We start from the raw sequence: 72,089 nt of genomic DNA, 5'->3' as shown, positions 1-72,089 counted from the left end.
CCCTACCACTGTCTCCTTTCAGATAACTTCTCCCTGCTATTGCAGCTGAAATACCATTTTCTGAAACTGAATTGAGGAAAAATTCTTACTAGCCATGCTAATAAAACCACATAAGCATTTAATCCAAATTATCTCATATCCTCTGCACGGTGGAGCAGAGGCTTGAGATCAGAGGAACAATCTTTGCCTGGGATGAGTTCTTTCTGTCTCTGTGAAATTTGCCTATCAGGTCACCAGCCTCTGAAAAATCCCATTTTACAGACATTTACTAGAAACATATGGATTTTGGCAGGTGAAGTCTTTGAAAATGCCCTGGGCACTAAACCTTCTCCAGAAATGCAGCCTCTGAGTGAGCTGCTGCTGTTTTCCCTCCTTCCCTCTGCAGTTGTTCTCCTGCAGGGACTGGGACCCCAGGGGCTGTGACCCACCTTGGCTGTTCCTGCTGTCACCAGTTCTGGAGTACAGGATGAAACATTCAGGGTCTAGTTTGGATAGCTTTGGATGCCTTTCCTTTTTGTTTTTCTTCTGCAAAACACTTCTAGGAAAGGAAAGGAGAACAAAAGTCTGTTCTGGCTTTATTATTTTATTTTTAAGGAAATTTATTTTCTATACCATTTTAATTGTAGTGTTGAACATGACAGAAGAACTTGAATGACTAGGAAAGAAATGGAAATACAAGGCCTTTTGTTCAGGCCTGTGTTTAGGCACAGAGTGAGGGCAGGTAATGAAACAGTGAAGAAGTGCTCACTTAGCACCCCAGGACACAGACATGAAAATACTCTTACAGTCAGAGCACCTTCAGCGTGCACCTCCTCACACTGCACAGCTGGGACACCTCCATGTGGTGTTGTGCCATAACAAATGGGAAAATAACCTCACTTGTCTGCCCATTCATTTTTCTTGCCTTCACCCAAATTATTAAACAGAAAGTGATAAACACAGCAATTTCAGCATTCAGTGAAATTGCAGTTTTTTCTTACTCCATCTTTCTCTGTGGGATATTTCTCAAGCCCCAGTTTCTTTATACAAGTGGAAAGAATTCAAAGCATAAACCATTCTGAATCCTATTTTCTAAGCCTTTTTGTCATCTCTGTTGTTCTCATCTGCTTGGATTTCAATTTGTCTTTTTGAAATGTCCTGTCCCAAACTGAATCACATCAGTGCTGCTGCTGAAGCCTGAGCATTGCTGAGCAGAGCGGGAGGATTATTGTGCTGGTTGAGACAAACTGTTGTTGTTAATATAATCATTGGTAGCATTTGTCCTTTTTGTGTAAGCATCTTAGATGTGAATTGCAAGCAGTTTATGATTTACCTTCTAATAACTGTGTCTTGCTAGGAGTGTTCCTTGGCCCACATTGCTCATAAATACTTGCTTTGGGTTCAGTAGTCACTAGCATTGCTGCTATCTTCTGGACTGTAAAAAAAATATCTGTTTTAAAGAGTACATATAAAATGTATTAGGCAATGGAAGGCTGAAACAAAATGGCTCTCTGTGGCAGGGAATATCACAGGGAGTATCACAGAATCATAGGGAATTTTTGTGGCAGCCCAGCAATCCAAAGGTATTTTTTCATGGTTGTTTAATGAATCTGAAGTAACTGGATTGTCACTGGGAACACAGCCAGCCCTGAGTGCTGCATTTTCATCACCCTGGCAGACTGCACAGGGCTCAGGGCCTTGGCTGTTAATTCAGGGGAGAGGAACACACTGATGGTGACACTTGGAACAGGAGAGACAGAGGCACTTCAGGGCAGAGTTCAGAAATGTGCTACCAGGATGTCACAGCTGCAGGTAGCACCTCCTGAGTGTTGAAATGGATGTGGGAATCAGCAGCTGAAATAAATTGAAACTGCTACTCTAGGTCACTTTACTTTCTCACTGCCTAAATATTCAGCCTTGTTAATATATAAGTTCTACAGATACCAAACATTGTCTGTTTTTTCTTTTGTGACAACATTGACCACATCTTGTCAGAGAGAAAAAAAATACTAGAGCTCTTCAAGTCCCTGGCACCTCTCAGAGCAGATTATATACAATTTTAGTAGTTTTTCCACAGATCAGAGAAAAAAAATATTTATCTTTTCTGAGACCCTCAGCATTCAAAGTGGTAGATCAAGAGCTTGTGCTTGGCAGGGGAAGGTAATAAGACACTCGGTGCTCAGATGTTAAAAATATGAGATCATAAATATGAGGTAACCACTCATTGACTGCTGCTAATGAAAAAAAGCCCAGTATTTACTCAGAGGTTAAAGAAACATTTTATCTAGAGTAAAATGGAATTAGTGCATGGGTCCAGCTATAAAATATGGAGCAGCCCCAGTTCCCATTGTGTGGCAATTCTGCAGTAGCTCCACTGTGGGCACAGTAATTCCCACACCAGGAATATTTTTGTATGCACTAAATGTGGGCCACACAGGGGTGTAGTGGAGAACAACTACAAGACTTGAAATTCCCTCCCTGATTTATCCCCCCATGGCTTCCATCTGCAGACAGTCTGGTCTTGTTCCTTATGCCTCATTTGTGCAAACTACTGCAAGGGAAGTCAAGAGAAGAATGAGAGTGAGTTAAAATCTCAGAATGTGGATGATCTCTCTGAGAGTTCTTGAGAAATGGATGCTCAGGGTCCCTGTTGCTGTAATTCTGTTAGGGAAAATGGCTGGAATATGAGGGAAGCCAATGTTACAGGAACACATAAAGTAGTCCTAGCGCTATCCAGTTTCCCTTGCTGTTCATTGCAAAAGCAGTGAAGTCAGCTTTGCATGGCAGTTTCAGCACTGTGGAAAGAAGGGTAAGGCATCCACTCAATTCTCCCCTGGACCATTTTCTCTGGGTGAAATTCAGGAAAATGATTTCTGCAGAGGAAGAGAATCCTCGAGAGCAAAAGCTCTGCCTGGCAGTGTACTCAGCTTGATTCCAGGGGGGAAGAAAGTCCACGTGGGCTGGGAAAATGGGCAAGGATGGGTGATTTGAGAGCTGGTTTTAGTTCTGTTCTACACAGACCTGCAGTGGAGTTTTGACCTCTGCAACCACAAGAGAAGCCATGGAAAGTCATGGAAAGTCAGATGAACTATTCTGAAATACATACAGAAAAATTCTGATTATTTATTGCAAATGCCTAGTCCCAGAATTGCCAGAGCCTGTGGTCAGTGGTTAGAGGGTGAACGCTGCTGTGGGAGAAGGGCTAATGCATTCCATCTGAACTGATTGCAGAGGTGCTGTACACAAAAGCCCAAATTAAGGTTTTACAATTTTAGGTGTGGTGTGCCCAGTCAAAATTCTGCCACATGATTACGGTGACAAGTAACATTTTATGATAAAGATAAAAAAAGAAATCCTTGTAAATTGATCTGTTTTGATAAGAAGGTGAATATCCTGATTTTGGTAATGTTAACCATTTAAACCTCCCATTTTTGGTGGCAATCCATGCAAAGCCAATACCCACTCAATGGCCCTTAGGAGGTTCTGAGCCTGGACATATTTTCAAATGTAGATATCACGGAGAGGACTATAAAATACAAATACTTTTTCTGTCACTAGAACTGAAGTTGCACATAGTGACAATCTCAGTTAGAAATGATGAGTTGATTTTTTTTTTTTAGATTATGATTTAAATAAATCTTTTGCCATTGCATTCTGTGTACTTTGAGGAGGGATCATAAAGAAATAGGAGAAAGTTATAAAATAGAAATTGATAAAAGGCTTATTTGGTGTTTGGGAGTCCTGTGCAAGCAGCTGAAAAAGCCTTTGGAACAGAACCAATCTCTGTGAAAGCTTTATTGATTACACAGAGAAAAGTCCATTTTAAACACTTTCATAGCCCTGTGTTGCCTGAGGAAGCAAAATCTATTACAGTCAGATTATGAACTTTTTGTTTATGAACTCAGCTGTCTTAGCGGGCAGCTGGAAGAAAGCAGCATTATTATTTCTTCTGTCTCTGAAGCAGAGTTATCAATAATCCCACATTTCCCCATGTGTCTGCCCCCGCTGTTCCCAGACCATCCACAGTGTGAGGTGCTCCGGCACACGCTGCAGCTGGCGCTGGAATGGCCGGCCCTGGAATGGCTTCCAGGTCAGGGAGCCTCTCGGGTGCCCCCACAGCTCACGGGGCAGGATCCGGGCTGTGCTCCCGGATTGGCGTCTGTGTCATTGCTCTGCTCGCTCCGGGCTTTTTTCGGCTCCGGGCTGTTGTGTTGCGTTAGGAGAATGACTCGGATCTATCCGTGCTTAAATAAGCTGTGAAATCAGCTGCCCAAAACAACTCTCACTCATGGGGGCGGTCATGCTGCTCTAACGAGGATCTCCACCTCTCTTTGGTCTAAGGAAAGGTCTAAGCCAGAAAGATGGGAGAGGAGAAGTGATTGCTTTTCTTTGCCTTTCCTTAAAGGGGTAAATGTTAGGCTGCAGCGGAGGAGATCTGGTTTGGAAGGTGCCAGAAATCTCCAGCTCCTGGGGCAAAGGGCAGAAGCTGCGGGAGGGTTGGGCAAAGGCGAGCAGGGCGGGGCGGGCTCAGCCGGGCAGCGGGAGCAGGGGAGCGGGGTCTCTGTTTCTCTCTCTCAGGGGAGCGGTGTCTCTGTTTCTCTCTCTCAGGGGAGCGGTGTGTCTGTTTCTCAGGGGAGCGGGGTCTCTGTTTCTCTCTTTCAGGGGAGCGGGGTCTCTGTGTCTCTCTCAGGCGAGCCCAGCAGCGCTCTGGAGCTCGGGGCTGTGCGGGGCGGCTCCGCCTGCGGTGTCTGGGACTGAGCCCGGGGGGCTGAACTGACTGAGCAGGAAGGGCAATTTTGTGTGTGCTCTGTGCTCACGTGTTCCTTCTGGCCTCCAGGGATGGGGCTGACATTTGGCATCTTGCTGAGGGTGACATGATGTGACTTGCTTGTTCTAGCACCAGGTCTTTTATCAGTTTGGGCTCATAGCATCAGTCCAGCTGAAATTGGTACCTGTGAGTGCTTTCAGTCTCAGGAACTGTGAAGTTGATTAAATTGACTCTGAACCAGCATCTTCAAACACTTCTGCCTGTCCCCTCCATTCCCCCAAAGCTCAAAGCATGCAGAGAAAAGGGTAAAAATGATAAAATGCCTAACTTAGTTCTATCTAGATCTTTCCTTGGAGCTTACAGTTCTTTTCTCTCCAACTGACCCTCATTTCTGACTGTGAGAAACAGACTGTGCTGCTCACAGCATGTTTTCTCTCTTCTCCTGTCATACCTTGCCAGCCTGACAAGTTTTAATGACTCCTTCACATTTGTTTTTTATTTCTTTCAGCAACAAAATAGAAAAGGATGTGAGAAAGATTTCTCACTGGTAATGTCAAAAGTTAGAGCCTGTTCATTTGGCCAACAGCACCAGGTAGCTGCACTTTTACCACTGATTTGTGTCTCATGAAGATGTGGATAAACACAGAAATACTGGGGAAACGCCTCAAAGCACTCCCAGTTCTATTCTCTTTTACTCAGCTTCTCTTTTCAATATAGTTCTGAATGAAAGCTTTAGCAGAAGAGTTCTGGAAGATTGTCAGGCATTTAAAAGATTAAACTTCTTTCTTAGACTGAACATTGCAGAAAAGCTTTGCTGGAGAATTAGAAAATAATGCAATGAAATTATAGAATTCTTGCAAATTTAACAAACTCCCTACATATCAGATCTAGGCATACCAGCTGTAATTTCTGTTAGCTGTAATCTTGCATGGTTTTTGTGACAGTTTTGCAGTGGTAAATTCAAAATATAAAACATTTAAAACTTTCCAACACCAGCATGTGAGGATTCTGCAGCACTTTGCTCTGTACAAGCCCCAGCCAAAATTAATCCAAATGTTCACTCTTGATGTGAGCAATCAGGGTTTGCAAAAATTACTGCAAGTGTAGCAAAAGGTGTAATTGGATGAGTGGGAATTGTTTTTTCTTTCAAATGGCTTAATTTTGGTAAGTTTTTTACCAGCAGAGACTCAGTGAATGTGCACTGGTACCTGAAAGTAGTTCAGAAGAAATTCCAGATCCTCCATAGTAGGCAGTGTGGGAGTCACTGATTTTTAGGGGAAGATCAGTCCTGGTTTCAGTGAATTAAGACTTTTCAACTATTAAAAAATAATCATTAAAAATACATATATATAATTCTGTGCTACCATATGGGTGTTATTGTTTCATTTCTGCTGCAAGAGTGTTTGGTGAAACTTTTAATTTCATTCAGCCATATTTCTTTAAAGGTGCTTTACTCCAGTTTAGAACTTAGCAAGTGCTTTATAGCTGCTGAAACTGCTCTGTGATTAAACAAGGGCCTCTAAATAAATGGTTGTGATCTTTAAACAAATTACCTTGATTGGAGATTTCTGTCTGACAACACCTGATGTATCTGTGTTGTCTAAAACTGTGCTGCCTGAAAGGAGGGATGGTATTGACAAGCTTTAAATGGCTCTGTTTGGTTTTGCTGAATTCGAGTTAAAAAAGAATTGGAGTTCTTTAAAGTGGACATTGGAAAGGAAGATTATATTGGTGAAAAATTACGTGGGTAATTTACAAATATGTCTTCTAATAGCAGCCAGACATTTTCAGTGCAAACCAGACTTAGCAGGCTAGGTTTTAGTCAAATTTAATTAATTTGCTTTCATGTATCTGTTGGCATATTGTTCATCTTCTTCTGAGGTTGACACAGCTTTAACAACCAGAGCAGAAGCACAGCTCTGTGAGCAGGAGCTGTGGGCTGGAGACAGCTTTGAACACCAGGTGTGTGCTGACAGGGAGTTAGAATGGCTCTAATTCCTTCTCTGAGCCTTTCCTCAGGAAGGGAGATACTGGCCTGGAATATCAGAAATGGGCAGAAGGGGTTTTACCCAGACTTTGTGCTCCCTGTAGCTCAGTCTCCTCACCCATATAAGCACATGCATCAATCCCAAGGGTTTGCCCCAAAATTGAGGGAGCAGCACAGAACAGGGCACAGCCCAGAGCCCCTCTGCGCAGCAGAGCTGGTTCAGCTGTTCCGAGCAGGTGTCAGTGTGAGGCCTGAACCAGTGCCCTGAAGGTTTGCTGTCCTTTTTTCCCAGGAAATGCTCTGAGCTCATTACTTTCAGCTGGTATTTTTTGTTCTATTTGTAATATCAAGAGTCCAGGTTAGAGTTTGGTTTAGTAAGTGAGCAATGGGACGTATGCTGTGATTAAAAAAATCCCACCAGATTCAAGAGATCAAGAGCAGCGATGTAAGTAAGGTGAAAGGAAAAAATTGGTTTCCATTTCTCTCTGCATGCAGCGAACGACCGTGGCCTGAGACTCGTTGACCCGGCTAGCTATGAGGGCGGCCAACAGCCCCACTGCAGCGGGGGGTTGTCAGTCCCGGTGGCAGGGCCCCAGGGCTGGCAGCTTCAGGCTCCCATCGGCGGTAGAAGCCTTGGGCTGAGCCTGCAGGACGAGGTCTTGGTAGAGAGCTGCGAAGATGGGGCGAAGCAAATAAGGGACGGACATTTCCTGGGGTCCAAACAGGTTTAACATGCCATGTGACGACCAGCCGGGAGTGACCGGAAAAAAGGGTTGAGCATGAGACTATAAAGGGAGGTGGTAACTAGGGGAGGGGTTTGCAGAGAACCAATAAGGGAGAGGCAGGGGACGAGCTTAACATAATAGACCTGAAGGGAGAACCAATAGATACATTGTATAGGAGGGGCCCCGGGACCACAGCCAATCACGTCTCCCACTAGGGGGAACATTCTGGAAAACTGGGAGGGGTGGGGAGTGATTGACTGGGCCCAGGGAGGAGAGAAAATGACACATTTTCTCAATAGAGGCAATAGAGGGAGGGGAAATTACATAACATGGGGGAAACCATAACAACCGAATGACAGACATAAACTGAGGCAGGGAAAACTGGGAGGGCAGAACCATCATAACAAATGGGGGAGAAACGGAACCTACCAACAAAACACACTACAACATCTGCAAGTTTACTTGGCTTTTTGTCTGCGCAGACTTTTGATAGATTGTAGCCCTGGAGCTGTAAAAATAAAACTGACTTACCTGTTTTATCAGCAATGTGTGGTAAAGGCTTGCTTGCCCCCCTCACCTACCATATCTCCTCTAACTTATTAGCAACACAGAGCAGTCTAGATCTTCCAAGGAAGTGTTAAGTTTCTGTAGCCATGCCAATTTATGCAAATTCTTGAAAATAACTTCAAAAATCAAGTTGATTTTTGAATCAAGTTGATTTTGAAATTAGTCTCATTAGTCTGATCTCCTGGATATAGACCATTATAAATTATAAATAAAATATTTTAACTACAGCTTAATTAGTTCCATTTGTGGAGCATTAGCTAAATATGGTTCTGCTATTATAAAAATAATGCTAAGATAGCCATAATATGTTTAGCTAGATAAGCTAAATGTTTCAGCTTCCCTTTTAAATGGGCACCTTTATGCCTCATCTCTGATCCCTTTGAGGCTGGACTTCACTCAGCATCTTTATTCCTAGTGTCATTTCCTTACTCTGTTATTGTTTACTGCAGGAATTCATGGGGACACTGGTGTCTTCAGGACACCTTAATCCCATCTAGTTTATTAACATTTCAAAGGATCTTCCTCAGAGTCACAGGTAACATCACCTCTGGGTGAAAAATCTGATTTTCTGTATTAACTTCCTTGTTCGCTCTGCTCAGAAGCAGTAACAGCTTTTCTCTGAACCAGCAGCTTGGTTTCCAAATTTCATCTGTAGTGATTCATTTAGAGCATCAGAAATGAACTGCCTGGATTAGAATTGTCAGAACTGACATCCTTGTGCTAAACTCTGGACAAAGGGATTGCAGGTGCTGTTGATGTGAAGAGGGAGAAGGTCTCATTCCCAGATTGAGCCTCATGAGGCACCTCAGTGCAAACTGGAGGGGAATGAGAGAGGCTCTGCAAGGAGGAGTTAATGAAAAGCCAGGCCACTGCAGGATGAGAAGCAAAGGTGAGCAGAGAGAAGTCAGGCCAGCAGCAGAATGAAAAGAAGTAGAAATAAGGTAGAGAAATGTTAAGAGTGACTGCCGGCTCAGAGGGTGTGGAAACCCCCAGTGATGGGTCAGAGGCTGGAAAGGAGAAGTCCCTGCAGGCTGCCAAGAGGAATTTCTGTTCACAGCTGGGTTTGGGCTGCTGTGGAGGGGAAGGGGCCTGGGGCAGTTTCGGTGAACAATGAGCTCCCAGGTGAGAGGGAGAACAGAGATATTTAGGATATTTAATCTGCGGGGAGGGTGGAGCGTGGGGCACCAGTCCCTGCATCCAAACAGGCCAGGGAGATCCCCCAGAGCAGCAGGGGTGCAGCCTGGAGGAGAAAAGCTGATTGTGCTGTGCCAGCTCATCTGCACACCCAGTTCCAGCCCAAACAGAGCAAGGGCTGCACAGCCAGGGTGCAGAATGTGACTGGGGAATGCAGAGCTGGGGTGAATTCACCAGCTGGCTTTGGTGTCAGGGAGGCACTGCCAATGTCAGCTGCACTTCCACACTTGAGGGAAGGTGATGCATGGAATTTGATTATTTTAGAGTAAATGTAATCCATGGACACGCATTTTATGTGTTATGAATATAGTAAATGCATTTAATGATGCAAATTGAAGGAATGGCTAGGAAGACATGCCAATATTTCTGTATGAAGCAGGTTTTTATCTTTGAAACTATTATCTGAAATACTGTGAAAATAAGTTTTTTTCTTGTTGCTTCTTAGTGATGGATGCTTTTTTTTTTTTTCCTGGAGGTTTCAGATATCAAACTGGATTTGTGGAGAACTGTCATTCTCCTTTGTTATGTGGATTTTTAATGAAGGTTCTAGGTGGTAAGAACTCTATCATGTCTGCACAACCAGATCACATTAATCTCTAAAGGGCTTTTTTATGTATTTCAGTAACATGATTAGAGAAGGGAAATGCCAGAGCTATATTTGTCCTTTCAGAAGACACCAGATACTAAAAGAAAGCCTTTTTAGCAGATTAATTTCTATGATGTAAGCTGAGCATGAATTCAAACCACTATTACACTTGGAACATAAATGTGTTAAACTGAAATAACAAAATTAGAGCAGGCAATAAATAAAACTGGGGGGATGTGCTTTTACTGCCTCGGCACAATGAACTCCTCATAATGATGGAAATTATCCCAATATCACTAATGGGAGGATCTGTCTGGGACACAGAGCAGACTGTCTCATTCCAGGACATTCACACATTATCCATAGGGTCCAGTCAGTGGAAGCCATTCCTTTATCTGTTGCCAAGTGCCCCATACAATTGGTGATATTTATACAGTGCTTGTGATGGAAGCATCAGCAGCAGCAGCAAAGCCCCAAAAGTCACCTCCAGAGCAAATCCCTCTCAATTCATTCTTGCCTCTGGAGAATGGCACCACCTTCCTGAACGGATGGGGAGCATTTGACATTATAGTACAGTTTAAAAATCCTTAATCAAAGAAGAGTACATGAAAAGAATTAGAGAAGGTTAATACTAGTGCCTTAATGCAGGGGAACAGCTTTTTTACTGAATTCCTTTGGAACACATTTTGCCCTTGTGCACACTGCAGCATGCAGCATTAGCTGAGGGAAATTGTGTTTGAGAGCAGGACAAGGACAGGAGAGGCAGAAGGTGAAGAAAGAACTGATGTCAAGAGAGACCCAAGCATCACTTCCTTGTCAGGCTGAGACTGGGATGTGTTGCTTGATAATTAATTGTAGAGCTCTTAATTAAAAGCATCCTCCCATTCCTTTGGATGCTGTTTGCAAAGGGGATGTTTGAACTCGTTCCAGGTGAAACCAGCAGAGCCTCCTGATGCTGTTGTGTATGGCTGCCAGATCAGAGTCTCTGTGGATCCAAATTCTGAGGAAGTCTGTTTGAGAAATGACCAGGACACTGGGATGTGTATTTAAGGGTTTTCCCCATGAACAATTGGTGTGAGAAAGAAAGAGGGCAGATGTGAGTGTAGATTTAAGAGATGCATTTCCACTGAGTTCCTGACACCTGTTCTGAACTTCTGTAGTGTTCCTGGCAAATCACATCAAGTAAAATATTCCTTTAAAAGTTCCTCTTGTTTCAGGACTAGTCTATACCTTTTCAGCCTCCTATTGCAGTAAAATGTTGTTCTATTTTTAGATCCTGCTTCCAAGCATCTGCTATTTCTTATTTTCAGAATTTGGATGGTAATGGCAAAACACTAGAATAACAGTCCTTAAAATTAATTTATTCTTATTTTTAAATTTTTTATTACTTGTATACTGCATTCTTTAGGAATTAAAAAGTCCTCTTTTGTTGCATATTTCAATTTTTATTCCATAGCAGCTTTTGCTTGGTGTGTGCAGGAAAGTGCTGGAAATTGGAATTTATCTGTTAGATGTGTGAGCCCTATTGATTGTTTCTAATGCTTCTCAAATGTACAGAGCATGACTAAAATCAGGTCAATCTAGATCTGTGTTATTATTTTCATTAAACCCAGGGTATTGTTCATCATGGTTTTTCTTAAATTTCCCGAGAGAGCACACGTAAAAAATGAATATAACATTTACTTTTAACAGCTGTATAATCTGAGTAATACTGGTCAGGAGAAACATTGCTGAGATTTTTTCTGTACATTTTTTGTAGTGACTGTGGACATGCACACAACTGATTGTCTGTGATTATGTGAACTGCAAGCATCTGTTTCCCATCTCTTTCACTGACTTTCAGAAAGAAAAGACAAAATAATATTAGTGGTGTCCATGGATATTAAATGGCTACATTTTGCATCTGAAAGTTTAAAATGAAGGAACTATTTTCGGTATTATTAACTCCGTAGGGTTCTTTGCATCTGTGCCTGATCCTGACTGCAATCAGTTCTGGAGTCCTGTAGAGGTGCTGGCCACAGAATGTGACTTTTGGCTCAGTCTTGTCTGTGGGGATCAGTTTGGATCAGAGCCTTGCCTGGTTTCTTGTGTTACCAGTGGCTTTTCTTTTCATTCACCTGCTTTGTCCAGAACTGGGATGGTCAGGAGTTGACGAGTCCCATACACAGTGTATGATTTTGGAGTCTGTGTGAGGCAATCCTCACCAGCCACATTTTTGAGCTGGCATTGCTGGATTCAGCTTGGAATTAAGACCCACCAACTGCAGTCCTACCCAAAACAGAGGCCAGCTCAATTGAAATAAACTGTGTAACAGTCTGGGGGAACTGACACACCTGTGCTACTCCAAAAACATCTGGTTTTTACACAGCTATGTAAACCCCATGGAATATGCATGGGTGTGAAGGTGAGCACATTTTGTGATAAAGAAGGAGCCCTGATGCAGAGGGAACTACCATCTGAAATTCTGGCTGAGGCTGAGGTTTCAGATGCTACACAAGAGGGATATTTCACATAAGCAGGAGATTTAATATCTGTGCCTCATTGACACAGATTTGGGTGGTTTTGCCTCTGTGTCAGGACAGCCTGGAATCTCAGTGCTCCATCTGGGCTTAAAATAACTTCTGAGAACTGAGTGAGTACAGAACAAATTGCTTTACTTGACCTGTGGTAGAAGAGGACTTTCTGGACTTGCAGCCTGCATTTGTATATGTGACCAAAAAAATGAAATTACTTCAGCCTCCTTGACAAGGAGGCAGAACAAGGAGCAGGCAAAAGGCAGAAGATCCCCCAGGCTCATGGAGCTGAGCTCTCCTCACAAACAGGGAGGTGAGCCCAGCCTGCCTGAGGGGAAGGGGCCCTGCAGTGTCCTGAGAGGCCGAAATGCAGCTGTGGGCACTGCCAGGGTCAGGGCAGAGGAAATGTGTGCCAGGGTCTGCCCAGGCCCTGCCCTGGCAGGGCTTGGCTGCCAGCACAGCACAGCTGGGCTGGGAAGAGGAAGGGAAAATGTTCCTCCCTGGATTGCAGCTCTAAAGCTTCATTTCCCCTTGGTCCTGGTGATGGCTCTCACCATCAAATGAACATCCCTGATCCTGGTGATGGCTCTCACCATTTAATGAACATCCCTGATCCTGGTGATGGCTCTCACCATCAAATGAACATCCTTGGTCCTGGTGATGGTTCTCACCATCAAATGAACATCCCTGATCCTGGTGATGGCTCTCACCATTTAATGAACATCCCTGATGCTGGTGATGGCTCTCACCATTTAATGAACATCCTTGGTCCTGGTGATGGCTCTCACCATTTAATGAACATCCCTGATCCTGGTGATGGCTCTCACCATCAAATGAACATCCCTGATCCTGGTGATGGCTCTCACCATTAAATGAACATTAATGCATTTCCTCTCCCCAGAGTTGCTGGTGGGGGACAAAAAGAAGGGAAGGTGCCTGTGCTGTGATTGTTTCTCCTGTGGAGCAGAGGATGACCCCGCCCCGCTGCCTCCCAGCGCTCTGCAGGGACGCGCTGCCCGCGGGGAACGGTGAGTCCAGGTTTGTGTCTGACAGACTTTAGTGTGGTTTCCTGTGGAAACAAGACTTGTGGAATCATACAGGGCAATGGCAGAGGAGATGGAGCAAGGGAAGGGGTCCATCTGTCTGTGTGACCACATTGTTGTGCCACTGGCTGTTCTTCCCTCTTGATTGAGAGAGGTCCCTTTTTCTTCTGCAATGGTTGGGAAGATGTTGGCCAGACCTTTTCTGGATCTGACATAAGGAACAAGCAGACTAAACTCAGAAGAGACTGGACTTTGTTAATTCATGTGTTGGCAGAACTTTTTTCACTCTTTAATATCTTTTTTTCCATGGGAACAACAGTAAAATCTATATGAACATGAAAAAAAAATGTTTTTTTCTGAAATAGCTTTCTCAAATGCAAAGCCTTCAGCTGTTAGACTGTGAGCAGACATGTACACATGTGCACACAGACAGGCCAGCTTTTTTTTGTTAAACATATGCACACACATAGACACAGGAGATGTTTTTATCTATGGAGAGAGTTCCACAGTCTAAAGTAACATAATAATCCCCATTATTTCCTTGCTAGAGTTTTCTTTCTCCATCTGGTAGACTGGCATTCTGCAAAGTGGTTTAAATAGCCTGGCTTTTAAAAACATTTTGAATTGTCTGGTCTGATCGACTTGAGCTGAAGGTAGAAAGATTTTTGAGATAATCAATTACTGTGCTGGGACACAGCTGAAATTCAATCCAAATGTCTGAAAGTCCAAATCTCTCTAGACCATCTTGTTGATTATAAACACATCACATTCAGAACAGCTTTTTCTTCCCATAAATCGACAGGATTTTATAAACAAAGGAAGAGAAAAATAGCCAGATTTTAAACTGAGTGTTGGAAATCCTGGCTTCTCCCCAAAATAGATCCAAATTCAGTCCTGTAGATGGCATTTCTTGAAAATGGATGGTGCCCAGATGCAATACCACATTTCACAGGTACTGTGCTGTGTTTTTTAAACGCTACACTGTTTTTCTAACTGCAAAGATAATATTTAAGAGTGGAAAAGAAAGGCAGACTTCCCAGCCCATGATGCTCTGTTCTGTCCTTGCTAAGAGGAGAAATAGAATTACAAGTGCATCTCAAATGTCAGTAAATCTGGTTTTTTAGGTTTTAGTACAACAGCCTATATTATTTCTATTAGAAAAAGAAAGTCAAATTCATATTGTTTACCTTCTGTAGTTATCCATCTAGTAAAAGTAGAAAACAGTTTTGTTACATTGCTTTGAATAAGTAGTGGAGCTCTGATGGAATGAGAAATAACAGAGGTGTTACATCAGGTTTGGAGGTCCCTGGATGGACAAATCTGTGTACATGTAAAAGTTCATGATGCAGCAGAGAAACTGCAAATGCTTTCTGGCTTATTGAAGCAGCATGTTAGACATAAAACCAGAAGAGTTTTAAGTAGAAGAATAACAATACTGAAACCTTTCCACTATTGAAACCTGGTTTGTGATACAAATGACACCTCTTGGTGTGATTGAATTCTCAGATGCTGTGTGCTTTGTACCACTGTACAGAGGGATGGTGGGAAAATACTGAAATGAGTCCATGAATTCTTGAAATTGCAGAATTGTGTGGGGTTCAGGACCCGCAGGGCTGTTGGCAAGTGTTAGACCATTGCTCAAATACCTCACACCTGAGTTACCAATGAAGCCAGAAATGAACAGGGTTAAAAAAGTCTTTCTTCCACACAAAAGATGGGTAACATTTTAAAATAGGAGAAAATCTCTTGAAGCCACTCAATTCTCAGGGAGGCTTCCCATGTTAAAAATCCTGGTGTAAAATGATGGGGGGCACTTGTGAGAGTGTTTTTCCCAGATGTCAATGGGCACCTCCTTGTTTGTTTGAGTGGCCCTGAATCCTTCTGGGTTCTGCATTCAGGGCAGTGAACAGGGGGAGTGAAGGAAGCCTGGGGGCACCCATTGAACACAGAGAAGGACACTGAGCTCTGTCTGCCTGGAAAAATTTGTCTGAGCATTGACCTCTCCCTGGGCTGAGCTGAGCACAAACCCTCTCAGAGAGTTCTGCCCCAGGCAGTTAAATTTGTGTTTAAGGTACCACAGGCTCCCCACATTTTGCATTTCCTGGTGTTTCAGCTTGTGTTTGCAGCATGTTTCGTTCCTTGATAGGGTGTGTTGGAGGGAAAAGGGATGGGAACTGGGCTGTGGTACTTCCTGGCAGTCTGTTACTAATTCTGTCCCTGAGAGATTTGGGCTCTGAGAGACTTGGACCTTCTGCAAGGCACAGAGGGGCACGGGGCTGCTCTGTGCTGCAGGAAACCTCTCTGCAAGGAGAGGCTGAGGCTGAAGGACAGATTCACTGGCAAACCAGAGCACTGTGACCTTCCTCCTGAAACTTCTCAGTACTTGAAGGAAAAGTCACCTCAGGAAATCCCATCAGGCTCTGTGTCTGGCACGGTGAGTTTGCTGACCCTTTGTACAACAGAATCCATGGAATGCTGGCTTTATGATGGAATTTGGAGTCAGGCTCAGAATGGGGATGCAGAGTTACTGGAGTGCATCATTCTGCTGTTAAAATAGAGTACCCTGATACAATCTCTTGCACAACCAGTGAAATACACCTGCATGTCACAGTGCAGTCACACTTGCAGGCATCTACCAGTGACTCTGACATTACTTTAGAGCACAGCAATGATATTTTTCCTTTTCTCCTGAGCCATTCCCCTTTCTTATGCCTGGTGCAGTGTGATTTATAAGGATTGAGATGTCTTCTAGTGATATGTGGTAACACACCATTCAGCAAGGAAGGAGAAGTTTCATTTTGTTATTATTCCATATTTCACTTGGTTGGCTTAGTGAACCCTTACAAAATTCAGAGATTGTGCCTGTAGATGAATGTGGGGATAGAATGAGCAATGGAACCAAATGCAGAATGCTAAAAGTGATCTGGAAAAGGTTTCAAATTCTTCATTTCTGTGACAAGAATTACAACCAACTGGGAAAATGGCACCAGGTGAGTGAATTGTAGTGACACTGAACTGTAACAATGGAGAGGAAAGGTAAAAATTTTAGTCATTATTTTTAGAGCTTCAAGGTCATCGTATGTAAGTTCCTGTCAGATGTTGCAGCATGGAGAATTAAATAATTGTACCAAAACTAGATATACATTAGTTAATTTTACATGATTTTTCCCTTAAGGTTACAGTTCTCATTACTAGAATTGAAATTTAGGAATATATTTTTTCTATTAATTTCCTTTTTAAGACTATCAGCAAATATTTTACACTGAGCCATAATAATTTATTTTCATTCTTTCTTGCTCTGCCTTTATTTGAATGATGAAAATCATAACCTAAGTAGAAAACAGTGTGCAGAGGTAATCCATTCTTCTGTCACAAGTCATAAAAAGAAAAAAGTAAGGCAACAATTTATAGTTTTGACATGCCTAAATTACTCACAGGAGTAAATACCTATTTTTCCCTGTCAAATTCGTGTTTGAATCTCACAGTGGTTTATAAGTAATTTATGTGCAAAACATTGTAGCAGGCATACAAGGCAGTATCTAATTATTCCAGTCAGAAAAAATTTAAAGCTGCAAATTTTAGGCCTTCAAATGTGCCACATGTTATGGTCTGGCTGCAGGGTACAGCAAAAATTTTAGAGACGCTGATTTTATAAGTTGAGGTTTTCCAGCACAGAAATGTTGTAGGATACACAGTGTTTAAAAAAAAAAAAAAAAAAAAAAAAAAAACATTAAATTTGCAGGACTGAACAGACTGAGCACACAGAGGTGTGGGAGATCTGCTGTGTGCCAATCAGAAATAGGAGATTTATCAAACCACTACTGTAGCTTGAATTAAAGTGTCACAGAATGTGCATTTTAAACAGCCTTACATGGCAATGTTTAAATGCTTCACTTGAAAGAGCAGAAAGCACCATTAGATTGCTCTTGAGCTCTGTCACTGCAGTCAGTTTGACATCACTCACATTTACATGGTTTAAGTGCTGCCTGCTCTTTAATCCTCATTTCCCCCTAAGTGCTGTTTTTAGTGGAACCTTTTTTTGCATTTTCAGGAACAGGCAGAAGCCATTTTTAGGTCAGTGAAATGCTAGAAATGCTGTCAGACACAGCAGAGGGAGAGCAGCAGGAAAGTAGGCTGTGGCCGTGGATGCCATGTCAGAGATGCCATCAGTGGGGTGGAGAGAGCTCTCTGAAACACTTCTCTAAAATACACAGGCTCTGAGAAGGGACTCTGTCTCAGTGCTCCATCTCCAAGTGGGGTTCTGCTGTGTACAGCATAAAGATGGTTTGTGCTTGCAGATGTGCTGCTTACAGCGACTCTGCTTTAATATGTTTTTAATTGTCAGAGATAGAAGAAAGAGAAGAAGCTTTGTCTGTGGTCTGAAAGCCAAAGCTCTGCCTTTGCTGCTCCCTGCCTCATCAGCCATGAAGATTTTGCAGGGAGAGCTGAGTTGATGCCAGTGCTGGTGTTATAAATTGAACTGACAATATGTTAAGTAAAACTAATTGAGAATTTATTAATTACAGTGGGCAAGGCAATAAATAAATCAGCGCTGGGCGACAGGGGAGTCTCTGCTCTGCTACTGTCACACTCTTCTGATTTTCTGTAGAGTTCTTATACAGTCCTTCTTCTGCGTTGATGTGTAGTACTCTGCGTATTTTTCTTTTGTGTTTAGGTGGTCATAGTCTACTTTTCAGGGTCTGAAGATGAAGGTTGGTAATTTTCTTTTGTCTGATTTCTGGAATTTTTAGGCTCAACCTGTTGAGTTCTTGGAATTTTAGGTTTACTGAGCGGATAAGCTGATACTGTGTTATCAATCATAGCAAACTTCCCACTCATATTAACAGTTTACTAAACAGATAAACAAATGTTTGTGAAACCGATTGTCTTTTGGTTTCACCTTCTTTATCTTTTAAAGTCTGTAAATTTACTTAAACAAACTAGATGTGATGCAGCAGTCTTACTGGAATAACTTTGTCAGTTTTGATGAACAAACCCAAAGTTTTAACCCATTACAGCTGGTAAGCCAGAATTGAAAGCAGCTCCCTTTTCTAGGACTCCTTTGGCTGGGCAGCCCTGGCAGGGCAGGAAAGAAACAGCCATTTATTTCAGTTCCTGGGGAATCAGCCATGCCCATGGATTTACAGCCACAGCAGCTCAGTTGGTAACAAGGCAGGGAATGCAGAGTGGAATTGTGCTTGGATGTTGGATGAATGCAGCTCTGTTGGCTCTCACCTCTGTGCCCCTGTGTGTGCCTGCATCCATCACCAGGGCAGGATGGAGCAGGGGCTTCTTCACCTGGGCTGGTGCCAGGGCTTGGCAGGGCCCTGAGTGTGCAGAGCTCAGCAGTGTGTGTGTGCCCAGGGCTGCCCAGCAGCTCATTTACCCTTTGGGCAGGGCTCCCATTGCCAAAATGGATCTTCTCACCCTTCCTTAAAGTGACTTCCTTAAAACATCTGCTTGGCAGCCGTGGGGAATGCCAGATGTGCTACTAATGGAAAGGATCTTGCACTGACTCAGCTCCTCCAATGGGCACAGTCTGTTCTCCATATTACAGGCAAATGTTTGAGGATGTCCACCTTGCAGTCTGTAATATTTAGTCAAGGTTACTGAGAAAGTAATATCAAATTAGAAATGTGTTGCTCCAGTATGAAAATATTCTTAGTTCACTGAGGTTTCCCAATGAACACTGTAGGTTTCATCCGTTATCTTCATTCTGAAAGACATACCTGATTCATTCTTTTTGATATGCATGCCTTAATTTTCCTATCTTCTCAGAAGTTCATCTTGTGATCACAATGTTCTTGGTCTGCAAAGGCTTGATTTCAGCAACAGTACAAATCAGATGAGGATCTGTGAAGAGATCCTAATTTGAGAAAGAATTTTTCCCCCCACATTTACATTGAGTGGTCACCTCTTTTCCCTCAGTCTAAAAGCTCAGTCAAAGTAGAATAAACTGTATCAGTTTATACAACTCTGTTAATCTACTGAAAGAATGAAAAGAGAAGAAATTTAAATTGATTAAGGCACTGTTTGCTATACCAGTAAATTAAATACTTCAGTACTTTTACATTGTTGTAAGTGAAAACCAGTCAGATAACTAATTTGCATATTGAAAACCATATAATTTAAATCCTTATTACTTATCTTCTTGACTAAAAGTTAAATCAGCTAAACTACAGTGCCCAAAGAGATATTAAATCAAAGCCACCAGTGCCCAAAGAGATACTAAATCAAAGCCACATCTGAAGTTTCTCCCAATAAAATATGTATTGCTGTTTTCTGGCATCACATTTACTGTCTGAATTTGGGTTGTCTATTATACCATTGTACATATCACAACAGGACTCAAAGTATTTTTATGTCTGAATAAGTCATTCTATAATAAACATTAAGGATATGGTGCTGTAATGTATTTAATTTCTGGAGAAAATGAAAGGCAAGCAAGTAGAGAAGTTGCAATAGGTTGTTTAAAACTGTTCATGCTAGGCAGAATGAGACAGGAATCAAATGAGGTTTTATGGGGAAACAGTTAATACCCAGTGGTACAAAAGTTGGCTTTGCCAAGGACACTTCATCCCACAGAAATGTTCCACACCCCCTGTGGGATATGCAGAGCCTGGCCCCAGAGCAGCTCTGACTCCAGAGGAGCTCTGTGGTGTGGGTGGGACATTTGGGGGGAAGGGGGCTCAGAGCATTTCCTGCAGACAGCAGGGACTGCCCACTTCTGTCTGGGTGGGAAATGGGGGAGCTGCTTTCAGCCTGGGACATCAGGCACAGGAATCAGGGACAGGATTGGTGACCTGGGAACTCCTGGGAGCCTTAGCTCAGTTCTGGGTGTAAGCATTTTGTGCTTTATTTATTCACTTATGGACATTTCCCTCAGCTGCCTGAGATGCAGAGCGCCCCTGAGGCTGCTCCTGAGCTGCTCCTGGGTCAGGTCACTGTGCCCAGCCCAAAGTTCACTGCTGTGTACAAAGGTCCAGGTGCTCTTTGCTCTCTGCTCCAAGGAGATCCTCTTCACAGCAGGAAGCCTGGCCAGGTGGGTGAGGGATCAGCCTGGCCTTTGCTCGGGGAACAGAGGGCAGGTTTAGGGATCAGCTGCCACTCTCAGAGGCTGAGAACTAAATTCTCTGGAGGGAATTTAAAAAAAAAAAAGTCTTTGCTAATAGATTACTGGATTAGATGGGGGAAGTCTAGCAGGGCTGGAAGAAGGAACAGAGAGATGAAAAGAGACAGGAGTTCCCTTGCAGGCTTTTGTCACACAAATTCCCTAAAACCGTGCTTGCTTCTGGAAGGGACAGATGGGCTGGAAAGGCTGGAGGCTGAGTGCCCACAGAGACAGGAGCTGATTTCTGTCACAGCTTCTGCCTTGCTGAGTGCACCTCCAAGGGAGGCTCTCCAACCAGCAGCTCTTCTTAAGTGAATTCTCTTCTCTGGTTTTCCTACATGGAAATCTAGCCACAGGGCAAGGAAACCCTTCCAGCTGCTCAGGCCCCAAACACTGCCCTAACTCTGAGAATCTGTCTCTGGTGGAGCTACTGCATTCATCTCCCCTTGTAAAGCAGCAGCGCAATCCATCCTTCCTTAAGATCCATCTTTCCAAACCAGACCTTGGAAAGAAGGGTGATAAAGCACAGGTATGCCTTCAGTTAATGGCAGGGTGCTGCCTCTCCTGTTGGGATTTTTCTAGGATAGGGAAAGCTCCTCCTTAATGTCTGTTTTCCTTCTGCCTCTTCTTTTGGCACCCTGTAGAGCTGGCCATGGCAACCTGTCCCTAGGCTTTCAGACAGGTCAGATTTGTTATCAGTGCTTTTGCTGAATGATAATTTGTTTATGATTTCTTGGAAGATTTCACGGTATGAAAAAAAAAATAGTACAGGCATATTTTAAAGCAAGTGCTAAAGATTCTATTTATACAAGATCAGATCTACAAATTGTGCAAAGCTTGAATTTGACAAAGCTTTTATTCTAAAATGTTTTAATGAAAACCTACCTTCACCAATATTGTATAATTTCTTTATTTTGAGACCCAGGAGATCCTCAGCGGATTTAACATAGGTTCAGTTCAGATCACCACTAATCTGTCAATTCAATCAACAGGGTCATCCTGTGAGACTTAGCTCTTCAGTGAAACCACAAATCCAGAAGAGTGGGGGGAGTCCAGTTCAGGGAACAACATCTGTTGGGACCACTGAACAAAGGGTAAGGAAAATGTCTGCTGTTCTGGAAAATAATTATTCCTCTCTCTGCACTTCAGTTAATCATTTGCCATGGTGTAGTTGGTTTTGAGATGTCAGAGATATTTCAGAGGAAGACTCTTTCATGGTGTTTCTGATGGAAAAATCAACACTTTCCCCCCGCTGTTTACAATGTGACATCACTGGCCAAGCATCATCTGTTCTGCCAAGGAGCTCCCATGGGCCGCTTTCCCAGGTAAGTGGAAGCTGCTTGGAGCCTTCCAAAGGCACTGGTGAGGCAGAAGGGGAGGTTTGATGTCAGTAAGAGCCAGACTGCTGTGATTAGGGTGAGCAGTATTTACAGCTGGATCAGTGTTTACAGCTGGACTTTTCCAAGGTCCCAGCATAGGTTGACTTTGAGTGAACATTCCACAGCTCTCTGTCCAACAATGACCCCTGAAAATGCAGAGCAGGAGTTACTGAGGTAGTTTAAGGCTCCTGAGTAAATGGTTACTAACCTGATGAATTAATATTCTCAATCATACATAGCAATCCAGTTCTAATTTTTATTTTTGTTTTTAAAAAGTTTCTGGCATGGGTTGTATTCACTGCAAAAAACTTCATTAAAATATATGACTACTCATGGCATGTGAATGAAATCTGAATTAGTACAAACCATGGAGGTGAGTCAGCAATGTAGATTTATGTCTGTTTTAATGTGGTAAGAAGTACCTTCTGTGAAGACAAAAAAAATTACATATATAGCCATAATTTAAGAAGTGAAGCCCCTTTCAGCAGCACTTGAATATTTTGAAGGATATACATGAGGACTTGTCATAAATTACCTGATGGATGTAAAATAAAGGTTATTCAGAGTAATTATGCAGGGCAGTCTAATACAGTAGGGCTGTATTGAGTCCATTAATATCATTTGCGTCATGTCAGAGAAAAATCGTTTAGAGGTGTACATCAGGGGATTGCGCTTTGTTCTGAAAGGGTGGAGTGTGCATTAAATCCCTCTGGATGTGTGGGCCAGCTCCCTCAAGCCACTGTGTTTTAGTGGATTCATGTGAACTGAGCTAACTGGGCATGGTCATTTGGTGCTGAGTATCTAAATGTCAGCTACAAATCATTTATGGGTGTAGCACTTACTGTGCGTTTCATCCTAAAAGGACAAATAGCAACAATTCCCCAGAAGTCTGTGGGAAAACAGGGATTATACTTTGTAAGAGATAGGCAATTTTTTTAGGGAATGAGGAAAATATGTCACTCTCTCCATTCCATCCATTCCATCCATCCTTGTTTATTTCTTTCAATGTACAGTGTATTTTATGTGTTCAGATAAGTTAGTATCAGTGTAACAGACGAGCTAAATAAAATGATGCTGTTCTCTGGTCTGCCATTGGAAAACACCATTAAGACCATAATTGATTTTGTAATATGTATTTGCTCATCTTAATTCCATTTTTGAAGAGCCTGTAATAGAAAAGTAACTTTTCCAAATGAGGAAATAAGCTGGAGATAATGATATGATAAGATACTCATACCCCAATGGAAAATTCCTTCTGTTCTACTTCTGAAACTGCAGAGAAAAACTCTGTAAAATGCAATTGTCTTTGTCACTCTGAGAATCTGTATCACCTGCAGAAATGAGTGTCTCTTTTTTTCCTAACCTGTGAAGTATACTTTCACTTGTTCATCTACAGAAATTGTCTATATTTTATGTCCCACCAGAGAATCCAAATATTTCATACTAATGGAGGGATAGGGTATTTTTGGGGAGGGGCAGCCTGCAGGAATCCTAGCTCCCTGGCAAACAGGAGCAGTTTATTCCAAGTTCTTGGAAAATAATGACAAAATGTGCTTCTTAGCCTAGATCTTTATTGAAGGGATTCCTTACTGGGGTGTGGGCATTTGGTCAGCTCCTCTGAGGGTTTGCAGTGAGCACTTCCCCTTGATGAGAGCTGCTCAGTGCCCAGTCCAGGTTGCTGTGTGCCCCCAGGTGATTTTCTGGAGCTGTTTGGGAGGTGTTTGCACTGCTGGTACAACAAAATCCAGTTCCTTGATGGGAGTGATCCATAGATGGAGCCATTGATGAGCTGGCTTCTCCACCTGTCCACAGGCAGGAATGCACTGTTTGGCTGGCAAAACACACCTGCCAGAGAGCCAAGCCCTTAGCTCTGTAATCCTTAGCAAGGCTGAGTTTGACTTGTTGTGGACTAAAATGGCCTCTGTCACTAAACCTGGTTCAGGTGGGGCCAGAAGAGCGGCAGCTTCAGGTGAGTGTCTCTGTTCACACTGTTCAGAGCCTGGGGCTGTGCTGTTGTGCCAGGGGCATGACAGAAAACCATGGGCATTTTAAGGTTTTGTGGCAGGTCCTGTTTGAAATCCTGAAAGGCAAATCAGCAGTTGGCATTTGTCACTTGATGGGTTTTGTCTCAGGGATTCTCTCAGTTAGAGCCTTTGCTGGTGTTGGAGAACCAACCCCATTTTCATCATGTGTGACATCTGTGTGAATGCTTGAGTTCACATCTGTCAGCTTAGCATGTTCCAGGTCCTAATCCTGCAAGGTCATGTTTTCATTTATGTTTTCATACTTCTTGGAGGAAATTTCCAGTTCTCCAGCCTCTTCTTGTGAAATGATGTGTTGTATTTGCAGTGCACTGCCTTGTATCTTGTTTAATGAAGCCTGCAAAGAGCTTTTTTAATCTAAGTGTTATTCCCATAAACCTCTCCATAAATCCTGTTTTATAAGCAGAGTTACTGGACAGTGATTTAGCTGAGTTCTTATCAAAACATTAAATGAGTGATGAAATCAGCAGATGTTTTTTACTCAGCTTTCTTCCTCTGATGAGTGGCAGCTGCTATGCCTATAAATGCATTGTGACATAGCAAATACCACCACATCTTCCAGCTGCACTTTCATTTCCTTACAAGAGTGTCTCCCATTTTAGCAGCAGAATTTTTATCTTCATTACAAAGAAAAAAAATTATTAAGTGTATTTTTGAAGTCTCATTTACACATTCTTGAGGAAAGCAGAATCACAGAAAAAAGTTTAGGCATTACTGAAGCGTCTGATTAATTGCAGGCCTTTTTCTCTTTTAGTTGCACATGAATCCTGAATTGCTGCCTCAGTCTTTCTGGGGCTGAAAGCTCCCCATTCTCCAAGGGACTTTTCCAGCTCTCTGTGTTGATTGCACAAATGGCACTCATAGGTCTGTGCTAAGAAGCTGCCTAAATCTGAAAGCAAACAGCACAACAGCCTCAAGACAGAGCCAGAACATCCTTTGGGGCTGCCTAATCCATCACTTGCCTGTGAGAGGAATACAATATTTCCCCACATTTTCTCCAGAAACAGGAATTTGTGTGTGAAGTCTCAGTGGGAGGAGTTTTGCTGTGACTCCCAGCACTGACAGGACTGGAGTGTGCAGTCGGAGCTGATGGACCCTGCTGCAGACAGGATGGGAATGTGGCTTTGGGTCCTGCTGGGGCAGAATGAGGCATTGGCAGTGTCACCTTCAGCCCTCTGAAGGTGACATTTGTGTCATGGAGAAGGCTCACCTGCCTTTGCGTGGGCACATGCCAGGTGGTGTCTGTGCTGGGACACAGGGCCAGGAGTGCACTGCAGGGATGTGCAGGGAAAAGGGCAATTGTGGGAATGAGTGTAATTATAATTAGCAGGCTTTCCCAGGTGATTCGTTTGTATTGCTGTCACTGTGGTCCCCAGCAGCCACACACACTGAACCTGTGTTTGGGGGCTCCTGTTACACCTGCAGGCAATCTGCTCTCAATAAAGGGACACATCAAGTCTTCAAATGAAGAGATGTCTCTTTACACTGGTTAAGGCCTGAGCTACATCTACACAGTTAAATTAAATTAAAAGCAGTGTGTTTGTGATCTTTTTGTTCCATACGTAGTAAATTCTTGAAAACTGGTGTTAAATGTAATTCCTGGACCTTATTCCTAGCAGCATAAGTTCATTATTTAGACCTGCTTCCAGTGAAATCAACTGAAATTTAGTTTCTGCTTTCACTGAGAGCAGGATTGAAAGACTCCATATTGATGTGGGAAGTGAAGGCAGCCACATGAACATGTGTAATAAAGCACATTCATCCTAATAGGCATGATAAAAAAAAATTCATACAAGCCTACAAGTAATAAAAATTAATTAAAGTAATTTAAAGGCAAAATATTTTAAAAGTCACAATAATAACTTAAAAATAACTGCTGTGACAAATTTTAATGAGATAATGACAGATTCATTAGCTTTTAAAATGTGCATAATTTACAGGAATGTTGTATTAGCACTGAGGTGGCATTTCCTATTTTATTCAGATTAAAACTGTGTAAATAGGCCATTTGAAATGCTCCCATTGTATATTAGAATTAACTATCAGGGAATTAATTCTTCAGCTTCTCAGGAGAGTTATCCTTATTCACACAAGAAGTCCCATTGATTAAGGATATTTTTCAAGCATAATCAGATGACATTGGGACAGGTATAAGAATTACTCATGTGAAAAATACCAATCCCATCCTTCTTTGTTGAAGTATTTGCTGATGATGGTTCTTTTCATGCAATTTGCTATTCCAGTGTTCAGTGCTGCACAGCAGACATTGGGAAATTCCAGCCATCTCCTACTGGTTTGCTTGAGGGGTTGTGTGTTTTAGTTTTAGTCTCTGGACAAATAATGCTTGTTTTTATGGGCAAAGCCTTTCCTGGGACTCCACAGGCAATCCATGGACATCCAAAGGTCTCTGGAGCACAGGCTGGAAAACAGTGGTTTAACTGCTGCACTGCAGCTGATTCAAACCCCTTGTATTCCTTTATCAGCACTGGATAAACTTATTGATGACCCAAATGTGGGTGCAGAGCCCTGGCCTTTATTGAATAATTTATTCCATATTTCAAATGTTTCCTAGTTTTCCTAGCTGTGCTTTCATGCAGCTGTTGCTCTTTGAGCTGTTCTTGCTCACACACAGCATCCTGCTTGCATCATTGTTTGTGTGACTCATTAAAACGCACACATGTTTGAAATGAAAACTCTCCTGAGCATTTAAAACTCGTCACCTGGCAGTGTATTGGACAGGATTCCTGGGACTGATGAGAAGCACTCGATGAAATATGTCAGCTCCTCATCCTGGAATTTGTGAACAGATGACCCTCATCAACAGGAGAGAGGGAAATGCTTCCTACAGCAATTTTGTTGCTTTTGTAATAGATCAGATTTGTGCAATGTGGTACATAATTCAAGAGAATATTTGAGGAGTAAAGCTATAGATCCTCTTAAATGACCCTTTGTTCTCCATAAGTCTGGGCTGAAGGCTGTCTCATATCCTTCTCCAATGATATCTGCAATACATTCAAATACTTTGGAAAGTTTTTTTGCTCAAGACCAGCTTTCTGCTCTAATCCTATGTGCTCAGCCTTCATAGTTGATCATGAGAAAGAAGGTTCTGCTTTTATTATTTGCTTTTTTGTCAGAAAGACTTATTTCTTAAAAAAAGTAAAGTATTAGCAAGAGGAGAGAAGAGATTGTAATAGAATGAAAATGGCACTGGGGCTCTGTGTGTGAAGCAATATCAAAGTCAAAACACAGAGCCTTGTGTAAGCAGGCCAAAACTTACCTTTCAAAGGTGGATTTTTAAAAAACAGGATGGAAAATTTCTGATGAGAGTTGAAATCACTTCTGTCAGCTAAATTAATCTGCCCCTGTGTCCTGTAAATGATTTCATGCTGCAAATAATTGATCAGCAAGAGAAATTTGGGCTGTGATGTAAAGGGAATTAATTCTTAATTAAGTTGGCTTACTTTGGATTTTCATCTTTAGGGAGAATAGGCTGCTAAGCATTCCTAATATCTGCCACTTAGTTGAATATTAGGAAAACCCTTCACAAGAAATTAAGGAACTCTTCATGTGAAGGAGATGGGAATTAAGTACCTGAATTTAAGACTAATTTAGGGGTTTGGTGTCATCTACAAGGTGAGCTTCCAGTCATCCCATGAAGTGAGCTGCCAGTTATCCCATGAAGTGAGGCAGAGCAGCAAGGTCAGGATCCTGTGTTTGCAAGGGAAGCAGGCAGTTAATCCAGAAACCTTTCCATGGTGATCGTCCCTCTGCTCTATTTCTCTGATACAGCTCCTATCAGCAATGTCCAGGAAGAACAATGCAGTCCCTTCCTTGTCACTAATTGTAGGGTCTTAGGGGAGCTTCCTCCTGAGTATTCCTGGAACTGTGTGTATTGTTTCAAAGTGCTGCTTCCTTCTCTCCTGTGTTAATTCTGTCCTGCTCCTGAGTTATTCCCTTGTAGATGGATGTGTTCACAGTGCTTTAACACAGTGTGGAACATTAGTTCTGAATGTCATTTTCCATTTTATGTTTTATGTTGCCTTAAGAGGTCTTTTTAAAAAACCTGAGTGTCTGTTTCTGCCACTGGAGCACTGTACAATCAATTGCCTCTGTGTGTGTTGGTAAGATCAGCGGGATGCTCTTCCTTCCCCAGTGCATTTCAAACCCTGTTTCCTCCTGGCGACTTGCTGTATTTGACAATGTTCCTTGATGAATTGCATGAAGTGCCCTCAGCAGCCAGGAAATGAGGCACTGTGGTCAGTGCTCAGATTTTATTGCAGAGCTTGTGAAGTCATGGAGTTGGCTGAGTTTCTGCCTCTTTGTTTTCAGCCCTTGCAGCTACAGGAAAAAGCCAGGAAATGTGACACAGAAGGCTGATGGGAATAGCAAGCATCAGGAAGATTCAAAATACACACCCCTCATGGTTTTAAGGCAGTCTTGCTGTTTCTTAGGGTCTGGCTTGCAATTTGTCAGTGTGAGGGTAGGTACAAAAGGAGAAAAGTAAGGGAAAAAAAGGGGGGTAGTAGAGAAGAGCCTGTCCTTGAAAATAAGAGAGTGAGCTGTGTTATCTTTTTGTGTTGCTCTTCTGGCAAGGTATTTTTCCTCTTGACTGGCAACATTCTTGCATTTCCCTTGGAGTGTATCTGTTCATTAGTGTCTCCAGACAGAGGTAGTTTAGCTTCTAATTAAAATACAATTTGCAGGTTTTTTAGTGTGTTAATGAGACAGCAAAAATGAATTCATTGAAAGAGGAACAGCTGTCTAGGCCTTACAGCAGTGAAAGTTAGAGCCTCATTAGTAGCTAATTATGCAGCACAGTATAGAAATAGAGCTGTTGTGGCATTAAAAACAGCCTCAGTGCCTTACCTAATGACACAAAATGTTTACAGTCTGTTCTGAGTATGGGCTAATGCCTTCCTGAGGTAATTAATGGCATATTTAACAATGACACAGCTGGAATCACAATTGCTTTGCAGGTACAAGTCCAGGGCAAGGGAATGCATTAAAGTCTTTGAGGAACAGATCATTTCTCTGCTAATAAATATATAAAAACCTTTCAGAAGATGCAGGAGGAGCACAGGATTTATGCAGGAATTGGGAAAATTTCTGTGTCTGACAAGGACAGGGTGCACTGGCCTTTATTTTCATGTTCTCCAAAAGGGAGCAGTGAGATGCCAGAGCTCCAAACTGGCACTTCCAAAAGGGGAATAAGAAGAAGATGGTCAGTATTTTGAAAGTCCTTCTTTTTTTATATAAAATGGCAATCAAGGCTGATAATACACCCAAGATGGAACAGAAGGGATTTTGTTTCCCTGTGTGGGCCCTTGTAATTAGATACACACACTCAGAACAGTACCTTAGTAGCAAGTTCAGTTCTGCTTTTAATAAACTGAAGAATCCATATGATTTTTTGCTCTGCCTAATCAGATCTGCATGTGTAGCTTAACAGCTGATTCTTCCAAGAATGGGAGCAGCATCCTGGCCCAGCACACCAGAGGTGAGCTGAGGAATGTTCAGGCTAATAAGAGAGGCCTGTAAAATGGTCTGTGCATTAGTCATGATGATTCCAGTTACTGTGGTATTGACCAGCAGCCACAGAGCTGAATCAATTATTCCTTTAAAAATACAAAAGGCTCTTTCCTGCTTCAATTTGTTCAGCAATCAACAAGTTTAGCACTTTTTTCCTGGGAAATGATTTTGATGTGATGACCAAGTTAGAGACTGATTAATGTTTAGCTGGGGGTGGGTGAGTTGAAATGACTTTGCTGTCAATCCAGTGCTTTATCTTGTAGTCGTGATGCTCAGTGAAATAACACAGAGCAATGGAAAACATCATTATTGCATGTGTTAATGACTTTATCTAGTGGGAGAGGAGTTAATGACCTGCAAGTTTGTGTTACCTGCAGATAGGAAAACAAGCGTCTTGCTAATTGTGGTGGGATTGGTTCAGTTCATTCATGAAAATGACTCTTTGTTCATAAAGAGGTCTGGGTAGGCCACTGCTGAAAGCCTGAGAAATCTGTTCCACATGGAACGGGTGCAGCTCAAAAACACCAGTGCCACCATTGCTGAGAGCCCACCAAATTGCCTGAGCCCTAATTTACAGGGCCAGCTCTGTGTGTGCATGAATTATTGCTGCTGATCTCTGAGTCTGAATTGTTTAATTACTCTGGTCAGTGTGGACTGATCAGATTTGCTGTGTTAAAAGCTTTAAATTTCTGCATGGGTATTCTCTGATAGAAATCCATCAGCCTTGTCCACAGAGAGCGCCACCAGGAACATTTGTCTGGATTTAAAATAGTTTATATTTCATTTCTATAATCAGGAGGGCAAGCAGGGGACTTAGAAACTTTCCAGATTAAAAGATATTTCTTACAGTGCTGCAGATGATTCCTTTATTGTTAGAACCCTGGGATCTTATTTGGATCTGCATGAACATGATTGGAAAGACACTATTAGAAAACAACCATTAAATCAGGGGAATAGCAAGTGCAGAAGAATTAAAGAAATGGGTAAGGGCTTTGTCTGAGTTTTAGGTAATTAGCTGGCTGTATAGCAAAACATACAGGACAGAAGAATTAAAATGCCCTGTTTTGTGGGAAAGCAGATGAGGGATGGAACATTTCATGTTGTTAAAATAGAATATAAGCTGTAAATGTACCTAGTGGAGAATTTTTCAACCAGGAATAGAGAATGCTGTATGGATACAAGTCAAGTGGAAATCAAGGAAGTAAGAATAGTTAGAAGGGGCCCAGGGGTTACTAAGATATCCATAATCCCTCTCAAAATGTGTACTCAAAACCTCTTCTTGGATAATAAAATACAGCTTCAAAGCCAACCCACACAAGCCCTCACGTTGGATCTCAGCAGAGGGACATGTGGAATCAGATGTTCTGTGGCTAAATTTATCCTTAGAATGTTAATTAGCTCATTCTCTTTTTACTTTATTTTTAATCTTGTGCTTTAGCTGTTCTCTTTACCTTGCAAGTTTTCACTCCTGGATCCACTGTTTTCATGGAGTACTTGTACTTCTTTTACTTGCACACAGGAATTAGATTTTAATAGAGCCCAGGAATATAGTCCATGAAGCTGTGCATAAGCTATGACATAAAAATTAAGCAGAAGAAAGTGATGGCATATGTTCTTTTCTTTTTATATTTTGTCCCTACCAGCTCAGAGAAGTATCCTCACAATTCCTAATGATGCAGGGGGGAAGGAATGCTTTATTGGTTAGATTTCCTAAAGCCTGGCTTAATTTACACAATCTGAGAATTCCTCTGAAACCATTAGATTTGCTTTACCAAATATGTGTAGTTAAACTATTTTACAGCTATTTAAATGTGAGGCTTTAGAAACCCTATAATATCAGTTTCTGGCAAGGTTTTGATATTGTTTTGCTTTGATTATAAAAGAAATAATTGATGTGATATTGTTTGTGTTAATGTAAATTGCTTCATGTATCAAATCAATGATGGAATCATCCAGTGGAAATAAAGTCAGGTAGATGAATCTTGATTAAAACATTTATGGATCAGAACAGTTTCAGAGACTATACTGCAGTGGGACAAACTTTGTCTTTATTTTTATAGCTGGTTTTTAATTGAAAATCCTACCTAAATTGTAATTCAGAAACTTACTTTTCAAATTTACTAAATCTTCTATTTATTAAGGAAAATATGCTTCTTTAACATGGCTGTGGAAGTACTGAATTAATTCCAGATGAGCCTTTAGTGAAGATGGGGAAATGAGGGTTCTGGGAGGCTGCTCTGCAGTTCAGTTCTGCTGTTGCTTGGAAGTTCCTGAAGAAGGAACCCAGCTGGGCATTCCTGCTGAAACAGGGCCAGGAATGATCTTTGTTCAGCAGGGGAGGGGGGACAGAGCCCTGGCCCAGACCAGCCAGGTCCATTCCCCTGTCTGAGAAACACCAGAGGTGCAGATAACCCAGCTGCGGGCAGTGCTCCGTGCCTGCCATTGCAGAAGAGAGGGAATAAAAACATCTCTAGTCCCTGGCCTGTTGAACAACAATATGCAGAATTCAGCAAAAAGAGGCTGGAATTTCCTTCCCAGCCCAGCCCATAGTTAGTACCTTGTCACTCAGGGATTGGGATTGCCTGCAGCTGCCTGGAGCCCACTGGAGCACTGGCTGGTGTTTTCCTGCCTTAAATGTCTGCCTCTTCTGGAAGTGCTGCTGAGTGTTGCTAGTGATTGCCTGAAGACACAAAGCACTGTGGAAAGTAAACATTCATTTAAATTTGCATTCTTTCTTGTGTTCACCTCTTGAAATATCCCAGTCCTCTCCCAGTTGTTTCTTCCTGTGCCAATCTCTTGCAGGTCTGCCCTAATCAATTTATTCTCCATCTCTGTTGTCTCTTCTGTTTTGACATCTACGTGCCCACAGCCTGATGTAGCATAAGTGAAGTAGAAAACAGCTCAGGCAGACATGGAAAATCAGATTCTATTCCTGACATATGGCCAGAAGTGAGCTCAGTTATCACCATGAGCAGCCACAATGAATAGTTTTTGCTCTGTTAGTGATACAAACCAACATGCCCTTGGCTCACACCCTGAGCTCTGAGTAAGGGCTCCTCACCTTTGGTGATTCAATGGTTTGAATGTCTTTATATGTGTGTGAAGGGTTTATGCTGCTGTTCCCTTGGGTTATAAATTCATTTCCTGCAGCTGCCATCATATGAAATCTATTGGTGCCTTTTCTAGGTGGGCTTTTAGAGCTTCCATTTGTGTCTTCCCCTGCCCCCTTTTTCCCTTGTTCTGTTGTTAAATCTGTGGAAATGTTTCTCTCTCTGTGGTGACTTACAGCACTGGGATCATTCCTGCCAGGAGCCCCAGAGGAGAGCAAGGTTTGTCACATGCCACAGACTGAAAACAGTGGCCCCTGGAAAATGCTTTTGCTCCAAAGCAGCACCTTCCATCTCCAGTACAGGGAGCTGTGGCAACACAGTACTTGGTGACATGCACAGAAAAGACTTCATCTGCTTTATGAGCTGTATAAAAATATGATGAAATGTGCTGTCCACTAAATGGGAGAGCATTGGGATTCCAGCCAAAGAGTAAGAGGATTAATCTCAGGAACATAAAATGTGCTCTTTTAGTGAAATGTGAATCCTCCCTCTCAAACAATTGCAGCAGGTGTGCAGCTTTTGCTTGTTTCCATCATATCTGCTTAGGCTCCTCTGGCAAACATTTCATTTATTCCTACATATATAAAATAAATTAGTATATTTATTACAGCAAATCAATTGGCATGGCATGATTTCCAGGGATCTGCTTTAACAGGCATATCACTGACTTCAGCATTTTATCAGGATTCTTGACTTCCATAAGCAAAAAGAGCAAGGGGGAAACACAAAAACTGGCTCAGGGAGGTAGAAAACTCTGAGATAAAATGGAAGTGAATTTCCTATTAAATGTGACCAGGTATTTAAATTATTAATTGCCATCTATTGTTATTTCAGTCTTGGGTGCCCATGGAACATGATGAATGAGAGCATGAATGACAAAAGGGTTTGTGAGAGAAATTAGATGGAGGTGATTTCTTGCTTCATTTTTCCACAAAATATGTCTGGGGAAAGTCCATTAATTCAGACAAAACTTTGACCCACTGAGGGAATGGGAATCAGCTTGGAGAATTCAGAAAAATCCAAAGACTTGGCATAAAAAGCTACTTCATAGGTGGTATGACAAAACTTAAAAGGCCAATGCCTTGCTGAATCCCATTTCTTAGATTCCAGTTTTAATAAATAGATTTTTAATAGATTTTTTTTAATATAAAGCAACAGTGGTGCTAATCTAGTCGTTACTGGAATTAGATGAATTAAGATACAATTAATAGTGTCATTTCCTGTAGTGATAAATTACCTGAAGTAGCTTGGTTTTGTCTTTATTACAAGTCTGTCCCTTTTTAGGGAAAAATTGTTCTCCTTTTTTGTTTTTCCTGAAATTGTGAGTTGATAATAGGTAGCATTGATAGTATTTAATGATACTGTCAAGTGACGCTGCTTCTCTTAGAAAGAAGACCTGAAGTAATTCATTTTAATGTCCACTATGAAGTTTTATTTGTGTTTAGCTGTATCCAAGTTATTCCTAAATACGTCAAAATTTCATTTATAAATTGAATATAAATTTATAAATGAGGGCGTGTGTTCACTTCTTCTATTCAGTAAACATATAAATGAAGGGGTGTGTTCACTTCTTCTATTCAGTAATTTCTTGCAAAGAAACAAACGTGTGTATGCCAAGTTGGGCAGCAAAAGCATTACCAGGAAGTAGTTCTAGGCCAGCTTTTTCTGCTTCATTTATATCAGATTCATTTGGTCTGTCTTGCTGGAATGCCTTCCCCAAATAGTGCTCACACTTCCTAAGCTTGGGACAGAAATTCTCTTGTTATATGTGAGATTTATTGAAATATTCTACATTAAAATAGGATTTCAGCCTAACCCAGAGCAGCAAACTAGAGATGCAAAGCTGATGGGTTGCATTCACAGGTAACTTACTCTGGGTGTGCAGAGACTCCTCTTATCCATGTAACGAGGGAAAAACAGATGTTCTTGCTCAGCTCAGACCCATGGGAGACCTTTTAACCCATGGCCACCATCAAGCACATCTGTTGCAGTGTTCCCTGCAGAGCTGCAGGCAATGGATGGAGAAACTCTGTCAGTTCAAGGGGACTCTTGGAACAGGTTGGTAAAGCAGACAACGATGTAGTCACTGGGATCAATTTTTACAGTGATATTCAATAAGTCATTAACAAGATTAATGAGCTCTAATAAAAAATGCAGGCTCCTCTGCCACATTTTACTCAGCTCACTGTAGCTTAAAATTGTACATCATTATTTTATTAGACATATTACTTAATTTTTCTCAAACTGGCCATTTTATTTAGGTTAAAACTTATTAAACCGGTTTTTTTTACCCGACACTGAAATAGGATTTTTTAAAAATTACTTTGTATAGTAAAGTACCCTCCTAAAGTAAATAGGTTTGTGATCAATGGGCTCAGGGCTGCTTTGCTGCAGCAGCACGAGGCTCAGATGGGCTCTGCCAGTGGGAGGGTGCAGAATTCCACTGCCTCGGAAAAGGGCGGAATTGCACTGCCTCAGAAAAGTGCCAGGGTGGGAGCGTGTTACATCCCAACCATGCATCACCTGGGGAAGATGATTTCTTTGGGGACTTACACACTGGGGGAGCCCTGGTGAAGCTCTGTTCAGTGCTCCTGCTGAGGAGCACAGAGTGGCTGTCCCAGGACACCCAGGAACAGCTCAGTGAGCTCCAGCACAGAGTGGCTGTCCCAGGACACCCAGGAACAGCTCAGTGAGCTCCAGCACAGAGTGGCTGTCCCAGGACACCCAGGAACAACTCAGTGAGCTCCAGCACAGAGTGGCTGTCCCAGGACACCCAGGAACAACTCAGTGAGCTCCAGCACAGAGTGGCTGTCCCAGGACACCCAGGAACAGCTCAGTGAGCTCCAGCACAGAGTGGCTGTCCCAGGATACCCAGGAACAGCTCAGTGAGCTCCAGCACAGAGGCCCAGCCTCCCAGGGAAGGCAAACCCGTGGGAGGAGCCCCTCAGCACAGCTTGTGTGGGTCACAGGGTGTCTCTGTGTCCCAGGGAGAGGCACATTCCCTGTTCTTGGGAACACTTGTGAGGTTTCTAAATTAATGAATGGGAAGTGGCTTAAGAGAAATCCAACCCAGAAGACACAAACAAAGTGGTCTTTGTCAGTGATCCAGAGTGAAAGAGGCTTAATAACCATGTTCTTGCATTTGTATCATCTCTGACCTTCTTAATTCTCATCTATTCCATTTTTGTGAGTGTTTTGTCTGGTTTAAATAATTCCAGCTTCATGCAGCACCTGAGAAGCTGCTGCTCTTTCATATCCTACTGCTTAGTGCTCTTCCACCGAAGATTTCTCCTCGGGATTTATTGTAGTGCTACTCCTTTCACATCCCTTTGTAGTCTGCTCTCTCTGGAGACTCTCATTCTTCTAAAATAAACCCTAGGGAAATCACAGAAGTCCAGGTAGAAGTAAGAGAAGTTTAGTGGATATAGTGTCCAGTCTTTCCAAATGCAGTTTGGAATCAGTTACTGTGCTGAGGTTTGTGATGCATCCTTTTGTGCTCCACTGATTCTTCTGAGCAAACTTGATGGAGAGAAAGTGGCCTGTGTCAAAACACAGTTGGTCACCATTTATTTTTCCCTTTGTGCAAGTTTTACTTAAAAACTACCTCAAGTCTTTCACACAGCTGTGTTCTGGAGACCAGATTCAAGACAGGGCACTTCTGTGATTTAGAAGTTAATTTAAAGAACATTCAGGCTGTAGCAACATGCAGGAGTAATGCTTGTTTTTGATTCATAGAAGTGCTAGTTCCTGGATTGATTGGTTCAATAACCTTTGTTAATAAAGCAAACTGAATGCAGCTTATTCCTCTCGGCTTGTGGAGTAGAGAAGAGGAAGTTTCAGTCTCTCAATAACTTGTTGGCTTTGACTTGATAGAGCATATTAGAGTGCTGTGCTCTGCAATTATTGCTTTATGAACACACCTCTTGCTTGAAAAGACACCTCTGTTATATTTGAAAATGCATATATTTACAGGGTATAAGTGAGCTTTCAAACTTAGCTCTGAAGCTGGATATGTATTTGAATGATCCATTTGGAGCAGTTTTTTTGCACTTCCAGTGTTTTGTCTAAGGGATCTGTGGTCCTGAGGCAGTACTTCAGGAAAGCAATCTCACCAGGAGAAGATGATGAATAGCACACTTCAGCAGGGTCCTGAGTTATGCGTCAAGTTAAATGTTTGTTTCTTAGTGAAATCTCACAAAAAAAATAATTTTCAGCATATACTTAGATTCTTCATCCTATTCCATTCAACTGTTTCCCCTTCTGAGAGGAAAGAGAGGCTTGCTGCAATTATGTAAATATTATGGTAAGCCATCTGGGAAGCTGCTGACTTGTACCAAATTTAAATTCACTCTGTTCTTCTCAGAAAACATCTAGAAAAGCTTTTCTTTAATGCATTCTGGGAAGGCCTTTAAGAGGTGATGAATGTGGGCAGTGACCTTCAGACTAGAACTGGCTTGGGATCTGAAACTTCATTCATTTTCAGCAGAGCAGATGCTTCCAAATGTGATGAGAAAAATCAGATGAGAAAAACTCCTGTCTGCCTGAAGTCTGGACATGATTGAGAGGACTATTTCATTTTACTGAGAAACTCCAAACGAAGTTTCTCATTTAGGAACCTAAAAAGCATTAGTAATTAAAAAGCATTAGACAGCATTTGTTAAGTCTAAAGGGATGGCTGTTTCTCAGTTTCTGGGGTTCATACTTGTACACAGTTGTATGTAGTGTTCATACACTAATATAATACTCACTTGTATGTAGTGTTCATACACTGTATAATGCACACTTTTATGTAATGTTCCTACACTGTATAATGCACACTTGTATGTAGTGTTCATACACTGTGTAATGCACACTTGTATGTAGTGTTCATACACTAATATAATACCCACTTGTATGTAGTGTTCATACACTGTATAATGCACACTTGTATGCAGTGTTCATACACTGTATAATGCACACTTGTAAGTAGTGTTCATACACTGTGTAATGCACACTTGTATGCAGTGTTCATACACTGTGTAATGCACACTTGTTATGTAGTGTTCATGCACTGTGCAATGCACACTTTTAAGTAGTGTTCATACACTGTATAATGCACACTTGTATGTAGTGTTCATACACTGTGTAATGCACACTGGTATGTAGTGTTCATATACTGTGTAATGCACACTGGTATGCAGTGTTCATACACTGTGCAATGCACACTGGTATGTAGTGTTCATACACTGTGTAATGCACACTTGTATGTAGTGTTCATACACTAATGCACACTTGTATGTAGTGTTCATACACTGTATAATGCACATTTGTGTGTAGTGTTCATACACTGTGTAATGCACACTTTTAAGTAGTGTTCATACACAGTATAATGCACATTTGTAGTATGTGGTGTTCATACTTTCTGTGTACCAGAGGATCTAGGGAGACAGAAGACAATCCTATGAAACTTGGCAATGAATATGCTCCTTTATAACATTTTTATGCAGAATTCTATTAAATTCTCTAATTACAAGATTGAGGAGAATTTACTTGCTGTTGTACTGCGCAGCAATGAAGGTTCATTTAGACAAGATAACACAGTTGTGGTTGATCCCACATATTTAGGAAGAAAAGGTTCTGTTGTTTACCAACATTTTTTTTTTTCTACTGGTGCTATGGTTTGGGAACAAAAATCATTAAGACCCTTCTGTCATTTAGAGAAAGAGAATTTAGGTTTAACTTTCTTGGTATCCTCTGGAAAGCCTTTGGATAATTCAGACACAAGCAAATGTGAGAATTCAAATGCAGAAAGAAAGAAGTAAACAGAAAGGGGCAAAGCAAAAATGAAAACTCAGGTTGAAAATCCTGTATATTTTGAAAACTTCTGTTCTAAAAAAAATTCCTATATATCTTTGTTCTCTTTCATTTGCAGTGTGCAAAAGCAGAGTACACGGGGGCACATGGGAACAGCAGGGTAATGCCACCAGCCTTGGAAGGATGGCTGTTTCCTTGTAATTTATTTGCCAAAAAGGTCAGCTCCAGACACAACATCTGTTTTCACTGTGATCTCTAGCTCACCCCATAGTTCTGTATGCTGCTGAAATGTTCAGGGAAAAAAATGAGATGAATTAGCTGTTTCAGTGGACTTCCAAAAATATTCTGAAATACTGTTGCCATTATGGGCACATAGCATTGCTGTGGATGAGACTCAGGGAGAAGTTTGGGAAGAGATACCATGAGGGGAGAAAAGAGCTGTCTGAAAGGAGAGCCATGATGGGACAGGACGTACACAGTCACTGTGTTTGAGAATAAATCCTTCAGGAAGAGAGGGATCCAAAGTGAGTTTATGGCCTGAAATGTGTTAGTTAATATTTATAATGTGCATCCCCCTTTCTCTGTGTCTTGGCTGTGCACTGGGTCCTGGCTGGTCTTGTATCAAGTACAAATGATGATATTAAACCAAGTGACTAATGTCTGTTTGAGACAACTGGGAGGTTATTTCCAGCTTTTACAGTGCTGCTCTTTGTGCAGCACACGAGCACAGCATATGAGGTACTTGGCTAACAGCACAGAGGTGTTTTATTGATCTCCTCCCATTCCACTTCACCTGCCAATTTTCAGCCAGGCACAGCACCGGGATAATGGAGTCAACATCCACTGCAGCTGTCTGGGCTAGCCAGGTCTGGGGAAATCAAAGAAATTCCAAAAGTTATGATGAGGGGAAGAAGAAGGGGGGAAAATCCCCACTTCTGAGGTAGTGGGGTTAAAGGGGTTTAAAGCTGATTGGAGGCCTAAAAACAGGAGCTTCCATTTAAAATGGCAAATGTGAATTGTACTCTGAAATAAAAACTCAGAAAACTCAGATTTTGATGAGAGTTGTATGTTGTGCAAAAATGAAGAGAGAATTACTGAGTAGAATGGTGAGAAATAAAGGGCTTTTGTCTATATACATCTTCAACACTTCCATCCACTGGAAAAAATAATTTCTATATAAAAGTGTCATTTCTTGGTAAATATTGAAAAAACATTAATACCTGAGCTGGCTGGAAACAAAAAACTGTGATTAATATCTGATTAATTATTAAGTAACAACTTTAGTAATACATTTTCCCCGTAGACACAGTCATAGTTGGTATAGCCCATATTAAGATAATTCAGAAAAGCAAGTCTATGTACAAGAAATATACATATTATCCAAATGGATTCAATTAAACCCATACCAGCAGTCAATGCCTCAAAAATTAGGAAATAGCTGATATTAGCTGTTCGAGGGCATACTTAATTTATTCCCACTTGGATTTTGGCAATATTAATTTATTCTGTAGCAAATACTCTAAGTGTACAGTAATTTTACAGTGGGTTGCAATGCACAAAAGGGAATGAAACCAATTAAGCGAGCAAGAGAATGAAACAAAAGCGACAAGGAAACTTTTCTCAGGAAGTGGCCTCGTTCTGGTACCTCATGATCAACTCCTAGATCTTGTATTTATATTTTTCTTAACAATCCTGTGAAAAGGCAAAGGGAATATTAATTAAATTATTAATTAAATCCAGAGTTTGTACTGTATTGTGAAGCACTAAGATAACACTGCCAAGAGAAATAAATCCATTAAATGGGACTCAATAAAATGAACAATAGTGAAATGAAATGCATTCTATTCCATGATTTCCCTTATTATCATCCCATCGTGGAAACAACTTCTGTAAATGTGCCTCATGTGCCTGATGAGCTGACAGCAGAACAGTCCTGGGAAGCATTTGTACCCCCTTTCACAGAAGGTGTGCCAAAGGCACGGAGATACAAAGTTATCAGCCTTTCTGGAGTACTGGAGGAGGAATTTCTCAATAACATGCATGTTATGATAAGAATAAGCCAAATTTACTCTAAAACTTCTGTTCTGATAAAGCCTCTCTTAGAATAATCTATGATATTCAACACCCAATTCAGTACTTCCAAGATTAAAATATTCCTCTCCTGTAAATGAGATAAAAATATCAATTAGAAATTTAAGATCTTATCCATGTTAATGAGGAGTAGCACTTGGACATGGATGGTCTGTGCAGACAACAGATTTACTTTCATGACTGTCAGAACACTTATATTTAAGGCAAAACAGGACAAACTTGTCCTTGTTTGCTGAGGCTGATTTATTTTGCCTTTTTTTGTTTTCCAAAGGTGCTGCTGCTCTGTGCTGGTTCCCATTCCTCATGGCTGCTGATATCCATGGGTACCAGATGTGGTTTGTGGCCACGTGGCTGTGCTGTCCCCAGCTTCTGTGCTTTTGGGTTGGAGGGTTACAATTGATTGCAGCTCTGTCAGGAGCACTGCAAATCCCTTTGGATTCATGTAACTCTTGCCCATTTTGAGAGAGAACATTGGTCAGGTACTTCCACCACCAGGCTGCCTTAACTGCATTTTTTTATCAATTGCACAGTTCATATGTTATAATGGTTTCCAGACAGGTGCAGAGTTTTTTGGTATGTGTAATCTGCATTTTTTTAATATGTTGTTGTGTAAATACTCAATTTACTGTTTAGTTAATAATGCTAAAGAAGAAGCTTAAATAAAGGTGCTGTTTTAGTATAATTAGCACAGCTGTTTCAGATACCAGTGGTGTTTATTTCATGACAAAGATAAGACAAAATGGAGCTGGGATTAGCTTGAGAATTCCAACCAAAGGAACTGCCTCAACAGCAGTGTCTTGTCAGAAGTCAAGCAGGAAGGAGGAATTCTTAAACAAAGCAGCCCATTGCAGCATCCAAAGGTGCTTCTTACTTCCTAGGAGAAACAGGCCTTCATGTTTTGGGGTTTTTTCCTCCTTTTTTTTGGTCTGGGTAAAGCAGACTTGGTTTGTGACTGGAACCCCTGGCTCGAGTTTTGAAGTTTAACAGATGAGACTTGTCTGTCTGCAACACTGTGCAGATAAAAGGCACCTTTCAGCAGCCCAGTCTCCAATAATCAGTACCTGAGCTTCATAAACAGCTCATTTTATCAGTGCTTCTGTCACCATCCACATGTGAAGTCAGGAGCTGCTCTGGGTGTAGGCCATAAATGAACTGATAACATGAACTGAATGGGATGTAAATCAGGGCCCTATAAAGCTTGTCAGTGAGCAGGAATCAATAGGAAGGAAACAGTAAAATTTCAGCTATTTTTGCTGTGATAAATAAATTGATTACTCTGGGCTCTTCTGGGAGGAAGCACAGCACTGGAGTGGAAACCTGGATCTCTGCTTTTCACCTTACTCTGCTGCAACACAGTCACAACACCAGTGACTTACATTTGACTGAAGCTTTATCTATAAATAAAGCCCTCGTGGTTTTATATCCTTACATCTAATTTCAGTTATGTTCATCATTTACAGGCACATGAATGATACACCCTGTGTATAATGAATAGAAATATTTATAGTTAATAGTTTGGGGATTAGAATAGCTCTACCTTTTAATCTGTGTTTCTCTTCTACACTTGCCCAGGTACCTGAATTTTTCACCACTCCAGTCGATGCAACAAGGCATTGTGTCTTGGAGAAAAGAGCCCATTATTTCTGTTTGGGAAAGCTCCCAAGGAGCACATCCTCTTGCCCCCAAGGCCAGGATGATCACCAGTGTCAGTGACCCAAGGCTCAGACACACTCCGGTACCAGGTACAAGGATGTCACCTCCTGTTGCCACCATCCCTGTGGTTTTCCCCTCTGTTGCCCCATCCCAGAGTGCAGGGTGCACCTCTGCTGCAGCTGAACAGCCACATTTATTGAACACATTTAGCAAGGCTGTGGTCCTGCTGTGACCCTCCAGCAACAGACTGGGATTTAAAAACAATTCTCCAGCAGCACCACGCTGTGCCTGAGGATCCAGCAGTCCTGAAACATTTCCTGGCACTGGGAAAAGAGAAGACTTGTTTGCCATATTAAAGTAACAGCTGAAAGAACCTGCATTTTGTCAGGGCTTATTTTCTTCCTTTGTCTGCCCTTTTCTACCTACCTGTTTTGGTTTTTTTTTAATTTTGAAATAAAGTTCTGATTGTTATGGAGTTTTCTGAAAGGCTCTGGAGAAAACATATGTGTTGAGTAAGGAAACTTTTGAAAATAAAGGTTTTGAGAGTAGAAGTGGGGTTTTGGTCAGTGTTTAAAGAAATGCAGAAGAAAAAAATAAAAAGACAATAAAACAATCCCAAAATACAAAGACATTGTTTTAAGGGCAATTTTGATCTCTTTAAGGAAATTCTTCAGACTTAGTGATTTCATTTGAAAACATGGAAAACCAGACCTTCTGTTTAGAATAATTTTTAAAAAGGTGGTTGATTATACATTTAAAGCACTGTTCCATAATACTTTTAAGATATTAAGAATTTTAAAAGTCATTTATTGAAATAGCCTGTACTTTTTTTTCAGGACCTAACCTAAAGTTAATTACAGTCAAAGGTGGAACTGCAGCAGTTGTTAAAATATGCTAATCTACCAACCTCAGTTAAAATGAGCAATGGAAGGAAAGAAGATTTCGGATAGAAAAGAAAAAAAAAGACTAAATTGCAGCTAAGAGGAAATTTTGGAACTTTGAGGTTCAGAAATGCCTGCATACCAGTACTTTATTATTGCCCGCAACATTGTCACAGCTTAGGGGTATGAGCCCCTTTTTAAAAGCATATTCCCTTTACAGTGGATCTGAAAGCCTGTCAGGAAAATCAACCCTTTTAGCAGCATTTACATCTGTACTCAACCTTCATTGTTGCTGGATCTCTGTGGGACTTAAACGTATCCTTAAATGCTGCCCTTGGAGACATTTTCCTGAGAAACTCATTTTCTGAAACATGGCCCCTAAATGCATGGAAAACCAGCAAAGCATCTCTGTCTTCCCATTTCCTGAACTTCAGCTCAATTATAAAAACACTGATTTTTAAAAGTCCTTCCAGAGGAGCTCTTTTCTTGTCACCATGTGTCGCTCTGTCAGTCATACTTCAAGCCATGGATTTGAAAACCGACCTGCAGAAGCAGCTGCCTTTGTCAGAGATGTAACTTGACAGCTTCTCTGGGGGACTTTCAATTAGGATTTTTTTTCCTAAGAAAAAAAAAAAAAAAACAAACTGAAAGTGTCAGTCCAAATGCAGTGAGAAAATGCTGGTGTAGGGGAGGCTTATACATACTGCCTTCTACTTCAGGATGATCAGGAATATAAAATGCCAACTTTTTTAAAAGTTCTTTTAAAAAACTTGTTTCAGGAACATAGAAAGAGCAGTTTCTGCTGTTTGATGGGCTGGGTGGCTCTGAGGCCTGATGGCCTGATGGGCTGAGGGCTCAGCCCAGCTGGCAGAGAGGTGGCTCTGTGACACCTCTCGGAATCCCGTGTTTTCCACTTCAAACTTGGGAGTCTTGATGGAGGAAGTTTAAGAACCCCAGCAAATTTCAGTGCTGGTTGCTGAAAGCTTGGATTCTGAGGCAGTGGGAGCTGCTGTGGCTGGAAAGAGCCGAATCCTCGGGCCGGCTCGGAGCCGCCTCAGCCTCGAGGGCAAAAGCCCCTCCCGTGAAAATGGGACCGAGGTGTGGGAGCTGCCGTCCCTGGCAGCTCTGCTCCCGGGCTGCCTCCCTGGAAACCTCATTGCTGTGGATGTGGGGGATCCCAGGATCCTGTGGAAACCCTGGCTGCCCTTCAAACCGCCCCGAGCCCGTCCGGCCCTGCCTTGGGATCGCCGCCATCACCGCGGCCCCGTCAGCTGCGGTCAATGTTACAGCCCCGCTCTAGAGAGGAAATTTCCTCGTGAAGTGTGGACAAAAAGTATACCTAATTGAGTTTATAGCTCGCAAAGTGGTAAAACAGCCCTTGAAGGACTCATTGAATGTGAATGGACTCAATGATTTCTGCCTGAATCATCAGCAAGCTTTAAAGACGCACAGTGTGTGTGCATGAGGGGAAGGCAGGAGCCCCGGCCGAGGACTGTTCATGAAATCCCACTGACTTTGTAGTTTTTGTTATTTTATTTGTATTTGTCACTGAAACCTGACTGGAAAACTGATGCAAATGCATTGGATAGACCCAAGGGGTGAAGGTGCAAAGGACCAATGATATCCCACACCAGCGTTCCTCATCCACTGCCTCTGCCTTCTGCTGAAGCCAGGACTGTGACACCGTGACCGGGTGTGTGCTGCGTTTTTAAAAAATACTTTGTTTTTAGAGCTGTGAATTATAGATGGGCAACAACTGAGAAAGAAAGCAATTGTAAATATCCACTAACTTCAAAAGTTTGTTGGAATTTTTCTGGTCTGTAATAATTCTGATGGTTTTGTGTGATCTATATGATAATTATTTTGCAGTAGGAGAAAAGCTTTTATGAAAGTGTTTCAATATTATGTCTCCATTTGGTGTGGGAGGGTTTGAGGGGGGCTGAGGGTGATGGTAACTTGCAGCCCTCAGGTGCTCTCAGCAACTTTTCCTTTAAGTGCAAGGTTTTTGTCTAATTCATGGAATGTGAACTTCAGGTAGCTAGAAAATGTCGCAGGCTTTAATTGCCAAATTGTCTCCCAACCCTAAATCTCCAACAAACAGCCAATGTAAACTACAGTTTAAACAAGGCTGACTAAGAAACAACGTTCCCCTTTCAAAAATATCAAGAGATCTTTTTTCTTCCCCTAGAATTGATGTTAATGTTTAAACCAAGTGTTTCCATATAATATTTGTACTTTGAGAAGATTTTAAATTAAGCTTTATTGTGTAAATGCTTGCTCTGCCCTTAGTATGTCACTGTTTTGCACACAGTGGTCCCTGCTGAGAGCCAGTGGTTGGGAGCCACCATCTCTCCTGGCAAGGCTGAGAATCACAGGCTGGGAAAACATGGAATCATTATGGAAATTATTGATATTTAGGGGTTGTTCTGAGCGCATGGTAAGAAGGTAGAAAAAAGGAGAGGTCACTTTTCCCTAAAGAACTTATGCTTGCAGAGTGAAATCTTGCCCTTTGGGATTTAAGGTTTTATGCAGTGGGTGTATATGGTGTGTTAGCACTAGTGCCAGCTCATAGTTGGCAAAAAGAGGTGACCACAGGTAAGTAGTTGTATTTAAAATTAACTGGAATCCTGTCAAAGAATCCAACTATGAGGGAGGACTTCAGAAAGGAGGAAGGCACCTGATTCGTGACTCTGCGCATCATTAAGGTAAGAAATTCAATGTTTTTGTGTCTTCAGGAGCACCTTTGTGGGCTTTTTAATACAGTTGAAAGAAAAATAACTAGCAAAAATATTTATTTTTATTTTCTTTTCTGCTGCATTTCTTGACATTGTGTTATATAGCTTTACAAATGATATATTTAGAGGTGTTCAGCTAAGTGATGCTTTTCTGTTTGTCTGTAAAACTGTGAAAAATGTGGAGTAGCAGAGCTGGGATTTCTGAGTTACAGAATTCCAGTTTCACTTGTTGATACAGAGAACTTAGTGGCATTTTCTTAAAATGAGGGCAAAGGAGAAGCTGGGGCCGTAGTTGTGGGTGTTGGTCACGGAGCTCCCAGTGGGTCCGGGGCTCTCCATGGGGCTCACCCACACCCCATGGATGCTCACAGAGCCCCCAGTGGGTCCGGGGTTCCCCACAGGGCTCACCCACACCCCATGGATGCTCCCTGTGCCTCTCTGGGATGTGCGGCTGGGAGAGCACGGTCCTGCTGCTGCCCGGTGCCCATTTCGGATTCCGTACCTGAGGTAAAGGTTCCCTGCTGCTCCGCACCTCATCCTGACCGTTCCCAGCCCTTCCCTGCAATCCCCGCCTCTCAGAGCCGGCAGTGCAGCCGCGTTTGGAGCCTCTCCGCGGGCCGGCTGTGCCGAGCTGGGCTGTGCTGGATAAACCCCCGTGATGAGCAGGGTTGGAGCTGCTGGAATGGTTTAGGCACAGCTGGGCTGGGAGCGGTTCCTGAGCCGTGACTGGGCAGCTCTCAGCCAAATAATCCCTTTTGCCTTTGCTGGGGCACAGCCTGGGGCACTGTCCCCTCCTGACTGGGACAGGAGCTGAGAGGGGGAGGTGGCATTGAACGTGGGAAGGAAATGAAGGGCTCCTGCCACATGGGAGACTGCACACAGGCTGAGAGATAAATACAAACCAAACCTAATTAAGTGGGTGCAGGCACTTGGAAGCATATCGGCACTTTCATGCCCAATCAGTTTAGTTGCTGTAAATTTCTCTTGAGGGAATAAATTACTGAAAAACATCCCTTCTCAAATATTGTATTTAGTGAGGGTAACCAGTAGATCTTAAAAGAACTGCAGTAACCCAGGAAAAAATTGCATGTTCCCATGTAAAGGATCATAGCATTTCTTTTCCAACAGGGAAGTTGTTTTACGAGGGGAGAAAGGGAGCAGAGCTCACGTGTAAGTTTCTCTGCTTTGGTGGTACAAGAACTGTTCCTTGGCTGGCAGCAGCGGTGGGACAAAGGAGAAGGGAACTGTTTGTGGGAGAGCTGAGCTTCTCTTTCACTTCTGTGTGTTGCACTTTGTGGCTGTGTCTGAGTTACATGAACAGATTTTTTTTTAAAGCTAAACAAACAAACAAACCTGAGAGTTCTTGAGCACCTGGGCTGGGGAGCAGATGGGCAGTCATCTGTTGGAGCCTTCCATTGCATTTTCCCTGTAATTAGCTGTCTAATTGCTTGTCCAGAGCTGTTGCTGTTGCTAATCTATTTACAAATATAATTAATTCTGGTTTTAAAATAATCACACAACCTTCTCAGGTTGTTTGTTCTTTGTTCTTAATTTGTGGAATGTCAAACTATCATGCTGGTGAACAATTGCTGTGTTTATTTATGGACTACATTATGACTCCATTCTGGATGTGTCCATGGAAGGACATGTGATAGCTAATTATTTCTCAGGTTTAAGGAAATAATGAATATCAATTGCAGCTACCTTCAGCATGGCAGGAAAACCTCAGGAGTACCTCCAAGGCTCATGCTGGCTACCCATAATTTTGACTCTGTTTTCTAAATTAAGAAATGGGACCCCACTGATGTGGCACATGATGTTGAACTTCCTGAAATTGAATCTGGAGAAGGAAACAGGGCTCACTGGTTTTGTAGGACACCTGGCAGACCGGTGGGAGTGGGTAAAATGTTGGTATTTGCCATGAGAGAGCCTTGCTGTGCTGAGGGCCCAAAGAAGAGCTGTGCAGGCCTGTGAGTGGTGCCTGGTGCTGTCACAGCCTCAGTGACACATGGGACAGGGCAGCTGTGTGTCTCTGATGCCAGGAGCACAGCCTGGTGCTGTCACAGCCTCAGTGACACATGGGACAGGGCAGCTGTGTGTCCCTGATGCCAGGAGCACAGCCTGGTGCTGTCACAGCCTCAGTGACACATGGGACAGGGCAGCTGCGTGTCCCTGATCCCAGCCTGGTGCTGCTGCAGCCAGGGCTGCTCGGGGCTGGCTCTGAGCTGCCCTTACAGAGCAGTGCTTGTGAGGGACAGAGGGGCAGAGCAAACTCAGTGTGCTACTGACAGTCCATCTGCACACACACAAACTTCTAGAAGGGTGTATCTATTTTTAAAATAGCCTAGTCTATCTCTCTGAATATTTCCTATGCTGTTAAATAAGTTTAAAGTGTGATTGATGATCTCCAGATCCAAATCTGGGTTTCTAAACCATCCAGCTGCATCTGCAGCCCTGTGGTGAGAGCCCCTGTCATCAAATGCCAGATCTTTTCAAGGCAGCTCACACATTTCCAAAGCTCTCCTTAGCAGTTAAATGACTTTGTCACTGTTCTAACAAATGTCACTCCTTTTGTTAATGACAGCATTAGGGCAGTGTTTCAGCTGAGCTTAGCAGGCAGTGCTAGTATGTTTTTGGATTCTCAATTTTAATTTTTTTTCCTCTCTTTCTTTTTAATTGGAAGTTTAAGTTGAACATAGAACATAGAATGTGCAGGGTTTACATCATTGCTGAGCATTTGAACATTTCTTTGCCTTCCCTGCAGTGGCCTTTTCACATCTGTGCCCAACACATTCAGTGCAGAAGTCAGGAACACATTAAAGAGATGGGTGGGGAGATATAGAACATTAATGTGAGGTACTGGTGGAAGCTTGACAACTGTCAGCTTTGCCTGTGTGCATTTACCTCATCCTCTGTGTTATTTATTCATCTGAAACACTTTTGCAAATGAAGCAGATGAGAGGGAACCTAGGGTAAATGAAGCCTGTTTAGGGCAATGGAGATGAGAAGGAGCTAAAACAGCAGCAGGAGCAGAGCACCTGGGTGTTGGTGGCTGCTGCCTTACCTGAGGTGTTCCCCTGAAAAACATGGCTTGAATTATTCAAGAGTTACCAGCATCTCTAGCTCCAAAGCATCTTATTCTTCTGAATGTGTACATAATAAATATTTTATAGTTTAAACATCTGAGTCTTCAAATGATTAAAGGTGGCAAAAGGAGAAAACAGAAAAAGGAGAAAAGAAGCCTCCGTCTAAAGAGAAGGAAAGGTGAATCCAATCTGTGCATTCAGGCACCAGCCCCACATGAAGAGAACAGAAAATGCAGCCCAGTCCTTATGCTGTGTCCTGGTACCACCTACCTGGGGACAGATGGTGGCAAAGCATTCCTGCAGATCTTTGCAGGCTGAGTGAAACCCCAAAGTGAAACTATGGGAGTTTCAGATCTTCTCATCTCCTGGCTGTTTGAATTGGGTTTCACCTGGCTTAGCTCAAGGCAGGGGAATTGTTTGGGGAATCTGTGTTCTCCAGCTGCTGCTGGGAGTGGAGCTGATGCGTTGCCACTGCTGCTAGATGTTGCATGAAGGATGGGGAGCTGACCTCTGGCTGCAAAGCTTTGTGCTGTAAAGGGTGCTCACCTCTGTAATTTGCATTCCCCTTGCTCAGTTTTATCTCTGCTACGTGGTAATAAATGGCCTGGGGAACCTGGGGAGAGTTGTATTAATCATAACAATCATAACAGAAACAAAAGGGTTCTGGCTTGAAAAATCAACATTAAGTCCACCATGCTGAATTTCTTTTTAAATGGCTGGTTAGCTAAGCCAATTAAGAGCTCCTCCACTTATTATTTTGCTGGTTCATTTATTTGGGCAGCAGGATTTCAGGCACTCTGTGCCATACAAGCAATGTCAGTTTGATTTGGTCCCATCTTTTCTGTCCCCTCCTACCACATTAGGACCCCACTGCTCTTCACAGCTCCGTGTTGTCTTAGGAGTTCATTTGCAAGCTGGAGATAATCAGCAACTCCTGACTCTCTAGGGCTGGTTTGATTATTGATTGGTGAAATCAGCCTGAATATTGCACAGTCACAAACCTCACAACATAAATCAGCTCTTTTAATGCTTGGGGGTTTTTTATGGAAAACCAAGCAAGCCTTTGCTGACACATTGCTGACTGCAGGTAATAGTGGCATTTTTGGAACTCTGTCAGGATATGGGGTGCATATTGTGTCTCTTGTCCTTCAGTTTTTGTTGCTCTTAACACCACCTTTGGAGGTAGGAAACCCTGTCAGAAATACCCAGGTAGGTTTTCAAAGGGTTGTTTGGCTCTGTTTGCAGTGAGTGCACCCCAGGCTATGTAAAATATGTGAATATTTGTTAGGACAGTGGGAATGAATGCTGCAGTCAGAGAGATCTGTGAGACAAGGGAAAGATGTGGATTCCAGTTGCCTCTGCAGTTAATACTTGACTTTATTGTAAAGCAGGAAATGCTGGTGCATTTCTTTCAGCTGAGTTACCAGAGACCACTTTCCTGCCATGCTGTGCCCCCTCCCGTCCCTGAGGTGAGGAGGGAGTGTTTGTGTGCAGGGGTTGCTCACAGGAGCAGCCCTGGCTGTCTGCACACTTGAGCTGCACATCAGTACCCAATCTGGCTGGCAAAGGTTGTTTCTGGGAACTGGGCACTCTTGGGATAGGGCAGCTTTTGAGGGTCTGATCAAGGGAATTACGTGCTGACATTCACTGTGTCCTCCTTGGAGGTCAGGAACTCACTGGACTTGATGAATTTTGACTAAGTGTATCTTTTTGAGAAGGAAATTGTTTCTGCATTTCAGTTCTAGAGATGCCAGAATTCTTCAGGCAGTTCAATATGGGAAAAATGTATTTTATCATAAGCTTAATTTGTTTTGCTGTTATCACCAGCTCACATCTCTTTGACTGCTTTTTGCAGTATGGACAGAAATTCAGATATTCAAAGCATGCATCACCATTGCTGCTGTCTTGGGATGCATGAAGACTCCTGCTATCCTTTAGGCACATTTCTGTAACTCACATGTTTTTATGAAATTTCAGATGAGACCTTTTTTCAAAAAGACTTCTATCTCTGTTAATGTGTAATAAATATATGTGGAGAGCTACATCTGCTTTTGTTCAGTTGAAGAGTTACAACATTCAGTGGCCACAATTTAGTTTCTGAATGGCCTGAAGATTTTCTAGCATGGCCCTGAAGAAGCCACTTCAGAGAGCAAAAAGGCTTTTCCTGTCCTCTTGTGCTGTGATGGCACTGATGTGGTTTTTGGGTTTGGCATTAGTCCTGTGATTCTCTTTCTGGTTGGAATTGCCACAAAGGGCTTGAGACTTTCAGAATACCTCAGTTATTGGTTAGTAATTGCAGAGTCTTAGTTTTGTGCCAGTGACAACAGACTGAAGTATTATTCCAATAATCTTGTTGTTTGTTGTTCAGAAAAGGGCTTCTGGCTAAATGTTCGTTACCATTTTTTTCACATCCCAGCCAATATAGATCATGACTTTATGGGTGCACTTTAAAAAATGAACCGTTTAAAACTTTCTGAAGGCTATTCAAAAAGCTCTCTCATTTGTTGGGTGATTGTATAAACTGTGTATGCAAAAATGCAAATCTCCTCTTGTTTTTTTTCATTTGAAGGAGAATGGCAAAATGATGAGTTGTGATGAGTGGCATTTCCCTGTGCTGCCATCTCTTTGTAATGCCCTGAAAGGCTGCCCTGCCCACATCCATTCCTCTTTTCTCATGGGCCAGTTTAGGAACATCTGTAGGAGTGTCTGTAGGAGTGACGGGGGTCACGCACGGTCGGGACGGACGGAGATGAGAGATCTCTGCAGCCAGGTCGTGGAACTATCAGTTTATTACAAAGGGCGTGGGTGCAGGGCCCTGTTGCGAGCTGCCAGCCGCAGCTCGGAGCAGGGCCGAGAGAAGAGAGGTTTAAAGTGTAAGAGAGTCAACGGCAAAAGGTTTAAGAGCGGAGAGCATGTAGAAAGGAGGGGTGAAGAAGTGCAGAGGAGAAGAGGAAGAAGTGAGCAAGAAAAGAGAGGTGGAAGAGAGGAAGAGGAAGAGCGGAGGAAGAGAGGAGGAAGAGAGCGAAGTTCCCGTTAAAATACAATAAATCATCTTTAGTGTTGAATATTCAGATTCTGATCAACCAATCTACTACAGCATGCATATCCTATAACATTTCCATACATCCTATAAGAATCACTACATTGCCATACTGTGTTACATTTTAAACCCTAAATCTTACTGTTTGGGCCCCATCTGCCAAGCTGCAGGGCCTGCTCTGACCCTTGGACCTGCCTGCTTGCAGAGGGTATTGTTTCATCAAGAGGGGATTACCTTCAGCTGGCCACACCATTGTTTTCTAGTTGTTCAGTAACTAAGGGATCTCAAAACTTGCTTTCATTTCAATCTCGCTTATAGTTTCTATATTCTCAAAATCTTTTGCCAGGCAATCATATTTATAAGGCTTTCCTGTTCCATCCTCACCAACAGCCCAGTTCTGCTGTTTGCATCCAGGTCAGTCCCTTAACCAAGCCCGTGGATAATTGCAGCAGTGCAAGCCAGATATTGATCACAGAAGTGTAAGGAGGGCTCTTTGTTCCAGTGCAGCCCAGGCTGGCACTGCCCTGCCCCAGGGGACCATTAATTCTCATGGGGAGTTTGTGTCCCTCAGCAGCACTTCCAGGCACAGCGTGCTCGGGTCTCGGCGATGGGGTTGGATGGGCAGCACTGCAGCCTGAGGTGTGGGATGTTTATTTCTGTTAGTGCCAGGTTTTAAAAAAGCATTTTTAATAGCTATCACTTGCTTAATATGCTGTGAAATTCTAACTGAAAGATGCTTAGAACTGTGTTTGAAGAAAATAAAAACCAAAAAAAACCACCTGGCTCTGGCCAAGCTGATGATCTGCCCCTGCAGTCCGGGCTCTGGGAGCTGAGGCGGGGCAGCCGCAGAGCCCTCACGGCTTTGCCGATTGTGCCTCCCGCAGTTCCCGTTGCAGGGAGTGTCCTGTGGGGCTGGCACAGAGGGCTGGGGCCGAGCTCAGCGCTGTGCACAGGGAGGAGGAGGAGGAGGAAGGTGCCTTCCTGCCGGTCCCGTTTACTGGGAGCAGTGACTTTCACCTCCAGGCTGTGCACACAGCTGATGCTGAAGTAGCTTTGCATTTGTGATGTTCACCTTTTCCCCTCTCCTCTGCTGTACCAGGGCTGCTTAAACAGGACTTTGGCTTAGTTGGATCCGCTACCAGTTACCGAGGTGCAGGTACCATTAGGCAATAAATTTTGGTTTATTTTAAAGGAATTCAGCAATGTCCTTCAGTATTTCAGCTAATGGCATTATGTGCCCGGATTCCTCAGTGTCCTCTCAGAATTCTTCCCCTGCAGCCGAGCACTGTAGGCGAAATTTTCCCTAATGAAACCTCATCATTGTGGATGGCTGCTGTTCTGGGAGAGGAAACTTTACCTGTAGAAAAGCAAGTAGCACAATTCTGCACAGAGAACAGTTCCTCAAAACTTGTCCTGTGCAACGTCAGAGCACAAGCTTTAATGAATGTGGTGAAACCGTGGTTACAGGTATTCATTCTAAAGGAATGAACATGGAAACAATTTATTTTTGATGATTCCGTTTATTAGCACACAGTTCCCTGTGCAGCCAAGCCTAAATTAAAGCTGTTTTGGGGCTTTTGTCCATCACTTAGTGAGGGTTCTTTGAGTTGCCATTCAGCTCAGCAATGTTCCCAAAATGCCTCAGTTCCAATTTCACTTTGTATTTCCATTCACAAGGCTTCACCCTCCCTCCCCCTGCCCTGTACTCTCTGGAGATCCTAAACAATCTACAAAAATTCGATTTTATTGCCCAGGTAATGGTGTTATTTGAGGATTCAGATTGTTTAGGTGCCTCCCAAGCACTTGGCAAGTGCTGGAACTCTGAAATTGTAGGGAGATGCAAGGCAAGGCCCTTGCTGCTTCTGTTCCAGACTAAAGCTGAAATTCTGATGGCTTCTGACTTTCCTGACACTTCCCTGGGATTAGATTGGTACGAGCAGCCCAAATAAACCCAGTTCCAGGTTAGAGAGACATGCAGGGTCTCTGCTGGTCCATCTCAAATAAAGGATGTAGTCAAACACTGTTGGCACGTGCCTTCATGGCAAATGCAGCAAAACCACTTTCCCTTGGTGGCCTTTATGACAATTATGGCACTAAGTATGAAACCTGGATATTGATGTGACAGCTGGGCTGGGCTTTTTAATCAGCTGGGACAACTCAGAAATGTCTTAGTGACAGGGTTGGTTTTTTTCCTATTTGTGTGTGTGTTTCAAACCAAGTCATGAGTAATGTCTGTGCTACCAACACTTAACTCCCACTTGTTTGTTTTTAAGAGTTTTTGGTTTTAAGATTTCTGGGCAGAAAAACTCACTGGGAATCCCGAGTTCCTGCTGGTGGTCAGGATTTTGTAATGCCAATTTGTAATGTGTTTGTGGATACCACATGTAAGGAACTGCTCCTTTCAGATTCCTGCAGGCAGCCCTGCCTGGGTCAGGGCTGGTGTGGAGCAGCCAGCCCTGCTGAAATCAGTGATCCTCACATTGCACAGCTGGTTTCCATAGGGAAAGCCCCTTTGTGTTTGCCTGAGGTCCTGGCTCCCTTTCCCCATGGCTGGCAGGGTATTCCAGTGCTGTTCAGTAAATGTTAACTATCACAAATAATTCATATCAGGCACACTGGAGAGCACCTGGGGGGAAGTGAACTCTGAAATAGAATGGAATGATTCTGTAACGTGGTAGGGAAAGGCCTCCCCTGGATAATGAGCAGGAGAAGAGCAATTTCTGCTGCAGCATCCATGGGTCATTCTTCTCTTTAGAAAAGAGAAGGTTCCCATGTCTTTGAGGTAACTCGAGTGGCCTTTGTGGTTTTTAATACAGCAGGTAAATCTTGCAGGAAAGCTCACTGTTTACTGGGTGCTTTGTCTGCAGAAAAGGTAACCTAACATATTCAAGTGGAGCAACCCAATTTTAAACATTTTCCATAATAATCTAGTATTAGGAGTATTTCTAGGAAGTGCTGACAAATGCAGAGCAATAGTTGGGTAGTCTCTAAAGTACAATTAGTTAGCATTAGGCATGTAACTCTTCAGTTCAGAGGCCAGATGTGTGTTCCAAAGCTGTATTTGCTGTGCTGGGACAGTCCTGAGACAGTGAGGCAGGAGAAAGGTATTCCCAGTGTAGAGGGGCTGTTCTTCCCAGCTGGGCCAAGGAAATGGCCCCTTTTTCTGAGCAGGATTCCTGTGGCTAACACTGAGAGAGGCAAGGCTGTTAACAGCTCAGGAAGCTGGAGCTGGGTATGGAGCCGGCACGAATCCATCTGTCCAGGCAAGCTCCAAACACAACTCTTGCCCTGGCTCCTTTCCTCCTCCTTTCCTGGCCTGTCCATGGTGGCAGAGGGGCTCAAGCTGAGCACAGCCCCTGCAGCCTCAGGCCACTTCTGCAGGCACAGGGACAATGGGTGGGAGCTGCAACTGCTGTAGGGAAACAGAATCCCTGGTGTAGGATGTGACTGGGACACTTGGCAGGGACCAGGGGCAGCAGCTTTGTCTCCATGTCCCACTCAGTAAATGAGGTCCTGGCAGTCTGGGCTCCAGCTGCCTGCTCGATGGAGCTGTGATCCATTGGCACTGTGGGAAGGAGCTGCGGGGACTCCTGAGCCCAGGAGAGATCCCAGAATTTATTTAGTGGAAGCCTCACGTGCCCCATAAATGCACAAATATCCGGGCACAGACGCTGGCTTGGTTCTGGAGAGCTTTTAATGCATTCAGATTAAAAGGGAGTGAGAGGCCAGGGCACACTGAGACTGCTCTACCTTGCACAGCACTGTCCATTTATTCTGCAGTTTTGGGGTGATATGGGGCCCTTTCAGCAAACCCAGGGTGCCTTTGTAGCCCATGGCCTAAATCCCAGTATTCCTGCAGGCTGTGGTTCTGAGGATTAGCTCTGTGAAAGTCTTACCCAAAGGAACACCAGCCAGGAGAGCTCTGGACTGGAAATTTGGGTTCCTTGTGGGGGCATCAAACCTGCGTCTGATTCTTTCAGCCCTTTTTATGGGAGCCCTCTAACAGGGAGGTGCTTGGGCCTCCTCTCATCCCAAAGCAGCAGAGGCACTGCTCAGGAGACAGAGCAGCTTCCTGTTCACTCTGTTCCAGCTCTCCAAAGTCCTTGGCAGATCCGTAGCAGGGATCACTTCTATAGACAAAGAGAGTGTGGCTGGTCCTTGGGGGTGTTGGAAATCACAAAGCCTTGGCACTTGTATTTCCAACAAGCACATTATCCTGAGGGGTCCTGAAGGGTGCTAGATGGGAAAGATGCAAAATGGTGCACATGGGGTTTGAGACTGGTTTAACATGAAAATCAAGAATTTTTCCTTTTAAGAGTGCCAGTGTCTTCATCCCAAGGGAAGCTCACTGTTCCCAAGGAGCAGTTATTTCTCCTTTCATCCCACACCTTCAGCACTGATGGACATAGCTGGACATCCACCTGTAGAGGGGTGCTGGGAAGTTCCAGTGGAATCTTCAAGCACAGAGGAGCCACTGACCTCTCTCCTCTCAGAGCTTGGGAAAAATAAACTGGCACAGTTAATCCATGGACAGCTGTTAGGGAAGCCTGGCCCTGATACTGTGGGGATGGGCTCTTGCTTAGTCTGAATCTTTGCTCCTGTAAATGTTGGAATATTTACAGTAGGTGTGCTTCCATACAGGGTAAATGCTATGAATCCCTCTTTTGATTAAAACTGGGAATATGTAGGCTTGAATACAGCCAGTCATGCTCTGAAATTGCATGTTCTGGAAGGTTTTACTGAAGTATTTATTTTTTTCTGTAAATATTTCATTGGGATGAAGCAGCCCAAGGAAGCCCATGGTCCCTGGTGTGTGCTGTGACCAGCAGTGACTTTGTTCCCTGTTGGTTTTGCTCTCTGGTTCCCCGAGGCAGCTGCAGGCGGGCTCTGGAAGCAGCTGGGACCCACCGCCCTCACTTGGCCAGCTCCAGCAGCTGGAGCCATGGCAGAGCCTGGTTCCATCCCACCTGGGGGTTTGGCAGCAGGACAACAGGACAGCAGGACAGCAGGCAGGGAGCCAGGGGCAGAAGGAAGCAGCAACTGGTGGCATTTGGGTGGGTGGTGCTGTTGGATTTCTCTTTAAAGGTGTGGGCACGTGTGGAGTTTGGGAAAGGGAGGAAAAGTAACCAGAGCTGCTGTTGGTGCATCCCCACTGGAGTCAGTCCCCCACTCCGTCTCAGCTTATGCCCAGAAAAATCCCCTGGCTGCTGAATTTCTCCGGAGCAACAGTGACACCTCGTGGGTCAATTTTAATCGTGTTCCACGTGGAAATGTTTGTGCCACCTCCTCCACCTCTGCCTGTGTGGAAACCAGCAGTTGGAATTCAGGCAGCATCCTTGGCCATCTGCTCAGCACATCCCTAGACCTGGCAGCACAAGAACTGATGGATGGCAGAGCTGCTCATGAACCAGGGTGCCAAGGGCTGCATGGAAATTCAGTTAGCAGGATCATATTATTGGGAAATAGGGTTTTAATTGGCAACTGATTGGAGATTGGGTATTGCACATATTTCATTAGGAAGGCACAGAGAAAGCTTGGTTGTGCATGGACCACAGAAGGCTGAGGCACTTGGTTCCATGCAGGAGTTTAGGGATGGCAGTGTCCTTGTTTTAATTTGGGAGAATGCAATTAATTAATGTGCTTCAGGTCTCCATTCCCACCACGGTAACCTCCCCCTTTATATTTTGGTTTCCATCTCTGAGCACAGCTTTTGCTGCTGTGTTTGCCAGTCTGCTTGCAGGACTTTGTTGGATTCAGACCTATATTTTTTTCTTGGCATATTGAATTTGTTGCTCCAGAGGATTTTTCATTCCAGCTGGGCTCCAGTTATTCTCACATTCCCTCAGGCTCCCTTCTGAGTCCTGCTGTGATTTGCATTTGTAGCTTTTCAATGAGTAAACATCAGAGCTCCTCCACCTCTGTGCTGGCACATCCTCTGCCTGGCACTCAGCTCCTGCTGGACTTGGGAAAATGCTGGATGCTTTGCATAATGTTTTGTATGACATTCAGTTATGGAGATCCTCACATTTATAAAAACATGGAACTGGGAGAAGAGCGATCTGCTATTAATTATCTGTCTGATGCCCTGGACTCACGTTGCTAATAATGGTTCCCCTTGGCTATGGTTTTAGTAATGTATAGGAAAACATGCCATTAGGGATATTAAAAATTCGTTTCTGAATTTCTACTGGCAGCTTGAAAAGTGGCATTAAGTCTTTTAATTTACTACTCTTTTAACAGAGCAGTTTTAAATAAAAACTCCAGATCTGCAGTACTTATTTCCAGCAAACTTGAAGTTAACATCTTTGTGTGAGCACATACTTTGCACACATGCCCTGCAGTGTCTGCTTAAAGGAGCTTTGAGATCTCTGTTACTGAACATCCATGGGCATCCATGGGGATGGATGAGGTTTCTAAAGATGAAGCACCCAGGCTGATGGTTCAGGTCCTTTCCACCTATTTCTTCCTGATCCACAAAGCCATGCCCAGACATTTCTGCACATCCAGGCAAACTTCTTCAGTGGCTTTTTGGAAATGAATGTCAGAGGCACACATCTGTTCATCCTCTCTCCTTCCTTGTCTCCCTGCACCATCCTCGTGTTAAATCCAGCCCCTGCCTTGCCATAAATGCAGTGCATTGGTCTGGATTTAGGACTGTCCTGCATCTTCTGCCTGGCATTGCTTCTCCCAAGGCTTCCCTGCAGGCTGCCAAAATACTCCTGGGAAAGAGAGAACCATGATTTTCTGTATCCCCACACATCACCTTTCTTTTAAAAGCAGCAACATCTATGAGGATTTTCTTCTTGGAATCACAGCTTTAGAAGTGAAGAAGTAGAAAATAGAGCCCACAACCTAATAATCTTCTAATCTTGGGAAGTGGCAATTCATCCCAGTGCCATTATTTAGGAACATTCTCAAACAAATGCCTTCCCTCTACCTGTAAGGGTGCCTGTGCAGATTGCTGGGGATTAATTTATTGAAAAGAAATTAAGGGAGATAAGAACCCAGCAATCTGTCAGTTCCAAAACTACATTCTGTTGGGCATTGAACATTAGTTAATAACATAATGCAGGTAGAGTTTGATTTTTCAGTGCAATCAGTGCTTTAGTTTTATAAATTTGTAAGGATTGTGAATTCTGTATTTTCACCCTATGTGCACATTATCAGGGCCAGGGGATGCCTGTCAGAGCAAGATGTATTGCTGCATCATCCCTTAGAATTTATTCTGCTGCCTTTGGAGGAACATTATTTTTACCCACAGTGCAACTATTGGGTTTTTTACCCAATTTGGTTCTTTTGGCCTTATTAGTTTGTGTTCATCCATTTGCCTTCCTGCACTTTTGCATGTTTAATAAATCCCAAGTGTTTCTTGGGTGTAGGAGCACCCTGAACCTGTGAGATGTCCCTGGGAAGGGAGTTCCTGATCTGCAGCAAAAAGTGCTGACATTCCTTTATGCCCAGTGGTACCCCTCTGTGTGAGCTGTGAGGGCAGCAGCAGCAGCTTCTGAAGGTTTTCTCCAGGTGTGTTTAGGTCTCGTTCCTTCTTTCCTCAAACGGTTTAAATGTGTGACTGAGGAGAGCTTTGTTCCAGAAGGGACCAAAGGCAGTTCCTTGCTGCAGGAACGCTGCTGGCACAGCCACTGCTGTGTCCACAGCTCTGTGCAGCCAGCAGCTCTGAAACCAGGCCTGGCTCTGGCATGAGGATCCAGCTTCTGGAAGGGTCCTTCCTTTAGCCTGTGCTCTAAGAGGTGTCTTTAACTAAAATCCCTCAAAATGATGAGGGAAGATACTGCCCAAGTGCTTGCAGTTTATCCTGAGGGTCTGTCCAGCTGGCAGGCTTTCCATACGTTTGGAATTATTGGAGCATCAAACTGCATTTTTCAAATTATTTTTAATGACATGAAAGCTAACTGGAAGATTCAGATATAAGTTTTTCTGAATGTGAAAGTTTCCAGTTACACTGCAGTGAGTGAAGCAAATCTCAGCATCTGTATTTTTTTCAGTAAGCCTCACACTCTCACCTTCCCATATCCTAAACTTTATTACATGTGGTGCTGAGCACTTTTCACACAATTTACCCTGCAGTTCGGGGAAGTTTGGGATTTTGCCTGGTGTAGCTGAGAAGAAAATTGCCACCTACATGGGAAATGCAGTGAATTAAAGCAGCTCCTGATATTTAAAAGGAGAAAAGACACTGACAGGTACATCCTGCAGACCTTGCTAAGGCTCCTTAATAATTTGCCTGGATTTCAAGAAATGCCAAGTGCTTGACAGGCGGTGAGGAGCGGCATTTACTGAAGTGACGGAAAGGGATGGAGAACCTGGGAGTTCTGAAACACAAATGGGGATTGTTCTGACTGCAGCCTTTCTTCATGTCATCTTCTTAAATACATCATCGAGTGAAAACTTTAGATACAAAACTGAGCGACAGCATCTTCTTATTGCAAACTTTAAGCCACTGGATGGCATTTTGCTGGGAGGCAATCCTGAGCTGGTTCTGTTCTGTTGCCAAATGGCAGCTCTGCCGAGGGGGCACAGCAGGGACATTGCCAGGCTCTGCCAGGGGCTGAGAAGGCGAGAAGGCCTCGTGCTCAGAGATGGGCTAAAAAAGGGAGAGCAGCTCCTCCTTCCCACAGAAGTTCCTGCGGACATAAAAGCTGGAAAGTTAGAAAGTACCTTCAACAGCAATAGCCATGAACGCCTCAGAGGAGGGTGCACATGATTTGGTGTGATTGAAAGATGTCTGGTGTAACATTCTGGGGGATGGGGCTGGTGGGTTTTCCCCTGTAAACGAAGCTGTGGCATTTGAGGAGCGGCACGGAGGAGGCACGGCTGGGCACGGCCGTGGGTGCCGCTGGCGCCCGTCCAGGAGCGGCGGGGAGGCGTTTCTTCAGCCTGGCGCTGCGGGCAGGGCTGAGCCCGCACCCCGGGGCTGGGGCTGTGCAGGGCGGGCCCTCAGCGGCACCAACAGCCGCACCAACATCTTCTGTGCGAGGGCTGCCCTGGCAAAGGGAAAAGCAGCCCGGGCCGGTGCATCTTTGGCATTTACGGAGAGAACATTCTCCTCCTTGCGAATTATTCCTCTGCAGCTGGGCCATGCATACAGAAAAGGCAGGATGTGTCTGCGGTGTCACCAGAGACGCTGTCATTGCCCTTGGGTGGTGGGACCACAGCAGCTGAATGGGATACGGGCTAGAGAGGCTAGAAAAGGATCACGGCTTGGAAAGTCTGCAAGGAATTCTGCAGGTGTTGGTGGCAGGGTGCAGGATGGGGCAGAAACTCAGAAAAGGCTTTGAAGAGATGTGACAGTCAATGTTTATTCTGAAATAGCTGTTACTCATTTTTTCATGTTTTCTGGAAGAGGGTTTGAATCCAAGCTACATAAGCTGGAAAATGAGGAGGAGAAATCGTGGCTAAAAGTGAGAAATTGAGGGATTTGTGAGAAAGACAAAGATTGTTTCAGATTTTGGTTTGTTTTGTTTATGAGGAAGGGCTGACTGGTTTTTGGAGAGAAACTGTGAGGCACAGCCAGGGTGTGCTTTATGGCCTGTGAGCTGAATACACAGAAGCATTAACAGCACCCTGCATCACCCTGTGGATTTGTCAGATATGTGACATTTTTGTCACTGTGCTCCTGGTTTGAAGGCACAGAAGAAGCTGGGAGAGGTATTGAGACAGCTGGTCCTTGTTCACCTGGGAATGGAAAACTCTGCTGGGATGTGTGCACATCCTTCATCAAGAGATTATGAAAATATAGCAAGATTTCTGATGCTTGCAGTAACTTGTAGGAGTTGCCCACATTTTTTCTTGTTCTTTGTATGTCACGATTCCAGTGTGTTTCATGTATGTGGCACTAAGTGTGGTGTAGTAACTGATTTCCCCCTCACCACTCCATGTGGACATTTCAGGGGCAGGAACACATATTTCATCAGGCAGTTTGAATTTTGACGAGAATTTGAAAAGTGTACAGATAATGCAAAAGTCACTCCTTGTAGTAAACCTTGTGTTAAGAAGACTTCCTGTGTTTTAAAAATCTATTGAAGCTGAAGGGTTATGCTAAAGTTAGCATTACAGCAAGAGCTGCAGTAGGAACTAAAATCTTAACAACTGAAATATTTATAGCTAAATTCACATCTAATGCATTTCCCTTTGTAGGGAGGTGAGGGAAAGGAATTTGTGAAGCCAAGATTTTTTGGGCCCTATTTTTCTGTAAGTCAACATAAAATCAAAATACTTGGTCTGGACACAGCAAATCCACAATTCTGAGTGCAGATGCTTTTGATAGGTGTGCTGGTTTTGGCTGGGAAAGAGTTCCCTTTCTGCACAGCAGCTGGCACAGGGCTGTGGTTTGGATCTGTGCTGAAATCAGTGTTGCTGATTCAGTGACTTTGTTATTGCTGAGCAGCACACTCACTGTCACTTTTCTGATTCTTTCCCCCACCCGGCTGAGGGGGATGAAGGAGGGGCTGTGTGAGCCTTCCTTGCTGGCTGGGGTTAAACCAGGATGTGTTTAAGGTCTGCCTCTTTCTGTACCTCCAAGAGATAATTTGTGCATTTGTTACAACGTTGTGATTTCTGGAGCACTCTCTGCCTTTCCTTGCCTGACCCCAGCTGCAGCAGTGCCTTCATGCCTGTGCATCCTGTTATGAACAAAAATTCAGTTAATATTTTTTTCTGTGAGAAAAAGTTACCACTACTGCTGGGCTGCTGCCTTTGTTATTGTAATCACGGGTCGTTGTCGTTAATGGTTGTTTTTGTATTAGTAAAAGCCCTGGCTGGGGCGAGTTAATGGCCCTTCTCCTGAGACTGTAACGGGTGGGGACCTTCCCAAGGCTAAGTTGTACCTTTCCCAGAATAGTGAAGACACCTGAGAGGGTGGGGGGGGTTATGCAAAGTGACTCCCAAGACCAGAATGCTTTGTGGAACCCCCGACTCCAAACCCACGGAGAAACCCCAAAAACAACGAGCCACCTAAGAGTTGAGAGACTGGAGTGATGTCTGGATGTGAGGAGCCGAGTGCTGAGCCTGCAGAGACGCGGAACACCTTCGGACCCTCTCGCCCTGACCAAGGGAATTGACCCCGGCGGTGAGACCAAGCTGACGGAATGGGAAGGGTACCATCTGACGGGATCAGCAGGCCCTAAAGGCTCCCAAGAGGATCTAATCCCCAGCTCTGCCCCTGGTGGACAGAGCTGTGCATATCCTCCTCCTCTGAGTTGCCCTGGGAGAGATGACGGGAGACTGCAGCCCCACCGAGGTACCCAATCCTGAGCTGATCACTTTTAATAAAGGCATTAAACAGGAGAAGAAGTCTCCTGGCCCTTGTTTATTTCACATCCCACACAGGGCTCTTCTCACTGAGCCCTTTTCCCTCGCTGGCCAAAGGCCCTCCTGAGCCTCCAGGCTCCTTCAGCAGAAGGAAGCTCCAGGGCCTCCTTCTTCCTTCCCAGCCTCTCAGTGGATCCAGTGGAGCCTTGAGCATGGGATAGAGAGCAACGCTGGGCCATGGAAATCTGGTGGAAATTCCATGTGCAGTTTGGAGGCACTCATCAGCATGGTGGTAAATGAAAAATAATAATGCCAATCTCTGTAGCACAAAACCACAAGGAGCACAAGATGCCCGGTGTTTTCCTCAGCCTCGTTTCTGATTCCTGTTGGTAACTGCTGGTGCCATTCTCTGGCACCTGGCCAGAGACCATCACTGGTCCAGCTCTATTTATTCATTTTATTCATTTCCCATCCCTGTGGCTGTGGGTTACAGAGGCTGCAGAGTTCAAAGCTGCCTCTGTTGGCTGTGATTTGTCTGCAGCGTTACTGAGGGATGTTTTCAGAGGCTGAGCTGGGCTAACAGGGCCACTGAGTGCTGTCAAGCTGCATTTAGCAACAGGGAAAAGGACTTTTTTTTTTGTTTTTGTTTTTTTTTTTGTAAATCCTGAGGAGCTGGTAACAGGCTGCTGGTGGGAGGGATCCTTTCTGTGCTGTCTGTGGTTTGCAAACTGCTCCCTTCCACTCAGATCAGCAGCTTGACTCACGCAATTAATGGCCCCAGACAGAATTTGGTGTTGGCCTAACGCAGTTATTGCCATCCAGCTGCTGGTTAAATGTGTAATTTTTCAATTCCATTCACTTCTTTCCTTTCTGCTGGTACCAGCCCGGCAATCACTGCAGTGATTTCCCTCCGTTTGCTCCATGGGCTGCAGTCCTGGGAAGTTGGACAGGGCTGCATCAGGCACTGAGTTCAGATCCCAGAACTGCTCCTGAGAGGGGCCAGAGGCAGTTTGGGAGCTGTGGGCACCACCCTGGAGCAGCACCTTCCATCCTCTCCTCTGCTCCCTCCCACAGCAGCCGCAGCAGCGCCAGGGTCAGGGCTGTTATGAATAAGAAGCTTGACTAGGCCAATATTCAAGCAGCAATCAATTTATTAATTAATATGGTAAAGTATGAGCGATACAGCGCTGCGTACAGTGGGGGAAGTTTTCCCTCCAACTGCACACTGATAATTGAGGGTTACAGGTATTTATAGGGGTACTCATCAGTTTTTTTCAGCAGTTTCTATTTCCAATCTTTTACTCATCAGCAATTTTCATTCCAAATTATTACATCACAATTCCATACACTATTGTGACTTTAATTTCTCAGGATGTATCTCAAAGGAGTATCCCCAGGTGGTGATGGTCCAGTTTCCGAAAGAAGAAAGACTGATCCCATCTGGTGGGGTCCAGCTCCCCAGATGTGTGTCCACCTTTTAATTGCAGAGACTGTAAATCTCATAACAGTAATGTCTAGCTTCCCTTTGGTCAAAACCATAAATCCTTGAGGTGATGTTCATCTTCCTTTCTCAAGCTGTTTTTCTCTGCTTCAATAAGGCGTGAGATAAGCATATTTCCTTTATATATATTCCAAAGTTATAGTTTCAAGGATACAAGTAATATTCTAAAATTATACTTCAAAAGATTATCATTGCAGAGCTTTTTATGGATTAAATGCAAGCAAAAAGCAACATCTTTAACACCTTAATTCCAATGCTCCTAAATCAACTAGGGTTAATTGCAAACAAAAGATAGGTTCAAAGGCCTTTTTCCATGCTTTATTCTCCTCAGTTATTATTAGAATTCACAGCTCTCCCATTGTCGGGCTCCACACATTTCGCATTCACAACTACACACATCGCCTGTTTGTACCTGACACGAAACACAGCTTTGCATCTCACAGGGCTGGCGGGCAGAGGGGCGGGGCTGCCATGTCCGTGATGGGCAGGGAAATGCTGCTTTTCCCTTCCAGGAGAGAGCATTCCCAGGCAGGAGCAGGCATTCTGCCCTGCTCCCAGGGGCTCTAGGAGGCTGCAGATGCAATGGCCACGTGCTGTGGCTTGGGCCTGCAGGAATATTCACACTCTGGGCAGGATTATTGTTCAGCAGGGCAGGCTGGGCCCAGTGAGGTGGGGCTGTTTTAAAAGGGGCCCCTCAAACACCAGCGCTGCTTGGGCAGCCTCAGCTGCACACATTCCACCTGCACACCGAGGGGACACTGCAGGGAATACCTGCAGCAGCACTGGCATCAGCAGTGCTGAACTGGGCCCCAGAGAGAAATCTGAATGGGATGGGGCACCAGCCAGTGGGGTTTGTTCCTCTTGGAACGCCAGGCTTTGCTTTTCTTCCCTTCAAGGAGCCCCTGTGGAATGGCTGCTCCCAGCAGCAGGGCCCGACGTCCCAGCGTGCTCCCAGTGCCCAGCAGGGCGGTTTGCCTGCAGGAGCTGTCGGGCAGACTTTCCTGGGTTTGTCACAGCTCTGATTCCTCCATCCCCCAGAGTGGCCTTGCTAAGAGGAAGCATTGATTGCTGCCAGCCAGCACACACACGTGGGAATGGGATTCACTCCAGCCCTGTCCTCAGAATAACTTGTGTGAGCTGTTATCCCTGCTAAAATGAGCCTTTTCACAGTGCTGTATTTCCACCTAACACGCACACAGTAAAATTAATAGAGGGGAGCTAAACTTCCCTTGGCTTGGGAAGAAATTTTGTGGTGTTGTAGGGGACTCTTTCTGAAGAAACAACTGAAGTTCTCTTTATACTGCAGCAATTTATATGTACCCCCAGCACCGTGTTTATTTGGTGTCAATATAGGGTCAACAGAAACCAGCACAGGCATCTGGAACTAAAGGTCCTCTCGTCCCATTTCACAATATTAGTGTTCAAAATGTAAGCTAAAGGCCAGATTCCACCCCAGTAATCTGGCTAAGATAATAAGGGCTTATTCAATAGTAAAATGCTACCCTCAAAATGTTTCTTTGCATTAGGATTTTCCCAAGTATCTCATTTAGCTTTTGTTAATGGATTAAAGAAAGGATGTTATATTTCGGTAACCCTTTTTTAAATGTACATATTTTCTATGTTAAATGGGTAAACAGGAGTGCAAACCCCTATGGACGAGGGCTGCTGGAGAAATCCTCTAAAATTGATTGTGTCCTAGAGACCTGAGTCATCACTTTGTCCTATTGCAACATGTCTTATTCTTTCAGTTCAGATAACCTGCAAACAATTCAAAACCTTTGGAGCTTTAATATTTCTAAAGAGACATTCATGTCCAGAAGGTGTCTCAAGGTGTTTGTGCCATCAGGCTGGGTTTGATATCCTGATTAAAAATATATATGGCTCACATGATGGGAAAATCTTCTTCAGAGAGAGGAATTTTTCTTCAGCTTGAAATCTGAAATATAAAATTGATTATAATAAAGTGAAGAGGCAAGTCATGATGCAAAGGATAGAAAAGAAAAATGGCTATGGACATGTTTTACTGAAACTGCTTGGATTTAATAGGAAAAGTACAGCTAAATCCTCAGTTAGTGAACCAATTAAATTTATTTATTGCATTGAGGGAGTTTGAGCCAAATCTGAAGAAATAATTTGAAGAAAGAAACTTGTTTGAAAACTGCAGTCATGGATGTTCTTTTTTTGACTGAGTAATGAAGAGGTGAACAGAGAGGGCTGCGATGGCTTTGGGCCTCGTGTTGTACCCAGGAGCAGAACGGGCTCCGGCACAGGGGAGAGGAACCAGAGCACTCAGGCTTTGGTTTGTGCCTGGGCACGGTGACACCGATGGGCTTTGGTTTGTGCCCGGGCACAGTCAGTGATGGGCTTTGGTTTGTGCCTGGGCACGGTGACACCGATGGGCTTTGGTTTGTGCCCGGGCACAGTCAGTGATGGGCTTTGGTTTGTGCCCGGGCACGGTGACACCGATGGGCTTTGGTTTGTGCCCGGGCACAGTCAGTAATGGGCTTTGGTTTGTGCCCGGGCACGGTGACACCGATGGGCTTTGGTTTGTGCCCGGGCACAGTCAGTGATGGGCTTTGGTTTGTGCCCGGGCACGGTGACACCGATGGGCTTTGGTTTGTGCCCGGGCACAGTCAGTGATGGGCTTTGGTTTGTGCCCGGGCACGGTGACACCGATGGGCTTTGGTTTGTGCCCGGGCACAGTCAGTGATGGGCTTTGGTTTGTGCCCGGGCACGGTGACACCGATGGGCTTTGGTTTGTGCCTGGGCATGGTCAGTGATGGGCTTTGCTCTGGGCAGGCCCCGGTGGCACCGAGCTGGGGGACGGGGGATGAGGGAGCCCCGGGCAGGAGGAGCCGAGCAGCGGTGCCAGCTGTGCCCCCAGGCAGGGCAGGAGGAGCCGAGCAGCGGTGCCAGCTGTGCCCCGGGCAGGGCCGGGCCGGGGGCGCTCTCTGCTCTCTGCCCTCTGCCAAGGGAAGCACTGCACATCCCAGCCCTGCGGCAGCCAGGAGCTCCAGCTGGGAGCCCGGGTTCAGCGGCGCTGCCGCGGATCCTTCCTGCACCTCTGGGAGCGGGGCTGTGTTCCATAACGTGGCATCAGCGAGGGCAGATGTGTAAAGGATGGAGCTTTGACACGTTTGTCTTTTAAAAATCTTGGTGCTCGCTTTCCTTCTGTCATCACAACTTTGCCCTTAACTCCAGCGGCTGCTGGGTCGGTGTTTTGGTTTGGTGCCTCTGCTTCCTACAGAAGAAATATTTTGTAGCTGCAGGTTTGGAAGGAGAATAATCTGTGTTCTAATTTATTTTTGAAAAAGCTGCAGAGAGCAAAGATTCAAACAGCATGGGCCTAGGACCCTGCTGTTGCAGTGGTTCCTGTGGAAACCCAGGTAGGCAGGAATGGGCAGGCTGCTCTTCCAGCTGTTCTGAGCTCTGGTGCCGGGGTTTGAGCACGCAGGGGTGGGAGTGGTGCTGTGCCCGAAGCAGTCTGGGCAGGCAGAGGTGCCCTGGCTCTGTGTAAGTGCCACAGCACTGCAGTGGTGATCTCCATCTCACCACTGTGACACACTGAGGATGCGGGGACACCCTCTGGCCTTTCCGCTCAGAAAACTCCATCCTGCATCTTCTGGCCCAGGCTCAGAGCAGGCCCAGCAGGCAGAGGAATGGGGTGGTTGTGCACATTTGGGATTCAGTGTTCACTAAGAACCACAATCAGTGCCAGAAGTTGAAATGATTTGTCAGTAGCTCAGGCCTTCCCAAGAGCTGTGGATTTGGGTGTAGGTGAAAATCAGTCCCTGTGGTTTTGTGTTCCCTTGCAGGAATTCACAGCTAGCCCTGGGCTGAGGGCTGACCCTCTCCAGGACTGGGGCTCCTATTTGATTCCTGGGCAGAGGATTGTCTTGGGGGCGGGTTTGGTTGGATGAGGAGGTGTGTGGTTGGTGTCTGTGGGACACCTGTGGGACACCTACTCAGATGTTTTCAGATTTGACATTGAGTTTCTCGGGGGTTCTGAACCAGTGCTGTGTGAGCTTTAGCAATAAAATGTTTGGTCACCCAAAGAAGCAAACAGTAAATGATAATTCAGCAAATTTGGAAGATGGGTGCAGTTTGTCAGATAGACAAAGCCAGGACTTTCACCATTCCATTTGATCATGGTGGGTGATGATATGAGATAAAACCTCACCACTGGTATTTCAGCCCTCATAGATTCTTTTCTAGAAATACTCTGCAGGGGAATTTTCAAACCTAAGCCCTTCCCAAGCAGCACGTAATGGGGTAACAGCGAGTGCTGCTTCCTGTGTAAAAGGAGAGGCTCAATCTTTCCATTCCAGGAGAAGCAGATTCTGTCCACAGAAACCTGAGGGTGTGTGGAACTCGGTGATAGCTGAGCAAGGAGAGCTTTTCCCTGTCAGTTCCTGTAACTCACCTTACAGACTCCCCAGGGCACACAGCAATCCTCAGTGCCAAGGCTGGGATCTTCCAGGGCTGAGGTGACAGAGCTGCACAAGGTCAGGTCCCTTTGACAGGGGACAGAGCTTTGTCTGCACCACTCATTGTTTATTGTCACCCCTCCTTGCAAGCGCAGTAAAGTTCACCAAGATATATTTGAGTAAAGCAGGGATTTCTTAGTGTTCACCACTGCTGTTCCTGGCCAACGGGGTCTTCTGGGGGGCATGAGGAGTGATCTCTCTACAGTCTTGGAAACGCTGTCTCACAGCTGGGTTGAGTTTCTGATTCATTTTGACAGCACCTGACACATTCCTGCCTTAAAGGCCAGAGCTGCTCCTTGCCAGCCCCGTGTGACAAGTGAGAATATCCGTGATGGGTTAATCTGCTCTTCATCAGCTGAGCCTGAGAGCTGCTCTTGGAAGGGGACTGGGGATGTTCAGCACAGGCACTTCTGGGGCTGTCAAAAGCTCAGCCTGAGCTTTGCTGAAGCAGACCAGAACTGATGGATGTCACAGCTGAGAAACATTGGGGCATCAAGGCAGGTGCCAAGTTTTCCCAGTCACTTGGGATTACTCTGTCGGTGAACCTGACTGCATAACTAAATCTGCACAGGTGCCCTCCAGACAGAACAGGTTTTGCAGGACCTCACTGGCAAAAGAGCTCCAAAAAAGGTACTTTGTGTTGTTCTAATCTGTGTTTCTGGAGCTGAAAAATAGACAAAGGAATTTTAAAATATTTTGAAAAAACCCTGAACCAACTCGGTTTATGTCCACAGGGGCACCGCAGGTTTGGCTGGAGTGTTTGGCATAGTAAAATTAGCACGGATACAAAGAATGAGAACAAGGTTGATTGGGATAAGGAACAGGAAGAATAAATGGCCCATAACTTGTGATGAGCACCATCTCCAGGAGCAATGGTTCCCTGTTCCCTCAGTTCAAGGGCTTGGGTCAGCAGCTGAAGTTACCATGTGACAGTTTGAAACCTGAGAGGCCCTTAACCCTCTGAAGGTGGCACCACAGAGTGCTGCTGATGCAGGAAGATCTCAGGAATGCAAAAAACAAATCAAGCATTCATGGGCAGGGGAGAAAAAGAAGTCAATATTGCTAAACAGAATTTTCTGCCATGGCCCAGTAAATTCCCAATAAAAAGGGAGCTGTAGCCTGGGAGAGAGCAGGCCAGTCCTCACAGTCAGGTGATTTTAGCCTTAAACTCTCCAGATCTCTCTTAGGAGCCAGTTCTGGACTTGTCCCTGGATTGGGCAGAGGCAGTGGTGAGGCTGGCTGGTTTTCCATGCTTCTTGTGGCTGCATCTTACTGCTCTGGTTTAGGATGGTAGAAGATGTCAGGTAAATTACAGCTTTTGAATAGGAATGCACATGCCTTTTATATTGAGCAGAAAATAGTCCATCTGTTGGGGGAAAAATAATTGTAATTTACATAAACACCCCTGAAAGGTACTTTCTCTACATGAGATCTGTTTGTCTGGATTCCTCTGAGTTTGGGAATGTGGAATCATAGAATCGTTTAGGTTGGAAAAAAACCCTTATGGTCACTGGGTCCAGTGGTGAAATTCTAAATGGGCTTTGGGCTGCCCCCAAAGAAATTATTGCTTTGGGTCTCGGCAGCGCCGTGCACTTGAGGCTGTTCAAAGGTGAGCCCAGCTCAGGAGTGATGTGACACATCATCCTGTACAAAACATTAATCTAGCTCTACAAAGTTTCAATCTAAAACTGGTACACAGAAAAACCTCACTGGGCCACTTGATAGGTAACGCTCCAGCAAACCAGGCATCCATTGGAATTCCCTCCTGTAGCAGAGCGTTCAGGGGGAGTTCGGTCAGAGCTGTGCCCCGGTGCCCAAAGCCCTCAGGCAGAGGCCCTGAAAGCGCTGGATGGGCTCCATGGAGTCCCTCTGCTGGTGAGATGACCCCACACAGGCCTGTGGCAGTGAATGCCCGCAGTGTCAGAGCCACCGGGGACCGGGCTCCTCTCCCCTGGCGCAGAGCTGTGCCGGAGCTGCAGGGACACCGAGCAGGTCATTGGTCATTGCCCCGTGCCACTCCCGCCCAGCCCTGGGATGTGACACCCAGCAGGGCACGGGAGCTGCAGGGGGAGTGAGGGCTCTGCTCTGCTGGTCACAGCCACAGGCGGGGCCTGTGGGAGCAGCAGGGGCTGCTCCGGGACACAGACACAGGGGAAATAGGGAAGGGCATCCTCTCAGCAATGCCACCGAGTGCCCCTTCAAAGGAGCGAGCTTGGAGAGGCCCAGCAGCCCCTCAGCCGTGCCCACTGAGCACCAGGGGTGGCAGTACAAGTCACCCTGCCAGTACCTGGGCAGCACTGACACTCCAGAGGGAATTCCTGTCCTTGTCCAAGTCAATTTAGTTGATTTGGATGAGGGAATGAATTCCTCCTCCGAGTCCTCCTCTGTGCAGTCTGTCACAGTTGCCCACGGTCTGTCGTGTTGCTTACAGAAGTGCCAAAAGCCAAAACCTTGAGGAACAGACCTGAATCTGACTCTATAAACAGTTTTAATAATCCCCTCCTTTCTTTTTTTTTTTTTTCTTTTTCTTTTTGAGGAAACCCTAATTGACTTTGGTTTTATATAGCCAGAGTTAATCCAAAATCTGTCTCTTCAGGCCAATTTCTGGCCTTGCATAGACCACAACACACTTTTTCCCCCCTTTAATGTTTCTCCTTGCTGGTAGGGAAATGAAAGGAGTGGGAGATGATGTGAGAAGAGCTCAGTGAGGGGCAATTGCAAAGTTCCTCACTCTCACCTTTGAAATGAGGAGGGGAGCATTGCCCGGCAGGCAAACAATGGAATAGTGGGGATGCCTTGTGAGGGAGGTCTAAGGAATTAATGTCCGTAGAAGCCAAGTGAGTGCTGAGGCTGTGACTGGGAGATGCACGACAGCCATTCTCCCCACAAAGGGAAGGGGCAGTTTCTCCTATTTCTGGGGAATACCGGGGTGGCTGTTACTGCTGCTGCCACTGTAACTCTCAGCCCAGGGCTCAGGCCATCAGGAGCAATAATTTCTGCCAGGTCATGGCGACTGCTGAA

General features: G+C 44.0%; 1 long non-coding RNA gene across 1 annotated transcript; it reads left to right on the top strand.

Moving 5' to 3' along the window:
- The first annotated feature begins 15,653 nt into the window (after positions 1–15,653).
- On the top strand, positions 15,654–43,398 carry LOC131557232 (uncharacterized). The gene is made up of 4 exons (XR_009274720.1): positions 15,654–15,796; positions 21,466–21,567; positions 41,990–42,159; positions 42,907–43,398. It is a non-coding gene; the product is annotated as an uncharacterized LOC131557232 (long non-coding RNA).
- Positions 43,399–72,089: the final 28,691 nt, after the last annotated feature.

Source organism: Ammospiza caudacuta, chromosome 4 (assembly GCF_027887145.1).
Source record: "Ammospiza caudacuta isolate bAmmCau1 chromosome 4, bAmmCau1.pri, whole genome shotgun sequence".
Taxonomy (NCBI): domain Eukaryota; kingdom Metazoa; phylum Chordata; class Aves; order Passeriformes; family Passerellidae; genus Ammospiza; species Ammospiza caudacuta.
This window is presented reverse-complemented; position numbering and strand designations above follow the sequence as displayed.